At 45.0% G+C, this 61,545-nt stretch overlaps 4 protein-coding genes across 8 annotated transcripts; 3 read left to right on the top strand and 1 right to left on the bottom strand.

Annotated features, from left to right (window-relative positions):
- Window positions 1–2,418: 2,418 nt before the first annotated feature.
- LOC117837271 (uncharacterized) lies at window positions 2,419–8,519 on the top strand. Its single transcript, XM_072290637.1, has 3 exons — window positions 2,419–4,427; window positions 4,532–4,777; window positions 8,001–8,519. The coding sequence occupies exon 1, from the start codon at window positions 2,818–2,820 to the stop codon at window positions 4,420–4,422; it is 1,605 nt and encodes a 534-aa protein (XP_072146738.1). The 5' UTR covers window positions 2,419–2,817; the 3' UTR covers window positions 4,423–4,427; window positions 4,532–4,777; window positions 8,001–8,519.
- A 30,819-nt stretch (window positions 8,520–39,338) lies between these two features.
- On the top strand, window positions 39,339–42,107 carry LOC117836123 (uncharacterized). Its single transcript, XM_034715498.2, has 2 exons — window positions 39,339–40,563; window positions 41,666–42,107. Exons 1-2 carry the CDS (start codon window positions 39,613–39,615, stop codon window positions 41,699–41,701), a joined length of 987 nt encoding a protein of 328 aa, XP_034571389.1. The 5' UTR covers window positions 39,339–39,612; the 3' UTR covers window positions 41,702–42,107.
- A 6,795-nt stretch (window positions 42,108–48,902) lies between these two features.
- On the top strand, window positions 48,903–52,570 carry LOC117838964 (uncharacterized). 5 transcript variants are annotated; one of them, XR_004636748.2, is made up of 4 exons: window positions 48,903–50,654; window positions 51,721–51,842; window positions 51,983–52,064; window positions 52,348–52,570. XR_004636748.2 is itself a non-coding variant. In XM_034719182.2 (2 exons), exon 1 carries the CDS (start codon window positions 48,918–48,920, stop codon window positions 50,649–50,651), a length of 1,734 nt encoding a protein of 577 aa, XP_034575073.1. In that variant the 5' UTR covers window positions 48,903–48,917; the 3' UTR covers window positions 50,652–50,677; window positions 50,821–51,713. The 5 variants fall into 5 exon arrangements, 1 of the variants encoding a protein (XP_034575073.1); XR_004636747.2 differs by having other exon boundaries at window positions 51,732–51,842; XR_004636746.2 differs by having other exon boundaries at window positions 51,721–52,064.
- Window positions 52,571–53,722: 1,152 nt separating this feature from the next.
- LOC117838965 (uncharacterized) lies at window positions 53,723–54,705 on the bottom strand. Its single transcript, XM_034719183.2, has one exon. The coding sequence runs from the start codon at window positions 54,537–54,539 to the stop codon at window positions 53,979–53,981; it is 561 nt and encodes a 186-aa protein (XP_034575074.1). The 5' UTR covers window positions 54,540–54,705; the 3' UTR covers window positions 53,723–53,978.
- Window positions 54,706–61,545: the final 6,840 nt, after the last annotated feature.

The raw sequence follows: 61,545 nt of genomic DNA on the forward strand, positions 1-61,545 counted from the left end.
CATTCACGCCCTTCTATCTCCTTCCATTCCACTCTCATTTCTTCATGCATCTGCTCTCGCTTGTTGACTTCTTTGTGCCCGACATATTAAGCCTCGTTCATTTTGGGCACGATCGGCTGAAAATGCAGCTTAATACCCTTGTGGGTCACCCCGGTCTGGGTAGGATCCCGGCCCACAGATAAATCGGTGTTCGTTTAAACCCAGTGTGGGTTGTATCCCCGTCCGACCTCAGTCATTCCCTCCCACCTCTGCCCGGGAACTGAACCTCGAGTCCAACGCGTGAAACGAATCCCTGACGGAGGCGAGTAGAAGATAGTGCTGGTATTAGCACTAGTATTCTGATTAAGGAACGGTGACATGGTGACCAAATGAGTTAGCAGATAGCTTCTGTTTACAGCTCTAAATGGATGACGTTGCATACCGACCTCTCATGCTAACTGACGTGTCAGATCCATTGCTAAGTAGAGTTTTAGTCTGTTTAAAATCCAATCCAGTATGCTAGCTAGTTTGTTGTTTTGGTAAAGAATATGATCAAGCACATGCTTAATGTTATTGATGCTAACTATGTTGGCCATGGTCTAATTTTCTAATTAATGTGTCCTTATCCATGTCTTTGCTCTCATTTACAATAGTTCTTATCATGTAGAAGTTTTTAATACCGTGGGAGAGAGAGATCCTGAAAAATAGAGTAAGCCCTTGTTTACTTCACCCCCAACTCCCAACTTTGGCACTATGCAAAAAGAAGATTCCCCATCACATCAAACTTGCGGTACATGCATGGAGTACTAAATGTAGATGAAATTAAAAACTAATTGCACAGTTTTGTTGTACTTTGCGAGACGAATCTTTTGAGCCTAATTAGTCAATGTTTGGACAATAATTCACAAATACAAACGAAACGCTACAGTGTGCTACAGTGCTGGAACAGTAATTTTGGCACTCCCAATTTTGACAACTAAACAAGGCCTAAGTCCTTTTCTTTTCTGCACCCGTATGTTTCTGGACTAAAAAATACTTGTATGAGATCATGATGACATGCTATACTTGCCTTGCAAATTTGCAATGCCCTGAGTTACGGAAATATGTAACTAGTTGATATGCGTAGTCTTACAAAGTCTTGAGATGATCTGTCCATAAGATCAAGTAGCCTTGGTTTGAGATGTATGATTCTGATTTTCCACTTTCATCATGTTTGCAGCAATGGCATGGTCAAAGATGTAGAAAGCCGCATGTTTTATCCTCGAGCTAGCGAGGCATGGTACAAGATCGTGATCTCATGCTAGGAGAGGATACATCGTTATCTTTTTCCCAAGTTTTCACAGTTAGGGGCTAGTGTCGCTGTCACGTTTTATCTGTAATTATCTGTAATGCTAGATTTGGCCTTCATTCAATTGTCAATTTAAGCCCACTGGAAGGTCAAAATCCCATCACGGGCAACCCGAATCACCCGACTAGATCCCCATCCTCTCTCTCTCGGACCCTAGCAGCGGCTAGGCAGCGAGCGAGTGCGGCACGTTACGGAGAGGCGATGGCGGCCAGGTCCGGACGCGAGCTTGGGCGGTGGGCGCACGACTCCTGTAACTCCCGTGCAGGCCCCTTAGGCGAGCCACGCTGGGGCAACCTCGGCACGGGGCTGGACGCGAGCTTGAGCGGCGAGCGCATGGCTCATGCGCCTCCCGTGTGTGCACGAGCTGCGCTGGGGTAACGTTGGCACGAGGGCTCGAGCCGTGAACGCGAGCGCACGGTGATAGGAGAGGCTGAGAGCATGCCGGCTTTCATATGCAAATCATTCTTAGCTACTGTGCTTGTATATATGTGACGAGAAACTAGATTTGGTATGATCCTGTGTGATGAAACTCAAATTGTGAGTCATGTACAAATGAAAAACCATCTGATGCTTCGTTTGGTCTGTGCAAATTTGATGCTTTTATGCTTTTTGCTTTGTCAATGTGAACCAAGTATCAATTTGCTTTAGTGACCAGCGCGACAGTTATACTTTAATTTTTTTTCTCATATGTTTGGCCTCTATATGTTTTGATGATCTGTCTAGATCAATGCTTGATATGTCAAACATCATAAGAATGAGTTGGCAATAATGAAGGGAACCAGCGATTTTTCGCTTCATCTCACTGCGAGGGGCAAAAAGGTCTATTCAACTCCAACTTCACGGCATACTAACAGCTAAATTGACGGAATGGCAACGAATGGAAGTGAAAAACTTAGAATTTTGACGGCACATAAGGAACGGTATAAATTCCAGTTGTTTCTACTATAACCATGAAAAAATTATGAACTATGGATTACGAAGTTCATGGCCAACATGGGCCGACTCGGTTCGTACAACCTTTTTAGGTGTGTTCAGGGCTTCAGGCCCGATCTAGAAGCTCCCCTATTTGCCTATATAGAAAAACTATAAAAATAATTATAAAAAGGTAAGGCAGCAGACATCAAGGACACGTTTGGCGTGGCTCTGCTCGCTCCGGCTCCATCTGACACCGTACTGTTCCATCACTGTTCATCTGTTGTTTATGCATTGTTCATTGGATTTAAATTTCTCTCTCCTCTCCTTCCCTCTAGTGGAAGCCACAAATTGTAATTGTGGCTCCTCCAACTCTAGCTGCTCTGATGACACAGTACCACGGTCAGAAGCCGTCCCTAAAACCCAGCTAAACTAACCCTCAAGGAGCCCATAGGTGGCTAGGTCCAGATCTGAATCCTTCTGCATCTTTCTCCCCCGTCTCACCAACCTGCTCCACCTCCGCCGCGGTGGCGCCCGCTTCCCCAACCAGCGAATCGGATTAGAAGAGGAATAGGACGATGGCCGACGGACTGCGCACCCTCCAGAGGACGATTGAGGCTTTCCGCCGCGGCAATTACTCATTGGAATACTATGACGTCAACAAATCTGAGGTGATGGGTCACATCCATGGGTACTACAAGGAGGCGTTCGATCGGCTCCCTTCCTCTCTGGATTCGCTCTTCCACGAGGTTGGTGTCTGCTTCGGCTTCTTCGATCCCGTCTCCAACATCATCGCCAACACTGCCGCCTACGGTTGCTCATCGTCGCTGGTGAAGAAAGAGGCAAATCTGGAGGGGCAGGGAGGGCGTGGGAAGAAGAGGAAGAGACCACAAGCCGGCACCAGCAGCAAGGCGAAGGGGAAGAAGGCCAGTAGCACTAGTGAAGACGCGACGCGACAAAGGGGGAAGGTGATCTGCGCCGATGCCGTCAGCGCTAAGGCGCGATCGCTTCGGGGCCTCGTCACCTTCCTCACCACCTACTTCCGCTACCTTACGACCTCGGAAGCCCTGCGCTACCTGCGCCTGGCCAAGGCTGATCTCCTCGTAGCCGTGCGCCTCATCGAGGAGGACCGTGACTCGGAAGCCTTCACCATCCACCACCCTACCACCAAAGTTGCTCTGACCTGTGCTGCCCTATCTGCAATGCATCCTCACGTCACTGGATCGGACGATCCCAAGGTCACCAGACTTGTGAATAACTCTCTCATGCTGGCTTCCCGTCTGGACAAGGTCTCCCCCCTCTTGGTGATACAAGGCCGCCTCAGCATTGCTACTCTAAGTCATCTTACTGAGTTATCGATGGAAGGCAGTCATGGGACAGCAGACTCAGAGGAGGTCATGCGCTATGCCATCTCAAGGTTTCCCACGAGCATAAAGAAGATGCAGTATCCGTTTGAACTTGAACTAACTCTGATGAAGGTGCTTCAAGATAGAATCCATGGGTTCTACCTCAAGGCAATTTCCTGCATCCCAGCGCCCTGCTTGCGCTCACGGCACCACCGGGGCCTCCTGAAGGCTGGCCACTGCTACGGTCAGTTTGATCCTGTCACCAACATCATTCTCAACACCATCTGGTATGACATCGTATTCCCCCCGCACCAAGAGTTTGAGGTGGATATGATCTACGATGAGGCCCTCGCCCGCACTGAGTGCCGTTCCCTCCATGGCCTCACCACCCTTGTAACAAAACTATTCCCTGAGCTCTCCACATATGACGCTACACGATATCTTCTTTTGGACAACGCGACACTTGACAGAGTCATCTCGAGGGCAAATCTATCTGGCTACAAAATATCTAGCCAACCACATGATGCTTACAAGGCTGCTGCTCGCGCTGCAAATCACCCTAACCCTACGGCACTAGCAACCTTTGCATTGGGGTCCATGCAAGAAGGGTTAGAATTGAAGGCATTGCTTGAGGTTAAGCCTACCCTCTCCCCTGATGATGTTCAGATCATCTCGACATATTTGTTGCAATATCAACGCAGCAAGCCTGTGGGGCTGGTTCAGAAACTGACCAAGGGTGCCTCCGAGATTGTCTCTGCCAAGGAAGGATTTCGAGGCTCACCAGAGTTCGGTTTACAGATGTGTTCAAGCTGCATTAAGGAAACATTCACAAGATAAGGCAAGTTCATTATATGATTTGCTGTTTCTTTGCTGTTCTTGCATTCTTTGAACCCTGTCTGGTAGATGGCCTTTCTGATCTGATGCTTCTTGAACCAATTGCAGGGAGAGGAATATGAGCTTCTTGCAATCTGTGGGGTGAATGCTGAAATACCCTTGAATGGAAAATTTGGTGACTATGAGAACTATGACGGATACCCATATTCCCACATCAACATCTGGGCAAGGCTGAAAGGATCACAAGTTGCTGATGTAGCTCCCACACTCCTTTTCGTCCAGCATAGAAATGACTCTGAAGACATGAAGGACTCTCAGTCTCTGTGCTTGCCCGTGTCAGAGTCATCAAAAGATGCCGGTATGCTCTACGCTGTATCCAGATTAGCTTGCATGATTGTTCTTGGTAGTGGTATGATTGTCCCTTTGGCATATGTCCAGAACTCCAGATCTGTGTCATGCGCTTCCTGTAGAAACCCTTTAGAGGATGTTCACAGTGCTGCGGAATAATACCATAAAACAATACTGATAATGGGGAGGTCTTAATAAACTAGGCATTTGCTTTCCTCTGCAGTCTGCTCCTATAGATAACGGTATTTACTTTAACCTATGCATCTGCTGTACTTTCTCGCATTAAAGTGTTGTGCCCTTTTACTGCAAACAACATATTGTTTGATCCAGTTTGATTAATGCCTCTGTGGAGTTGCCTCAGCCCATGCTAACATATTGTATTGGGCCACCGAAGCATACGCTGATGTTGGTTAGGCACCTGATTTGGTTGTTTTTTTCTTTCTTGAACATGGATTTTGTTGGTTTTGAGTCAAATAATAGAGAAAAAATGGAATGAGTACCCCCATTTTCAAGGAACATGAAACCTGTAAGGCTGTAACTATGCTATCCTGCAAGGCTGCAACTCTAGTGGGCATAAGATATGGCACCACAACTTACTGAGATACTGTCACTTTAACAACTTGATGGTTGTTTACTTGTTTAATTAATCAGCATAGCTCCCCTTATAGATCTTGCTGTTTCTTCATGTTTCCTCTAAAGTCTAAACCTGGTAAGAGCCAGAACTGCACTAGCCATCTTGTTGCAGCTTCTGTCATTCCATCATAAGATTCTTAGGAGGTTTGGTTGGCAGTTCTTTCACTGCACTGATGGCAAAGATGCTAAGACACTCAGATGTGTGTCCGACTAATATTAATTGATGCGCCTTTAGCATATTATCATTGGACACTGCGCCTCCTGATCTGAGGGACAACCTGTGGACTTGAGCCTCTAATGAATAGAAATGTCTCAAGATTTTTTTTTTAAACGAGCCAGCAGGAGAGCTGCTGCTATATTAAAAGAGAGGAAAAGCCCGACGGGCCGTATACAAACGTACTATACAAGCTGTACACTCGCATCCCCGAAACGGGGAGGCAGAACTCCGCTATGACAACTAGTACAAAACGGAACACTCAACCTGAGAGAAAGTCCCCCAAGTGTTTAGCTCCCACGGCGACCCACATCGCAGCTTGGTTCTTGATGCCGTCGGTTATCTGGGTAACCGTCTTGTCTTTGTGTTGGAAGACCCTCCGATTTCACTCTAGCCAGATCTCCCAAAGAACGAGGATAATGAGGGTCCGCAACCCTTTCCCCCCGTTCCCCTCGGCCACCGGGCTAGCCAGCGTAGATGTCCACCAATTATGTATGGAGTCGTGCCTATCCTAGCGGCTTGGATCAACATTAGGGCATTGCGTCCATGTGTTAAGTTCCGTCCAAATTAGCTGTGTGAAACTGCAGTCGGCGAAAAGGTGATACCCTGTCTCCTGCGCTGTGCTGCAAAGGGGGCAGGTTGGGTTACTGGTCCATCCCCGACGCTGGAGTCTGTCCGCTGTCCAAATTCTATCTTGCACGGCCAACCAGCTGAAGAATTTGCACTTTGGTGGCGCCCATGTTTTCCAGATTAGGTTCTCGAGATTAGTTGTCATGGATCCTATGAATTGTACTCTGTGTGCCAATTGTGTGCTATATTTCCCATTCGGCGTGAATTTCCATGTGATGGTGTCCGGGATGCCTGGCATAAGGTGCAGGCGGTTGGTCTCAACCCATAGTCAGTAGTACTCAATGAAATATGTGGCGGTAAATCCTTGATGAAGAAGGTTTAAATCTCTTATCCACGTGCGATTTGTGACTGCATCCATATAGTGTCCTGTTCTTCCTTCTGGAGATATGATATAGATTTGGCGCAATGTCCCTTGGCCTTTGTCCACTTACCCAGCCACTGTCCCAGAAGGAAGTCTTGTTGCCATCTCCCACTGTGATCTTGGTTGCTGCCGCAAAGAGTTTGCGGTCCGTTTGGGAGCAAGGGATGTCCTGGCTCTCCCAGGAAGGTCCATCATTCATCCAGTCCTACCAGAGCCACCGTAACCGTAAGGCCCTGGAGAATTTTCCGAGGTGTAACACACCTAGTCCTCCTCCCCTCCTAGGCCTTGCAGATCGTGTCCAATTCACTTTGCATTTCCCGCCTGTGAGCGGCTCCATCCCCGCCCATAGGAATTTCCTTCACTTAGCATCGATAATCTTCAATATCTCTTTGGGCGCTTTGAGGGCCGATAGTAAGTAAACCGGCTGAGCAGTTAGTACCGATTTGACCAAAGTGAGTCTGCCAGCTGTCGTCATGTTTCTACCACTCCAACTATTTAACTTGGCCACGACCTTGTCTAACAAGGGTTGGAAATCTACAGCTTTCAGTCTTAGTGTGGATAGTGGTAGCCCAAGGTATTTGATTGGGAAGGCTCCCCTCCTCGCCGGTAGATTTTCTAGTACCACGTCCAATTGCATGCCTTCGCAACAGATAGGGACAATAGTCGATTTGCGGAAGTTTGTTTTGAGACCTGTTGCTTCCCCGAAATTTTCCAAGATGTTAGTTAGTGCATCAATTTCCTCTTTTCTTGGTGCTATGAATAATGCCGCATCGTCCGCGTACATCGAAATACGGCATGTGGGCGCCCTTCCACGTAGTCTGGTAAGGATGTTCATATCTGTCGCTAATTGCAGGATTCTTTGTAGGGGATCGATCGCTATAACGAATAGCAGCGGTGATAATGGGTCACCTTGCCTCAACCCACGGCCATGTTTTATTGGTGGGTTCGGGACTCCATTTAGGAGGACGCGTGAGGAAGAAGTAGACAGAATGGCCGCAGTCCAATCGCACCAGCGCGCGGGGAATCCCAAGTGACATAGAAGTAGGAGAAGGTAGTCCCATCGTATGGAGTCGAAGGCTTTAGCGATGTCCAATTTGAGGAAAATAGCCCGCACTTTGTTTCTACGATATCTTCTTGCCGTACTTCGCACTGTTATAAAGTTGTCATGGATACTCCGCGTCTTAATAAACGCGCTTTGGCAGTATTATGAGTATCTATGTTCTGTTTATCTTTATTGTGCATGCATGCCCTCATCTGTGGGCTGATTCTTCTTGATTCCTCAGCAGAGCTGATATACCTGTGCATGCAGCAGGTTTGTATTGCTGATGTTAGCATTGTTTTGATGCCCGTGTCAAGTTGTTGACCTTTTCTTTGTTCTGTTTTTCATGAGAATAGGTCGGTGCTTCCATTGCGAGCATAGTGGGATCAAAATTGTGCATCCATTGTCGCATACATACCTTGGGCAAAGCTTCGACTTTGAGGAAATGGCTCGTGGGAAACATTCCATTACAAACGACGAACTAGTTGGAGATGGAGGGCTGAGGACTGTTTTTTTTTATACATCGGAGGATGATTGCATCTATTTTGATCCTGCATGGGATGCTGATTTTTCTATGCGGCTCAATGAGGAGGCTAAGAGGGAATTGGAGGGGGAGGATGGGGCTTCCTCTCGGGCCCAGATGCGCAAGGTAAAAGAAGTTGCGCGAGCAATGGCTGCTTTCATAGATCTCGGAGAAACAAAGATGGTTACTAGAATGGGGTGATGCTTATGTTGTCCTCTCTATGTATATGTTAGTCATTAAGGCTCAGGCAAGCAAAAAAAAAACGTGACACATTTCGTTCTGGTGGTAATATTTTGAAGACAATCTCTGTGTGTTAGCCGCCATTCTAACATGTATTGGGAGGAATTACCTACCTTGTGTTATTTGATAGTTTGAGGAAATGCTAAGAGCTTTACAAACGAAGTAGTTTATTTTTCACTGAAATTATCATGGAAGTCCAACTTTTACTCCTTTAGCAACATGATCACCAAGACACTACTGACCATGAATTAATAATTTCTAACACGTTTAGCAAATATGTAATATTTTGGTACTATTAGTAAAGAGCCAAAACCAGTTAAAAAATTAATTTGATATATTTAAAGAGCCAAAACTAAAATATTTTTTGACTAAATTATATCAAATAATACTCCATACGTTCCAAACTGTGGGTTGTTTTGACATTTCTATTTTCATAGCTTTTTACTATTTATCTAAACATAGTGTGCACTAGATAAAAAAAATATGAATGTTGAAATGATGAAATGACTTGCAATTTTTTTGAAATGAACGGGCACAGACTGTGGTTGTTTCTATTAATAAAGCAGGAGAGTTAAAACTCAGCCAAAGTTGGCCCTGAAAAGGAGAAGTGAAAAAACGAAATCAAAGAAACGGCAGGTGCCGATCAATTTTGAATAGAGGGAGTATTTATTTATAAACTGGAGGGAGTTGTGGCTTTGATGACACGGTGGTTTTTTCTCTCGTGGCCATGTCGCGCCTCACCGCAAACCTTCGCACTTGCCCTGTAATTTCTTCTAACGCGCATCGCAGGCTCGCGTTGGCAGTCGATCTTGTTCTTTTATGCGTGATTCCCCTCTGGGCTTGGCTCAACTAGAATGCGGCATTGGCTTGCACTCTAGAGACCAGCAGGTCGTATCAATGCAGCGAGCTACTACCTACCTCTGTCCCAAATTGTAGGTTATTTTAGTATTTCTAAATTTATAATTTTTACTATGTATCTATGTACATACTTATATCTACATACATAATAATAGCTATGAGTATACATATGACTATTTACAATTTGAATAGAGGGATGGAGCACGTCCAGGTGGATCAGCAGCGGTGATGGGGCAATGCCAGGGAGCCAAGGAGAATAGCTTGTTGGGATGTGGCCGGCACAGGCAAACCCCAAATTCTACGCCGCAACGGGACGTCCTGCTCGGGCCGGTCCCAATTTCAATCTTCAAACCTGAATCGGCTTTATTTTCGGTACTCATTTCAAATCCAATCGAGTCTGACGAGAGTAGAGAGAAAAATTAATACTACTTGGAAAAAAAAGAGAATCAATACCGACAGCAAGAAATTTAGTTAAGTATTCTGTAGGCCCACGTGTCGGCATGAGGACGGAGGGCCAGCGTATCTTGCTAGGTGAGGGTGCCAAAAGACCTCGCTTCTCTTTTTGGACTTGGGTTTTTCATTTCAGAAAAAAAAATGGAAGACTCATTTGGCGCTGAGAAAATAAAAAAAAGGGAGCAGGACGCTTTCGCCCTTCTCAATTTTTTGGCGATGACTGCGAAGTTGAGCACGGCGGAGGAGAGAAACAGGGGGGAGGAGAGAGAGTCTCCGGAGGCAGACGACGGGGACCTCGAAATCCTAATCCCGAGATGGCCCGCGATTCCGATCGCCTCCGTTCCTCCGACGTGAGTAGGGTTTTGGTGAAAAATTTGGAGGGTTTCTTTTCCCGGTTGGTTTGGGTGTACTTTGGTGGTGGAAGCAACGCATGGCCACAATCAGTCCTAGGGTTTGGCTGCGGTGAAACGTTGGATGATTTGGTGGCGATTTTTTGGTAACTTGCTGATTATTGGGGCTAGCACTGGGGTCGGTTTTAGGCGCGTATGGAGTTACTCTGTTATTGCTTTGCTTCACCAGCAATTTGATGCATCGCAGGAAAAAAGTATTCCTCCATTCTATAGGGTTTTGGTATTTTGGGGTGGGGTTTTAGTGGCACTACAACAATAACCCCCTTGTAGATACGCTTTATTTTCTTCTAAGCTACGCTTTAATTCATCTCTAGTATAGTGTAGATACGTTTCAGTAAAGCGTGTCTGGAGCGTCTCCGTATGGACCGTGTCAGGATTTGTAGATACGATTTATTAAGCGTGTCTACAAACAATAAGACGCTTTATAAATACGCTAGATGCATGTCTACACATATAAACACGCTTTACTAGACACATTTACATTACGCATCTACAGATGTAGACACGCTGTATTACGCATCTACCGATGTAGACACGCTGTATGTAGACACGCTATATAGTGACATTTTATTTTGTATGAAGATACATAGATACGCTTTTACAAATACATCAATATACATATCTTCTTGTATTTTGGATTGTTTAGAAACATATATGCTATTTTATAGATACATTAGCACACTCTGGTTTTGGTTAAAACTCGGAGAGACCTCTTGCACAAATTAAATTTGACAAACATAGAGATTTGTAGTAAAATATTTATGTAAGGATCAACAAAGAAAATAAAGCTGTTACACTTAGCAGAAGCAGCAAATATATATTCAGGCAAGTGCAGTAGTAAATACAATAAAACATCCATAAAAAGAAGTGTATACACAGTGCAAATTCAATACAGGTTTGCATGAACTTTTCTATCAAGTAGCATAAATCTATCTAGAAGCTATCCCTCGGTATGCATAAGTTTTCTTGACATAGAAAGTAGTAGGTTAGCTGAAGCATCTCCATATCTTCAGTCGTGAGAACCCTTTGTTTTGTCTACAAAATAATATTCAAAAAAAGAAAGGAGGTGATGGCATTCGAAAGATAATAAAAAAAATCAACATAGCAAACTTTGTTGGAACAATTGAAGAATGTCTCACCAAGTTGTTATGGACGTTTAGGCGCTGAACCCCTAGGTCTTTTCACCTAAAAACATGTGGATCCCATTTAAATCAGTAAAAGTTTTTTGCAATTACGACAATTGGAATGTACATTATCAATATGGAGATAAACTTACACGTGATCAAGGCCAAGCAATAACATAGCCTATGGCATCTCTTACTGTGCAAATATTGTCATATGGTCTAGGCAAATCCTCATCCCCAATATCACTAACAATGTGAACAGCAACAGCGACGTATTCATACCCAAGCATGTTTCCTCCAACCACATGTGTGCTATCAGTGGTCACTAAGTTTCCTTTGGCCACAGGTTTGTTTTCGTGCCTTAGTGACATCAAATAGACTTGCTTTTGATCCTACCATTGGAAGAAATTGTGTACTATTATATCTGAATATGTAACCATGTTTATTTCAGATAATAACAAAGTAAAGACAAACATACAGATACTGGACGGCTATGATCCGCTACTTTTTTGTTATGAGATCCCTGTAATACAAGTATTTTTAATCAACAATAGGTAACTTTGCTCAAGTAACCTCAGTCATACGGTCTATAGGAAGCAGTGTTGCAACATTAAGTAATTTGAAGTCATAGCTTGGACATACCTGTCTTAATTTTTTTAGGTACTCACGTGGTAAAGCTAAACCTGCATAGCCCTTATTCCCTTGATTACGATTCTCAATATGCACCCGCTGCAATTGAAGTTAAGATCAATTGCATTCTTTTTATAACAAATGCTATAACAAAATAATTGGCATTGTCTATACTATGGCAGAATGTTTTGTAACATACCTTTGCAATCATGCCCTCATGTCGTGAAGATAAATTGGCATAACCCTCATTGGTTTTAGTAGCTTTAGCATTATTCTGCAGACATGATGGTTGCATCTTGTAATTAACCATAGTTTCAAAACAATAACAAGATCTTACATTCAACACCTGTTAATAAAATATAAAAGAAATAAACACTGCATCACCTGCACTGTAGTTTTGGGAGGCTGAGCATTAGCACTAGATTCTTCAAGGTTGTCGTCAGAATGATGCTCATCACTACCATTAGAATCACACTGAATATCATTATCGTACACTCTTTCAACCTGAAAAAAAGAGAAGACATGAAACAAGGACACATAGTGCAGCAATATGTTTCGGTCATCTATGATAAAAGGAAAGAAAAAGCCCAAGTGCTTACTACATCATTTTGTGGTGCCACCATTTCATTTACTACATCATTTTGTGATGCCACCATTTCATTTACCCAACACTCTCCTGGAAACATTCGTTCCAAGAAAGCATGTATGCGGTCCACCTTATCGCTCATGTGTTCCATCTTATTTTGCACTCCTTTTATTTCAGAGTGATTGACTTCATTCGCAGATTGCCCAACAAAAGCTAGACCTTGAGAGACCTTTACTTGGCTCCAATACTTATTATCATAGTACCCACGTGGTTTTGACTCCTTAGCAATGACATTACCAAACACCTCATCATAATCTTCAGCTGAAATATTGCCATTTTTTTGCTCTTTCTGTTTTGCTAGTTCATCAAAAGACTTATCCTGTTGAAATGAGCATATTCAGAGGTATATCAACATTACAAAATTGATTTTAGATTCAATGCAAATCATAAGAAAGGAAAAGTACCATTATTATTTGTACATTGCCATTAGCATATCTGCCATCCTTTTTCATATGAGCTTTATCCCATAATTCAATCCTGTGGACCTTTCCCTTCTTTTGTTCTTCCTGCAAAACAAGGTAAATTGGATATTCCAATAATTTGTCACTTAGAAGAACCTCATGAGTTGTCAGATAACAAAATGTACAAGAGAGCATGCATCACCATCTCTTTTTTCAGTCTGGCATGGTTTTTTCTTCCGGTTGTGTGTGGATTCTTCTGTTCATTTGCACACCGAGAATTTGTTCTACATAATTGCTGCAAATACAGTAAACAGAATCTGTAATATTTATATATCAGGTATTGGAACTATATCTTTGTGGTAGATAATGTGGCGGAACCGCCCAACTTAAGCTGGTTTAAGTGCGCCTAATCGCTGTCGGAGCAGTAATTATCCGAAACGCACCTAAAACAGCATAAGTCCGGTAGTCCGTCGAGTGTCCCTAGGACTCCTCGAAAGATCCACGGCGTGTTTCATCACCATACATCAGGATAATATCCGCGATGGGATAATATTACAAACATTACATTTTTACATACATAATTAAGAGGTACGAGTTATTACAAGACTTCAAGTTGAAACAAACTTAGTGATGCATAGTTAGACAAGCTCTAAGATTAAACATAAATAGTTTAGGAGAAGATGCGTCGATAACGGTTTTCTAGAGTATTGGGAGACTCAGGTCAATACTCTAGGTCTTCGGGGTCTCCTCCTCGACAGCTTCTTGGGTAGCTTCTGAAAGATAACCACAAGGGGAAAACCCTGAGTACGGGGTACTCAGCAAGTCTTACCCGACTAACCAATATAATAGTTTTTCTTTGGAATGCATGCCAGCCTTTAGGTGTGCTTGGTTGACACAATTTTTGCCGAAAAGCTTACTACGAGTGAGGCCTTAGTTTTGTCTTTTAGTTTAGTTAAGTTGTTACCTAACCATTCTAGATGATAACAGAAGTAAAAGCAATCACAGCTGTTGATTCATACAGTACTTGGCAACAGAAAGTTTTATATCACATGAGTTCATGCTACGAAGCTCAACAGTGATCAAGTGCATTCATAACCGAGAATTGCGGCGATCCGGATCAATTTACATCCTGCAGGAGAGCACCCCGATCACCAGCATCATACGACTGTCCAGGTCGTACTAACAACCTCTCGATTAGTAAAGTCAATGATTAGGAATACAACTACCCGGACCCAGGGATGCACCCCCACATGGGACCCCACGTCTGGCCTGATCCCCATGTGAGTTTCAGGCTACACCCCTGCCAATCTCCAGCACGTCAAATGCGGGTACGAAGCATTCCTGATCATAGAATTTACTAATCTACTGGGCTTTACTGGTCCCATACCCAGTAAGTGATCAGATGTTATCACTTGATCAGCAGTTAAGACACGGATCGGTCCTCAAGCAGATTAATAAGCAGACAGAACTACATCTCTAGCTTCTGTCTGGTTCTACACTCCAAACTATCTTTCATAAACCGCATGTATGATTAGGAGTTTTCCCTAAGGTTGGTAAACCAAGCATGTAAGCGAGTAAGCAATTCTAGACTTGGGTAGTTTCTAGGATTTGAACAAGTGGCAAAGATGTCCTTAAATCAAGGCATGATCATACACAAGAATAGGTTTCATCCAACTCCTAGACTTAGTGCATACAATAACCAATTAACCTATAACTAGCCACATGAAATAACGACTCCAAAATAGATAGGTATAAATGCACCGGGGCTTGCCTTGATCGTTAAAAATATTAGTAGACGCCGACGGATTTGCTTCACAGGGAACGAATTCAAACACCTCGTCGGACTCCAAGGGTCCTTCTGAAAATTCCCAGTAATCCTCTTCTGGTGCTTCTGGATCTACGGCGCAATATATGCAGGGGTTAGAATGCAAACTTTTTAAATAATAGACTATACAACTTTCCTTCATGATAAAGTTGCAAGCCAACAAAGACTATACGACTTATCACGAATAGGTTGTAAGTCAACACACAAAAGAAATCTAAAAAGATTAACCTAGATTTTTATTTTCTTAATTAACCCTTCCTATAGCTTTTTCTTTTATTTTTAGAAAAGTGGTAATTACTTTCTAACTTGAAAATCTGATTTCCTATAAGTTACGAATTATTTGTGATTAATAAAGTGTTATTCATATTTTATACATTTTATAAATATTAAGTATTTATTTAATTACCTTAAAAGGAAGGCATTAAATAAATACCTAAATTTTTATTATTTTCCTAGGGTGTAAAAATTTTAATGCATAAAGGAAAATAAAACAAACCTAACAAAATTGGTTTCACTAATTTTGGACACTCCTACAAATTTCTGTGATTTAAAATGGTGTAAAACGAATTTAAACGAATTATTTTGCTAAAGAAATCTAACTTTTCCCGAAAATTCCCCCGGAAAACTTTTCTTACTTACCCCCTCTCTACCCCTTCTCACGAACACCTGGACCCCACGACGCGGACCCACCTCTCCTACTCACTCTACCCGCCGGCCTTACTCCTCTTCCCGACGGGCCCCGTGGGCCGATTTCCTCTCCTCTCTCTCCTGGTAGCCTAGCACCGGCCCACGGCCCCTTTTTCTTTTTCTTTCTTCTCCACGCGACGCCGGCCTGTGTTGCTGCTCTAGGCCTCCGGCCTCTTCTCTTCGGATCACCCGCGCGCGCCACTGGGCCTCAACACGCCGGCCCAAGACGGCCGCACCGCTTCGGCCCTCTTTCTCCCCCATCTCTCTCACTGACGCGCGGGCCCGGGTGCACAGCTCCTTCTTCCTCCTCCCGCCAAAAGCGCGACCGGAACAGGGGGCGGCGCGGCTCGCCGGCCGGCGCCCTCCCGGCGGCGGGTCTTGACGACGACACCAACCCTAACCCTACACGACCTCGCGCGCGGCGACAGCTCCCCTGGAGACGACCGGAGCTACCTCCTCCACGGCGACGGGTGGCGATTCCCTCGGCCGGCCGTGGCTACTCGCGACTACGGCACATCCTACTCAAACGACTACCCCGACACCATCCTAGGACCCTAAGGACTCGACTACGACTGCTCAAGAAGGAAGAGAGACAGCGCGAGGGGGTTCTCACCGAGAGCGGGCGGTGCGACGGCGGCGGACAGAAGCAGCGGCGATACAAGGTGTCACGGCGAAGAAGCTGGGCAACAAGTTGGTAGGGCTACTGGTGGGGTGTAGGCGGAGGTGTGGACGGAAGGAATCGACGGGAGCGGCGGTGTGGAGGGGGAATTTTGCTTGGCGGCGGTGTTTGACAGAAGAGGTGCTGGCGGCAGTAAAAAGAACGGCGGTGAAAACGGCGGCGCGGGAGCGGTAGTTATTCAAGCATTTACCCCTCGCATGGCTGCCACCGTGGTCTACCCGTAGGCGTATGTGGCGAGGAGGTGGCCTAGCTTAGCTGCGCTGGCGGACGACCGACGACGGCGGCGGCGACACGTTTGATGCTCAGTCACCGCCCGTGATCTTCAGAGCTTCTCCGCGGCTAAAACCCAATCCGACGGTGCTCAGATGCTTTAACCAAAGTGGCAGATAAACTCGAGCTCTTTAACTTTTATTTTGGTTTCGGCTTGAGATAAGCACCGAATTGGCTTGAATTTGGATTTGTTTTCTCGGGTTCTTTTGAATTTCGACTGAAACCATTCTTCAGTTTCGTCAGACATCGTCAATGTCATAGAGCTCACTTAGCAACTTGATTTCATGCTCAAATTCTTCTGCCCTTAGTCCAACTTCACCTCAGACATACTCTACTATGTCCTAATGTTCCATTTTGCTCATGAACAAGTATATCTTTTGATTTAAATTGCTCTGAATTTGAGCTCCAAGTCGATGCTTTGCTGCCATTCAGACTTAGTGAAAATTCAGAGTTTCAATTAACTTTGTGATTTTGTGCTGACTTTGAGCTCGAGTTTGACTTCCTTCCCTTTACTGTTCCTGGCCAACAACTCATGATTATTGTAGTCCAAGATCCATACTTCAATACAATGTAGCTATTCTAGTGCACTTGTTGGAAGAATTCTTCAGAAATGAATTTTGAAAATGAACTCTGGAGCTGTTTTCACTGAACCCTATTGTCGGACGAGGAACAGTAAACGGCAATTTTTCTTTTCTTCTCCTTTTTCTGATGCTTTGTAATATTTGGCACCAATTTAACTCCAAGTTTTTGATTTCTCAATTCCAAATACTCTCATACTTGTATTCCACATATTGTCAAATTTTTCTGAATTTCAAATTTGAATTTCAAATTTCGGTCAAATTTTTGCCGAATTTGATCCTTTTGCCATTTTTCTTTCTTTTTCTTTTGAATTTCCTTCTGAATTTTTCATGGTTACTATATTATTCCAAATGGCATTTATTACAGATAATGAGGCCGACCTTGTGCTTTTCTTCACACCATATTCCAACAAGAGCACTCCATTGATGTTCATTGACATTTTCTGGCGTATCTTTCATGATTGCATCCAGGGATCTTTCTTGAGGATTGAAATACTGTTTCTTCAACTTAGATTTGAATGATCGCCATCTACTGTTAACAGTTCGTAGGACCCAGTCCCTTGTAAGCTGTATTGTTTCAGCAGGATAAACAAATTTGTCCTTCAACAAAAATAACTTATTGTTAGCACTTAGACCTGTATCAAACATGAAAATCACAATGTCAACAGGAATTTACCTCAACATCTGTAATTATGCTCTGCTTATAGCCACGAAATAGTTTACTGTCCCATCTTTCAATGTGCAATGGCGCAAAGCTTGGTTTCATTGCTAGATCTCCAAGGTACTGACCAAAAATAGAAGCTGATCTTTCATTTGGAACACCATTTTCATCCGTCCCCACAATTACCTTTCCTCCACGTGACTGCAACAAATCTGAAACTCTGAAATCCCCTAGAATTTGTCGCACCTCTCCATTTGGCCCTAACATGTGAAACATATTGTACGATCGTTAAATCCAAATCATTATGAAAAGGTATATGTTTGTGACAAAATATGTTGAAATTACAGATCATCTTGATTGGCCTTGCAGGTTGCTTGGGCAACCCAGGTAAAACATTATCAATCTCTGGAGGTCCCTGTAAACTGTCCTCATTGACCTGCTCATTGCCTGCATTATTCCCTTGCACAGGTGCTGCATCCTGAACGTCAAGGTTCAAGTTTTGAAGTCGTCGAGGCCTTCTTGCCATAATTTCTTTGGTAAAGGAAAACAATAGCGAATGAGTAGTGGATCAGTGATAGTCGAAATTGTATACCATAAAAGCACTGTAAAGAACTGGAGCAATCAATAGATTGTTTTTCTCATCTATTTGCATAGAAGAACACCTCACATGGTAAAAACATGGCACTAGAAGAGGATCGGGGGAATAAACTATATAGATAAAATGCTGGCAAGGGAAAATAATTTTAAGGAAACAATGTGACTTGTTTAAATCCCCTCACTGTTTCAGGCTTCCAGCTGTATGATGGTGGAAAAAGAATATCACCCTCGCACTAAATTCTAGAACAACAAACTAATGAACCTAACTAAAGGACGATCTGATCTGAACTACTTGAGCAGACTCGTTAGTTAAACAAAAAACTATCACATCCAGGCGGAGGTGGGAATCGCGCGGATGTGGGTTGAGGGGATCTCCATCGCCTCCACGACTTCCCCAAAATCCCTCCTACACGCTGCATTCTACAAACCTTGATAGGACATTGGGAGTCTGATCCGCAACCCTAGATTGATTTTTAACACGAGAAGAGAGGAGGAGGAGATGAAACTTGAGATCACCTGCGCATGGAGAAGATACAGCTGAAGAGAGCGCACGAGTTGGGAGGTGGGGGTTGGAGGAGAGGTGGAGGGGCGCCGGATGTGTGAGGAATTATATTGGGTCCTTGTGCACTCCAAATAAAAAGCGGGAGCAAAAGAAAAAAGAGGCGGCAAGTGAAAAAAACAAAAATGGGAAGATAACTGATGATAAAAAGGAGGCGGCAAACGTAAAAATGAGGCGGGCTAAAATTAAAAATCAATATGGAGAAACAATATCACCAGGCCATAGCGCCGTTGCTATCTTGCTCCACAGTCAGCAACGCCTTTGACGTCTCGAGAAGAACAGACTCCTTCGATGAGGAGCAAGACGATGGCACGAGCTCGCCGCGCGCCAGCGTCTCCACCGTCGATCTCATCTTGTTGCGGTGGTCGAGCTCATCGCGCATCGCCCATTTGCCCCCACGCCGCTGCGGTTCTTGCTGGAGATTAATTGGAAGGGAAACAGAAGGGGAAAGAAGACTCTAGCTAGAGTTCAGATGAGAAAGGAATGGATAAGGATAACAGGAAGCCGTAGATGGATGGATACGGACGAGGGTGGCGTTCCCATCTGAATTTTTTATCGGCTCGGACACTGCGCCTAGGGAACGGCTAGGATGCAGCAGCAAGCCGCTGCTACAGCGGCTGCAACCAAAAGCACGGATGATTTTTTTTGCTTCATAATATGTCTTAGGTAGATTTGCCTCAGGTGGAAGTGCCTTAGATAGCAGACCAAGCAGCGATGTGAAGGATTCTTGAGTCCAACCATGTAAACACTTCTGGTGATATAAGTGGACTAAAAATGACAACTTGGTAAATGTCTCACAACCAGGGTACAACCTTGTGTGTGCATCCTTAAAGAATCTTGTGTACATATCATGTTCTATCCTCATAGTATTATCTTCAGCAGGACTCACATCCTCTGTCATATTATGTTCCATATTTCTATCCTCTGCCACATTATGTTCCATATCTGTAAAACTAGACTGAATATCATCTAGTTCAGCTTCAGACATACTTGGCAATGATTCATAGCTTGCTGGAGCAAGAAATACAGCCTGTAGCATTCCTTGCATGTCATCTAATATTCCATGGCGATTTTCTACCGTAGCAGTCCTTGAGACACCCAAAGTAGGCATGCTTGCATCATTATTTGGAACATGAGCAAATGCAAATGATGGTGGGTCATACTCCTCTCCATGGTGATTCCATATTGTATAACCCTAAAGAATACCATCACATTTCAGGTGTGTCTCAACTTCATCACGATTTTGGGTTACTCTGTTTTCACAATTATTGCAAGGGCATGGTATTTTGCTATCATGTGGAAGGTCACAAAAAGCAAAAGATAGGAATTGGTCAACTCCATCTTTGTAAGCAGGGTCACGTCTTGGTTTACTCATCCAACTTCGATCCATCACCTATGATGATATGTAATGATATAACTAAATAGTTAAGAAATTTGTAGAATTTAGTTTCTAAGTATGTAAAAATAAATATAGTTGAAATGAACTTAACTCAATTATCAATCACACTAAAAAACATAAACAATACTTAAGATATTATCTTAGCCACTTTCATATTTCTGGTTCTTCTACCACTAATAGCACTACAAAACACAATCACTGACATGCTTGTATAATTGGTGAAGGAGCAGGAGGAAGAATCTACTTGCTACATTCTGCAAAAATTATGCATAAAAAACAATTAAAACAACCTGATTGCTAGTTGAACCAAAAATTGACACAAACCCACTCAGACAAATTAATCAGATGCTAAGAAGTTCCAAATTGTAGTAAATCCCCCCAAAGACAGGACATAGGGATGATCAAATGGAAAATGGGAATAGATAAGGCAACAAAGCAACGAAGTGCTTAATGATTTCATACAGAAGATTTGTCTGATTTACACTTACTTTGAAGCAAGGACTTGCTGATCAAACATAAAGGACATAAAGGGGACAGCTTTAATCCATAGGCAGTAGTTTCAAGAAATTTACATTACCTGATGAATGATATCAGGCCTATAGTCAGCAGGATTGCGATTCTGCTTCCTTAATTAGCATGATCATCTGAGTTCAAGATTTGCATAGTCTGCACAGGATGGTAAAAGAAATTGTCAAATTACTTCCATATATGACAATAAGTTGTTTAGAAAGGAAGCTTTGTCAAAATTGAGCATCCAGATGTACTTCATGTACTGCAATATTGCCCTTTAGGTCTGTGGCATACAAACCAACCAAACATCAATACCAATAACTTCCACCCACATGCCCTCTGCAGCTCTCTGCTCTTACTGTTTGTTAAATTTTTATAACTTATATCTGCATCAAATTTATAGCCCTTTGGCACACAAGAACTGCACCAATCAATAGATTATTTTTCTCATCTATTTGCATAGAAGAACACCTCACGTGGTAAAAACATCGCAATAGAAGATTTAGACATTCTACAGAGTTATAACTCACTTATACAACAATTGGCTATTTGTAAAGTGGTAACAATTCAGGCAGGCAGTATTGCTAGAGACTTGCAGTAGAATTAGTAGAATTATTTTTCATATTATGACACATCTTCAAATCCACAGAGCATGTGCAAATTAAACTGAATCTGCACAGTGTACATATTGCAATGACTTGACAAACCTGTCGTTGGGATAGCTGCACATGACTCTAGGCTTAGCACTTAGCAGTAGTTCTTTTTTTTAAAAAAAAATGTGTTGTAGCTCTGTAGCGTCCTTTTGCCCCCTAAGTTATTTATTCTTCTTGCCTCTGTTCCAAGCAGAGGATCAAGTGGGGAATAAACTATATAGATAAAATGCTGGCAAGGGAAAATAATTTGAAGGAAACAATGTGGCCTGTTTAAAGCCCCTCACTGTTCCAGGCTTCCAGTGGTATGACGGTGGAAAAAGAATATCACCCTCGCACTAAATTCTGGAACAACAAACTAATGAACCTAACTAAAGGACGATCTGATCTGAACTACGAAAGTAGACTCGTTAGTTTAATAAAAAAACCTATGCAGCACGGATACGGATACGTATGCAGCACGGATACGGATACACGGATACGGCAATTTCTTAATATCAGTTGTATCTCTGGATCCCACACTACCACTAGCAGTAGCACTAGCACTACCTGCACTACTCAAATTTGGAGATGCCATACTGGACAAAATCAAAAAAACTCTAATCAATAATCACTAATCAGGAAGGGGTAATGGCTATTGGCTAAGTTCTAAATTGGATTGGGTAATGGGCTAATGGCTCAGTTCTAATCAGTGAGCAGGGGCTCCTTGTCGCTAATCAGTACTCACCTGAGCAGGGGCTCCTTGTCGCCGGGCGAGGGCGGAGCCGCGGAGGCAGCCTGCGGCCAGGGGGAGGGAGCCTGCGGCCGGCCGGAGGCGGACTGTGGCCGGCTGAAGGGACCGAGGGAGCCTGCGGCCGGCAGCTGCGGCCGGCGGGAGGTGGAGCCGCGGAGGTGCTGCGTGAGGCGGAGGCGGAGGCAGCCTGCGGCCGGGGGGAGGGAGCCTGCGGTCGGCGGGAGGCGGACTGTGGCCGGCTGGAGGGACCGAGGGAGCCTGCGGCCGGCGGGAGGTGGAGCCACGGAGGTGCTGCGTGAGGCGGAGGCGGAGGCTGCGCGTGGGAGGAGGCGGCTTGCGCCTGGGAGCGGGAGTAGGCCAAGTTGTGCTAGTGCTATTGGGCCGGCTGGGCCGTATCTACCTGCGGAAACGTGTCCAATCACTAGTTTTCGGCCCAAAAAAACTGGGATACGTGGATACGGCACGAATACGTATCCGGGCCGTATTCGTATCGGATACGTACACTAGTAGAGAATTGGGCTTTTATCCGGGATAAAAGGGGTCACCCACGGCCACAAGTCACGCGATTTTTCACGTGAAATATGCGCGTGCGCGGTTCGTGAGATTTGAACCCACAACCTCCAGCCTCGCGCGTAGCTTTCTTGCCATCCCACCTACACACCACATCTGACTATGTAGGGGATACTATCCTTTTTGTATTAACTCGTGGGGGACCCTTTTATCCCGGTTTGAAACACCAACCGGGATAAATGACCCCCTTTTATCCCGATTGGTATTACAAACCGGGATAAAAGGCTCTTGACCCTTTTATCTCGGTTGGTGTTACCAACCGGGATAAAAGGGGGGTCTTTTATCCCGGTTGGTGTTTCAAACCGGGATAAAATGCCTCTCAGAGTCTTTTTTTCCCACTAGCCTTTGCAACCGGGATAAAAGGTCCCGGTTGGTGAGCCCCCCACCAGTGACCGAGTTTTAGTCCCGGTTGGTGAACCTTTTATCCCGGGCCAACTTTAAACTGGGACAAAAGGGGGCGTATGGAAAGCCAATTCTCTACTAGTGGTATCCGATACAGGATACGCCCCTATCCTGACGTTTCCGTGTTTTAAACATTTTCGAATCCACTTTAATTTATTTTTTTAGCATGCCACTTTAATTTCTTGACGAGGAGCGTTCAATCAACGTATCTAGAAGCGCTTCTACCCTGATACCTGTATGCCACACTTTCTTGAGACGTGTCAATACCATCCAACAACGTATCTAGATAATAATCATAGAAGCGCTTTTATCAAAACGTGTCAACAGCACTTTGAAATCGTATCTGAGTTGCAAGTTTTGAAGCGCTTTACTAAAGCGTGTTTACAACCATGTCTAATGACGGGAGCATACAAAATATAGATACGCTTTCAATAGCATAGCAATCCAAGCGTGGCTACCACTGTGTTTTGTTGTAGTGTGGGAATGGTCACAAGGTCGCTGTGCTATTCCTTTTTTACTCTAGGCCTTGACTCAAAGTTTTTTTTTGGAAACTTAAAACAGTAGGAGCACTGCCATATCATTTAAGAGGGAAAGAAATGGCCAGAGTTACATATGTGATATTAAATAATTGTGCTGAAACTCTCTTCTCTAGTTAAACAATAGTGCTATCAGTGCTCTAAGCAAAGATCGGTGCTCCACATGCTCTCTGACGCATGGCAATTTCCTCCTTTATCATACCGAACACCCTCTGAGGCATGGCCTGAATTCCCTCAAAGACGCGTCGATTTCTTTCCTTCCACAGGTTCCAACATGAGTAGATCAGTACAGCAGCTACTACTCTCCTTTTTTCCTTGGTCACCATCTACATTGACATTCGCCACCACTCTCGAAGACCAACGATCAGTTGTAGAGGTACGAAGTTGTTCATCCAGGAATGGATAAGTTGCCAGACCTGCGATGCATATGGGCATTGGATGCAAAGGTGCTCGGCCGATTCAGCCGCCCCTTGGCAAAGAGCACACAATGGGTTACATGGCCAATTCCTTGCTATCCATCCGTCAGCAGTAAGAATTTTGCTCTATAGCAGTAGCTAGGTGAAAAATCTGTGTTTCCCTTCCACAAAAGCCTTCCAAACTGCTTGAGACTCAAAAGTGCAATAGGATCCTTTGAACTGTATTGCTTAGGCTAACTTAGCACTGTAATCTCCATTAGATGTCCATCTCTACAAGATATCATCCGGAGTATTTGTGAATTGATTCCTTGAATGAGATCCCAGAGAGTAACAAATTCAGACATTTCATTCACAGTGGTCATCCTCCATAAACCCCTTGTCCAATTATGATCAGCAACTTTCTCATATAATTTTCTTTGTTTTCTCCAAGCCAACTTATATAGATTGGGTGCAAGGTCTCTTGGGACCTTGCCATTCAGCCATGATGAGTTCCAGAATTCAGTCTTGTGACCATTTCCCATATTCACGATTGTGATGGCTCTGAACAACTGATGATCCAAGTCATTGGCAGGAGCTTCAGTGCCCACCCAAGGACAGTCAGGGTCTTTCCATTGGTACCACAGCCACCTCAACCTTAGTGTCCTGCTAAATCTTTTCAAATCAAGAGTACCTAATCCTCCAGTCTTCTTTGGTCTGAGTACATTGGCCCATTTGATAACATAGTGCCCCCCCATTAGCCTCAGTTTCCCCTTCCAAGAGAAAGTTTCTTCTGATCTTGTCTAGTTTCTTTATTGCCCACTTTTTCAGTTCAAACACAGATAGGAAATAGACTGGTATTGCTGATAGAATAGAATTGACAAGCATCAGCCTCCCTGCCTTGTTCATTAGCTAGCATTTCCATGTTGGCAGTCTTGCTGCAACTTTGTCAATGAGAGGTTGAACATCAATCCTTCGCGGAGCTTTAGTGTGTAGTGGCAGTCCTAGATAGGTGCAAGGGAAAGATTTTACTGACACTGAAAGCTTTCCAGGATTTCCTCTAAATTGAGGCTATCACAATGTATTGGATACATTGCGCTTTTGTTCCTATTAGTGACCAGCCCAGATGCCAAACCAAATTCCTCTAAGATCTCACTGACCACCTTTACCTCATCACTATTTGGGTTTAGGAAAATGGCTACATCATCAGTGTACATGCTCATTCTTGCTCTGACTGCCCTATTCTGAATTTGTGAGAGCATTCCTTCACTTGCAGCAATACTAAACATTTTCTGGAGTGGCTCCATGGCTAGTATGAACAGCAATGGGCTTAGAGGATCTCCTTGTTTTGGCAGCCCCGTTCTATACTTGAACCATGTCCCTCTTGAGCCATTCAGTAGCACTGATGTGGATGCAGTGGACAACAATGTTGATACCCAACCTCTCCATCTTGGCCCAAAACCCATCGTTGCAACACCTTCATGAGATAGTCCCACCCGACACTATCAAATGCTTTCTTTATGTCTAGCTTCAAAAATAAGGTGGCTCTCTTTGCATGGTGCATTGACTGAACTAGGTTTTGGGTGAAAATGAAGTTATATTGTATGCTTTTGCACTTGATGAAAGCACTTTGTGTTCTGGAGACTAAATCACCCAAATGAGGGGATAGTCTGTTAGCCAATAGCTTTGAGATAATCTTTGCAACACTATGTGTCAAGCTAATTGGGCTGTAGCTGCTCAAATTCTTTGCATCAGGACTTTTTGGAATTAGAACCATGTGGGCTTTATTCAGTTGGTCAACATGTTGTCCATGTTGTTGATAGAAAAAATTTATTGCAGCCATGATATCCTGTTTGATAATGGCCCAGGCTATCTTGAAAAAGGCTCCTACGTACCCATAAGGTCCAGGAGCTTTTTCAGAAGCCATCTCAGAAATAACCTCCCAGACCTCTTCTTCAGTAAAGTCCTCTTCTAGTTTGTTTTGTTGCTGCAATATAGGCAGTTGTATTATGTTTCAGTCCAATGTGTGAAATCTCTGTTGTGGCTGACCAAACTGTTTGCTGAAGTGCTGGAAGATATGCTCTTCTTTTTTCCTTAGGTGTATGCTTCTCCCTTCAGTTTCTAGGTACTGTATGTAGTTCTTCCTTCTTCTGCCATTGATTTACACATGGAACAGTTTGGATTGGGTTTCTTAAGCTTTGATGTGTGTTAATCTTGATTGTTGTTTGGCTCTTAATTTCTCAATGGCTGTCATTCCTAAGATTCTTCTTTTAGGTCTCTTTTTAATTGCACCTCCATATTACTTAGCAGCCTGTAGTCCTGGACAATGTCAAGTATGTCCACTAGTTGCTTAGCAGCACACAATAGGAGTCTATTTCTTCCAATTTTAGATCTAGCCCATTTCTTGAGATTGTTTCCTGTTCTTTCCAATTTTATGTGAAGCCTAAGAAAAGGATTGTGTAACTGCATTTTCCATTCCCAAGACTCCTTCACAACGTCAAGGTACCCCTGCAATCTTGGCCAAAAACTTTCAAATCTAAGCCCTCTGTAGCATCTCCCTGTAGCACTTCCAACAATAAGCAATGGGGGCAATGGTCAGAAACAAATGAGGATGCTGCTTGTAAGGCACAATTGGGCAGCATTAAGTCCCATTCAATAGTGCAAAAAGCCCTGTCAATTCTTGTCTGAGTGACATAATTGGACCAGTTATACTTTCTCCCTCTCAACTGGAGTTCCTTCAGTTCCAAAAGCACCCATCAGCCTTCTGTTTAAGTTGTTGTTGCTCTTATCCTCAGCCGACAGAATCATGTTGAAATCACCAATGATCAGCCAATTGTCAGAGATTGTTTGCTTGATTTGTCTAAGCTCTTGTAGGAACATCAGTTTTTCAGCATCTCCTTGAGGCCCATATACCACTATAATCCACCATTCAGTTCTGGAGGTTGTTGCTTCAATTTTAGCAAAAACCATGCAATTCCCAATTGATGATTGTGTGATCTTGTAGTAGTCTTGGTGGACTGCTAGCAATGCACCTCCATGAGTTTGTTGTGCTGGTAGGAAAACCAAATTCTGAGTAAATTGCTGACCTAGAGTCTCATTGACTATCTACACATCAATGGTCACCATCTTTGTTTCCTGAATACTTGCAATTGTGCACTGAGGTACTAGGTCTCTGACCACTCTTCTCCTTGCTGGGTTATTTAGACCTCACATTCCAATTCAGTACCAAGCATTTTTGGCTATTCATGTTGTAACCAGAGTAGCACAGACACTGCCAACCTTCCCTGACCTTAGATAACAACTAGGCTCGAAACCCCTTCTCTGAACACAGTGAGGAAAGGGACACACAGACACCCCCCAGGACTCTATGCTAAGGGAAACACTCTTACAGATGAACACACACAAACCCACATACACACCCCCAACCCTCAAGGATGAATAGGGTACACATACACTGGGACAATCTTACATTTGCAACAATCATTACTAATACTAAACAAACACACATAGTTACTACCCAGACCATACACTCCCCCCGGACCACACACTTCTATGCTTCAGCATCAATGGATAGGGCCCCAGCACATCAGCACCATGTCCATCACCCAGCCCAAAAGTCTCCCTGAATTCTCCCACGACATGCTTCTCCAGTGGTGTAACAAACTGAGCTTTGAAGTTTGCACCTGCCGTTGGGTCCGGCGTCTTCTTTTCTTGCAAAAACCCACTCTTCCTCATGAGCAAGGCAGTTGCCTATTCTTCCATTGTCATCGTCGAGTTGCCCTTGCTTGCAATTTTGGCGCTTTTCCTTGATGTCGGTGTACCAGGGTATTGTAGCTGCTCCCCTTCAGTTGTTTGTTTTGGGTTAGTTGTCGAGGCTGGTTCTTTCAGAAGTGGGCTAAGTAATTTCTTGGAGAATTTAAGTCTCCTCTGAATTGCAATGTTGCCATGCTTCTGTTGATTCTTTTGCTTAGAACCTAGGTCCTCCTCCTCCCTCATCAGTATTGTGTCTTCATCTGAACCCTGTCTGTCAGCAGCCTGATGGATTTCAAATGCTTCTGGTGGGTGGATTGCAAGACACTCTGAAGCCAGTCCAAGAACCGATTCAGTCTGCACTATTGCGAGTCTGATTCCGATCACTGTAGCTGGTCCAAAAACAGCCTCTCTGTTACAGAGTCCACTGTAATTCAGACAATCCTGCTCCGTGTGCCCTGCCTTTTTTGTAACCATCGGGTCCATGCCCTGATAGTCAACACTATCCCTATGGATGATGGGGCACTCCACCTCTCCTCTTACAGTTTCTTCGTTCATCCTTGGCGAGTTCACGCGTCCTGTCTGCTGGACTCTTTGGTCACCCTGCTGCCTACACTATACAACTACCTCCTCTCTCATTGGGTCCACTGCTGGTTGCTGCCGTGTCAGATTTTCATTAACAAGGAACCTGTCTACTGCACCATAGAAAGCAAGCAATTCCTCCTGCCCAATTGAATCTGTCTTTGTCCCCTCAAACATGTCGCGCAGCCCATGCCGTGGGGTATGCAGCAGCACGTGAACCGGCTGTTGTTCATCGGCGTTGTGCCGGCGGCCGCCATAGCCACTGGATGAGCTACCTCCATACCCTCCTACCCCATAGTTGTGCGGGATGTCCCTCCATGTCACCGGAGGCCTCTTCCTGAAAGGCCGGCCACCAAAACTGTTGGCTCCTCCCCCACCTGGCGGCGACCGGTCCCGGCGTCCCCCAAGGCGGGCGTGCACCGGAATGCGGCCACCTTGCACTGGCAACCTTTCGCCGTCCGGAACACCTGGGTACCAGACGAAGTGGTGCTTCACCGGCCACTCCTCTAGCTCATCATCAGGGATCCCATTGATATCACTTTCATAGCTACCATGAGAGGGACTGTTGGGGAGTGGAACATAGTCCAGGACATGGTCTAAGTGGATGAGGACATTATAGTCCAGAGTGCGTGCAGCTTCATTGCGGACAATAGGCAATCCAGAGGATCCAACCCTCATGTATGGCTCCTCAAGCTTCAATGTTCCTTGCTTGGCCAGCTCGCTAGGATCAGCCATCCATACCTAGAGATTGAAGCACGAGCGCTCCACTTCCCTCTCAACTTCATAGTCAATCTCATCAATGAACGAGGGAGGATTGAAGAGCTGTTTTACCGTCTCAGTTTGGAAGGCATGATTGGGGACTCCCTCCAGGCAGACTCGTACCCTGAAGCGCAGGAAGCCCGCGAGGGCGCGGGCGCGCCTGCTCCAGGGCATCAGACGGATGTCGGTGTTCCCCACCGGCAGCACTCCCCACGCCAGTGCCGTGTTCCTCAGCTCTGGGGAGCCAAAGTGCAGGATGAAGGTTGCAGGGCCCATGGCCTGAACGTCCAAGGCGTGCTCCAGGATGCGTAGGTGTTGTAGAACATCCCGTAGCACATCACCAGCTCCCAGCGTCACCCTTGCGTCCATCTGCACTCCCATAAGGACATGCAGCTCGTGTTGTCGCTCCATGTCCCTGATGTCTTGGGAACGCGCCGCGCAAGCCACCACCCGTTGCTGGCGGTTCTCCAACGCTCCCAGGACAAACTCAAATAAATCCATCTCCTTCTTCCTTGACATCTCCTTCCGCGCAACTCCTGATGCACACGAGCTCGCCGGCCCATTCCATTTCCACTGCGTGACTGTTGGCATGCTAGTCTTGCAGTATCTCTCCTTGTGGCCGGAGCGTGAGCACAGAATGCACCTTGGTAGGTCTCTGCACTGCGTGATGCGGTGGTCTAAGGCAAAGCAATTGAAGCAGTGCCGACCCGCCTTGGCCTTCAGTAGCACAAGTACCTGCCCTTCAACTGGGTGCGGTCCAAGTCTATTCCAGACCCCTCCGGACCTACCACAATGAATGTTGTGCATCTTCTCACAAAGCCTGGATCATGCTGGTGTCCGGTTCTTGGCGCTCCTCCTATAACACGAAGTTTCAGATCATATGGCAGCTTCCCCTCCGCGTTCTTCGGTGCCGGCGTCTCACATTCCACATCTATGTGCCCCATTACTCCACATGAGCGTCCAAAATATGGTAGCTTCTCGTACTGGGCATCAAACCATTCAGGAGGGTCATTCTTCATCATCTTCAGTAGGATGCCCCGCCTTATAGGTTTCCCGACCTCTATGGCCCACTCGCGCCCTGAGGAACGGGCCACAAGCCTTCCCATCACTGTCCACATCCATCTTCACCACATCTCCCAGGAGCCTCATGGCACGTAATCCCCGCTGCTGGTTCATCCAACCCAGCGGCAGGTCAATGATACGTGCCCAGATCTCCATCCGATCAAAGTGAATTTCAGACGGTTTCAGTTTGTCATCATATTCGCGCAAGATCACTGCATGCTTCCCAACCACCCATGGAGAGCCGGCCAGGATACGCTCCTTGTCCTCCTTGCAGCCGAACTGATCTGCCACAAATAAGTTATCGTTCCTTTCACCGATCGAACGGATCTTCAAGCCAAACGGGTTGCCCCATGCTTCATGGCTCCAGAGATCGTACTAACGTGCAGCGCGCCAGGGGATTCTGATCCCTTTCATATATAGTGAGCATGTGGGATGTCGATCGGTAGCCCATGTATGATTAACCTACACTATACTCGTCGTCGTCGATTCTTAGGTGGTGTTTGCTTCAGCTAGGAGAGGGCTGGTAGCTGTTACGGTGTAATGACTAGCTAGCTAGCACCTTTGGTTTGGTTACCGCTGGCACAGGCAGCTAGGAGTCGACTCGCGCGACGGGCGATTGATTACGGGATGAGCCAACCAAAACGTCAAGGAATGTTATTAGCGGATAGCGCTAGGAGCCGATAACGTACGATCCAGAAACACCAAACCAAACACGCACTTAATTGATACAGAGAACATATATACAAACGCTTCATTAAGAGGGACGACAACACAACGCTCCAACGGAGAAACTAATAAACGAAACGAACAACAGAGGAAAAGGAACGAAACGAACAACAAAAGATCTAGCATTACACAGGGCGGCCGGGCAACTGCTTGCCTGTCATCAACAACGCGAACAAAGGATCCTGGTAACATCGCTAACAGAATAATGAGCTTGGTGCTCCTACTACTTCTTTTTCTTGCCCTTCTTCGAAGCCGACGGTGGCTCTCGCCGCGGACTCTTCTCCTCGTCACTGCTCGAAGAGTCACCTTTGCCATCTTCCTCATCAGATACGTCGTCTATGTCTGCGACGTTGATGGTTACCCCTAGAATTCCATGAACAAGCGGGAAGCAATAATGTCAGTTCGACATTTGAAAAGTAAGAAATGTATAGGAGTAGTGGCTCAAAGTAAAATCTTATTACCAGGGAGCTTCTTTTCTTCCTCCGTTAGGTGCGCATTGTACTCTGCAAAGAAGTCGCTGCTGAACTACTCCTCCTCATCATCATCCTCGTCATCTTCATCCTCAGACTCCTCCTCCTCGACTTGGTTGCGCTCCTTTCCTCCCCTCTCTTACCAGAGCCTCCTTGCCCATCCATCCTAACCGTGTGTGTGTGAGAGAGAGAGAGAGAGAGCGCAGTAGATAGATGAAGTGTCCTGTTCCTTTTATAGGCTGGCGTTCTATATACGTACGCTACACAAGCACCAGCAACCATGCATGCCAAATACATGCTACTGTAGCCAAGCAAGAAGGTACCCCCGTTAGGTACCTGATGGGCCCAGCCCAGTCATACCTGGCCCATATAAGATAAATACTAGGGCCGGATAACGGGACAAGCCTGGCCCATCTTATGTGTCCTGAGTCCTGACGGGTTTGAGACGGTCAATTTTGAGTTATGCAAACATTGATAATGTTGAAGCATTGGCACTGGACGAATTGGTTTAGGTTGTTTTCCAAGTGTTTCAGTGGATCATCTCCAACTCAAATCCAAGGGGGGCAGCGGACAGGAATTGGTCTCCAACTTCCATGTGTTTGGTTGGCAAAAGGATTTTATATTCATGCTTGGCTTTTGCTGTTAGAACAGAATCATATGTGACGCCGCATTATGAGTTCTGAACAACCAACGCATGTATCACATAGAACTACGGTTGATCCATTTTTTCAAATCAAAGAACTGTCCAATAACCACCAATACAGACGCTCAACACTCTCAGGCAGAAGTAGCTACTTCCGAAATTAAAACAGGACTAGAGAGGTTACAAGATCAAGGCTCAGAAAGGACTTCAGGGAAACATCAAACAAGCCACATGTTGGCAGTCAGGTCATCATTTCCTTATGCTTGAAAGTCTTCAGACCATCATGCAACTTTTAGAACTAATTTATGTGCTAATTTCACAGTACAAATCATGGAAACATTATAGAAGCCCAATTGCCCAAAGGAATTGAAGTTTTGATAAGCGCGAGTTAAAAGTAAATCTTATTGGCACCAAGCATTCAAAAGGAAAATTACTCAAACCCACTAGCGTTGCTAGGATTACAAGTTTTCTCATAAGGTGGACCAAGGATAAATGGGATCATCAGGAGATATATGAGGCACCCATGCGTAGATTCAGCTACATAGCTTCACCAACAGTGCTTTGTCAACCCTTTCTGCGAATACAAATAACAGGATGCAGTGAATTAGAATTTGGAAATAAAGGGATTCAAATGCAGTCTGGAATAGTAATTATTTTGATAAGTACTGACATCTAAAGAAAAAATGTCATGAACCCATAGAATTTATACTTGCATGTGCACAAATAAAAACTGGCTTCATCCGTAGATAAATGGAGGACAAATCTAAATAAGACAAATGAAAGTAGGATTGAAAGAAGAAAATAATTGGTTAAACTTGATTAGGTCATTGATAGTTTCAACTTTGCCAATGGAGTCCTTGGCTCAACTCCTATCCAAAGGTCGGTCCTTCAATCAACTGTTTTCAACACTATCAAAGGTTTAATTCAGATTCTAAGAATTTCATGTGGTATTCTTTTGCATTTGTCGTGCATAAAATGTTGCAGACGTACTGCCAGACTAATGAAATTTTAACTAAGAATTTGCAGTATTTGAGTAAATAATGCTCAACAAACTCCAACATTGAACATTTATTTCTTCGTAAAGGGCGTACCCAGTGCGAAAGCTCCCACACAAGTTGGGGTCTGGGGAAAGGAATTCCTAAACAGCTTTACCCTTGCAAAATTCTTTTAAAATTGTACAAAGAGGTTGGTTCGAACCCAGAACCTCCGGGCCACAAGTGGAGAGTTTTACCACTGCGCCAGGTCCGCCCTTCTATTTCTTCATACCATGCAATACAAAAATCAATGTTGTCCTCTGCCATAATCCATGGATGCAGAAGTTGAGTTTTTACGCTATCATTTCCAAGAAAGTCAAAGTTATGTAGAGTGACAGAGATGCTTAGAAAACTAGAAATAAGGTTCCAATTCTATAATACCATAAAACTTCTACAAATCCTTGGTCGTATTTTCTTAAGAATACAACAAAAGTTGCACAACTCATTGATGATTGTGAATTCATTCAAATGAAACAAAAGTAAAGCAGCCTAAGAGTAATTACAAAGTAGGAGGGTACCTACCCCAGATTAGGATGGGCTAAATGGCCAGACCAAACTTTCATGGCAGACAATAGGACAGAACTTGATGTCATGCTCTGGGATGTTCTCAGTGTAGATTGTTTCTATTTCTGCTGTCTTGGGGTCATAGTAGCCCAATGACCAACCAGCATTAAGCAAAATCCGTCCATCCTCTGGATCAACAGCCAATGGTATAGAATTCTCCAACAAGTAATCTGGCAAGAACTTCTCAAGCTCTATATGATACTCCATTAACCAAGGGCCACAATCTTTCATCATCCATACATCAAGTGTGTTCGCACTTTGATCTGAACAAGCCACACAAAGTGCATCCTGAAGCTGGACGATGGTCATATTCCCAGTGTCATGGCTGCATGGTGGACCTTGCATGACTTCAAATTCCTGTGTCTGAACATCAAATGCCACAATTTCACATGTTGTAGAAACTGGTCCAAGATTTGGCTCTACCATCCAATAGATCTTGCCATCGACGAATGTGGGTGGCGTGCTAGCTACTGGTCTAGCAGGAGGGTCTAGTGGATGCCATTGCTCGTGATTCGCATATCGCATTTTGCATTGCAGCTCATAATACCTTGTTTCCAGGTTCTTCTCTTTGTAGGTAATACGCACCACAACATGCTTCTCAATCTCCGAGTTGAATCCCAACACAATGCGGCCAGCAAAGAAGGTGCCATCATTATCGTCAAATGATATGTGCTTACAGTACCCTATGGCAGGATTGCATATGAAGTCCCAGAAAGCGCAGCTCCCCACATTAAGGCCATGGACATGCTGGGAACATACAAGATTGGAAATCAAGTGTGGTCTAAATCCATCTGTGAATCTCTCCAGATCCATATATGAACCAAAGCGGGGATCCATGATGAACATGATCCGAGGGCTCTTATTCAAGTTTGCATGAATAACATGTGATTGGACTAAGTGAATTGTCATGATCATTGCACGCCACTCCCGGCAGACCAAGCTCAACTCCAAAACAGAGCATGCCGGTAGCCACTTGAGGATATCAAACCAAGCTTCAGCTGTTGGTGATGAGCAAATCATCTCTTCAATTGTGCGGCCTACGGAGGAACAAGACTCTCATACAAACCTAGTGCTGGGATATTGTCATCCTCACATTTGCCAATGATGGTCTCCTCTGGTGTGAATAAAATCTGCGGGGCATTGCCATCTCCGTCTACTGCAAACACCTGGCAAGCACCTGTCCCGAACATGATCTTTTGTCCACCATCTGAGTAGTATATGCCTAATGGGGCAATCTAGAGCGAATCCAGTAGCGTGCGCTCACATTCCGACCAAACATCCGATATAACCCGAACAGTCTACGGATCCCAACACCTCCTTAGATATTTTCTTGTCTAAGCAAATGGAGAGCTGTCACATGGACCAGCAGACCCGAAGCATAGGGTCTCTGACGTGCGACTCAGCCAATAACGAGCACCGTAAATCTTTGATCTGACGGGTAAAAAATTTTTTACTGACGTGTCCGCTGCAATTGAGCTTGAACCTTGCCTCATTTGTTATATTCTAATTCGTATGGTGGAGTGGGGATTGTGTGTGACTTGATCGGGCCTACATGGACTAGCCCTTACCGTCTGTCTGTCCTTGGTTGGCCCACTAAGCCCATCCAAGCCGAGCCCATATGTTCTGATCTCTATTTACTTATTTATTAGTTCATCATCACAAAAGAAAAAGGAGAAAAAAAACATTTCTGGTCTCTACCGGCTGTGCACACTCGCTTTGTACTCCCTCCGTTTCAAATTATAGGTCGTTTTGGCTATTCTAGATGCATAGATATTATTATGCATCTAGACATAGGGTATATCAAGTGCATAACAAAATCTATGAATCAAAAACCAAAACGACCTATAATTTAGAACGGAGGGAGTAGTTGAGAAGGCAAAAATTGATTCTAACATGTATCCTCAAAATAGTGAAACTGATTCCAAATTATCCGTCTGCCGCACGCTGGAAAGAATTAGCGCTCTGAGTTGTTTGGCAGCAATCGCTCCAGTGACACTGTATTTCCTAAGCGTAGACAAACAGCTCACATTTGCACTTGGGGATTGAAAATGAAGGCAAATTCCATTCTTTCTCCGGACGGTCATGGAACTTTTAGGATTACAGATATGCTAATCTAGCAGTAAAAATCACGGTAACTTTCTTAAGACTTAAGAGTCAGAGACATTGAATCTAGTAAGAACTGAAGATGGGAACAATTTGGTTGACACCACGCATTAAATAAGATGAACATTCAAGCCCACTAAACTCTCAGACTCAAGCTTGTTCACAAGACAGACTGACAATTGATGGTGCACACAAGGGGGCATCCACGTAGAATCAGCTACAACCTACCGTAGCATTGCCTGTTGCCACCAGAGTTCAGCCTTCCTTTCTGCACCACACAAATTGACATTGGCAAATCATAATTTGGTAAAGAAGAAAACACTATGTCATGAAATAGGTATAACTAGGATAACCACTGTTAAGTGCTAGTGAAATAAAATTGCTCCATGAATTGCAGGAAGTTATTACTTAAAGTTTGTGTGAACCTGAATTTCAAACTGACAAACAAAAGGACACATCTATTGTAACTGAGTGTCAGATACAAAGAAGAAAGAATAGGTAAAACATGACACTAGAGTAACCATAAAGAAAACAATTTCAACTTTGTCACCATGAAGTCCTCAGTTCAACTCTTCCTAGAAAGATCTGTGGGTCGTGACCATTTTGCTAACCTCAGGTCTTTCAATCAACTATTTTCAACATTACCAAAGGTTCAGATTTAGATCACTGAGAGTTGTTCTGTTTGTTCTGTTTAGATTACGAGAATGCCAATCACAAAGGTTACATCATTATCAATTGTTTGCATTACTTGAGTATCCTGTGCTCATACAAACTCAGAAGATATTCAATGTTTCTTCATACTGATATATTTCATGAAAAACCTTATCAATATTATGTTCTGCAGGTAATTTGTGAGTGTACAAGTTGAGTTTTCATGCAATCATTGTGAGTGTACATACGAACATGCAAGTGCTTTACATATATAGATGCTTAGAAAACTACGATCAATGTTCCTGACCATAATACTATACACAACAACACTCAGTGGGACACATTTTCTTGTAGATTCAATCTAAAGTTGCAAGATTATATTAATGATGATTAAAAATTCCTTAAAATAAAACATAAGGGGGCAAAAGTCTAAGATCCATCACAAAAAGAACAGGCTAAGAAATACTTACAAAGTTGGAGTACACCTACTGCAGATTAGGATGGGTCAAGTGGGCTGACTAAACTTTCATGGCAGATAATAGGACAAAACTTGATGCCATGCTCCAGAACATCCTCGGTGTAGAGGGTTTCAATTGTTGCCGTACTGGGATCATAGTAGCCCAATGACCAACCTCCATGGAGCAAAATTCGTCCATCCTTTGGATCAACAGCCAATGGTATAGTATTTTCTGACGAGTAATCTGGTGAAAATTCACTGAGCTCTATATAATACTCCATTAACCAGATGTCATGATCTTTCATCATCCATATATCAATTGAGTTCATGCTCCCATCATAACAGGCCACACAAAGTGCACCTTGAAGCTCGAGGATTGTCAGACGGACACAGTCATGCCTGCATGGCTGACCTTGCAGGACTTCAAATGCATCTGACTTGACATCAAATGACATGATCTCAAATGTTCCAGAAAGTGGCCCAAGATTGGGCTCTACCATCCAGTATATCTTGCCATTGACGAAGGTGGGTGGAATGGCAGCTACTGGCTTAGGAGGAGGGTCTATTAAATTCCATTGCTTGTCATTCACAAATCACCTTCTGCACTGCAGTTCATAATATCTTGTTTCTAGATTCTTGTCTTTGTAGGTAATATGCACCACGACATGTTTGTTAATCTCCAAGTCGAATCCCAATCCAATGCGGCCAGCAAAGGTGTCATTGTTATCATCAAATGATATGTGCTCACAGTAACCTATGGTAGGATTGCATATGAAATCCCAGGAAGCACAACTCCCCACATTAAGGCCATGGCAAGGCTGGGAACATACAAGATCACTAATCAAGTGTGGTCCATATCCATCAGCACACTCCTCCAGATCCATATACAAACCAAAGCGGGGGTCCATGATGAACATGATCCGAGGGCTCTTATTCAGATTTGCATGAATAGCATGAGACTGGATGAAGCGATCCGTCATGATCATTGCATGCCACTCCCTACAGACCAAGCTCAATTCCAAAACAGAGCACACCGGTAGCCACTTGAGGATGTCAGACCAAGCTTTAGTTGTTGGTGAAGAGAAAACCATCTCTTCAATCGTTTGGGCCATCGGAAGAAGATTCTCCTCAAATAGACCTAGTGCAGGGAGATTATCATCCTCTCAACTGCCAATGATGGTCTCATCTGGGTTCAGTAAAATCCGAGGGGCACTCCCATCTGGGTCTAATGAAAACACCTTACAAGCACCTGTTGCAAACATGATCTTTTGTCCACCATTCGAGTAACACATGCTTAATGGGGCACTCCAGGCGACTTAAACAGCATGCGCTCAGGTTCCAGCCAAGCACTCCGGTCGATGCAAAAAAGTGTCTCCCACCGGGCTTCATTGTAATCTCGAAGCACGCATACATGATAAGGATCTTCACCCTCTGGCTCTCCATAGCATATACACAAACACCCATCTAATTCTGTCAGCACTGACGCCGCATTCTCAAAACCTTACGGTGGCGACAGCGAAAACCTGACGGTGGCGACAGCGAACCAAAGGTCTCATCGCTGATGTTAAAGGTGGTGATGCCGCCGCCATCACTGCAGATAAAGTGCAGATGCCCATGTATGAAAACAGCCGGGTCCTTCTCCATCGCGGAGCACAAGGGAGGCTGTGCAGCACTAGGCCTCCAGTACGCAGGTTTGTCAAGGACGAACACCTCGTAGTTGCAGCTTGTGGGCGTCATGCCATCTCCACCTTCAGCGTTGGAGAACAAGCGCACTACTTTATGCTCCTTCCTCACTGTGCAGTAACCAAGGCCATAAGATACTTTAAGGAATAACGGTGGCGCATGGGGTTCAAACGGTTTACTCCGGAAGATCCTCTTCAATGGCAACACCGCTCCCGTAGAAGGGTTGAAGACAAAGTAGCCGCCTTTGTGGGCACAGCGGATCAGGATAAGGCCACGGCAGGGCTTGGTGAGAGGAACGGCTGCGCCGTCCGGAAATTTGTCTGGCATCAGCTTCTCGACGGAACTGCATGCCGGGCCGCCAGGAGTAGAGGTGGCCGTCGTAGGAGGCCCCCACCGGTGTGAGCAGCAGCCTAGGGTGGGCCGGCTGGTTGGCTCGCCGGTAGTGGAGTTCGACGAAGTAGGGAGACGTGAGCGTGTCGCACCACGCATGGGAGATGCATCGGAATCTTCCCACCGACTTCGACGACAGCCTCGCGAAGATCTCCGTGAGGACCTCCGTCGGGAGCGCCGGGGCACCAATGTCGTCGTCCTTCATAATCGGCTTCGAGGATCCCTCCATTTTGCCGAGACGAGCCCGCCGGCGCTCGGCGCCGAGGCGGCGCACTGGATTGAGTTCCACGAGATGGAGAATTGAATCATGGATCAATTAAGGAGGATTTTTTTGAGAGAAAGAGGAGGATTTTCTTTTTAGATGAACGAGGCAAATGGGCTTAACGGGCCATCTAAGCCCGTGTAAAATGTCAGCCCACTACGGACGGAACGAGCCGACACAAGGCCCACCACAAACCTCAGCTCTAAATGGAAAAGGCCCACAGCACGATCTCGGCTCAGACACCACTGCCGCGCCGCGACACGCCGCTCGCCGCTCCTATCCGGCCGCTCCCCATCAGGCCATCCCGGTGCTCCACCGGTGAACATCGGCGCCGCGTTTCATTCCGAGGGTTAGTTTTCTCCTCGCGACCCTTGGTTTCCACCGGATTTCTAGGCCTATGCACTATGGTTGAGAAGACAGCAGCAGGATTGGAACTTGGGAGTGAGTAAAATCGAGTTGTTCTGGGCACAACCAGCTTGCGCGCAGGTTGTATGAGGAAATGCCCCTGCGGCAGCTGCTTCTCCAGGCGCGGTGGCGGTGCTCGCCCTCGCCTAGTCTGCCTCAGCTCCCCGGGTTCCTCTTCCTCTGCCGCGCCCTCTCCATCCTCCCGTCCGAAGCCTCGGCCACGCCGCCGCAGCGCCGGTCTCCACCTGTGCAGGTTCGGCTGCCCCAATGCTCGCCTCGCTCCAGTTCCGACCCTCTCGGGTCCGGCTTCCACATTGATGTGGTCGATTCCGATCTCTGGCCAACATCATTCGGCTTCCCTTTGGAGGCCGCACGGGGCAGCGAGTACCAGGATGACCTCCAACGGCATGACGATGAAGAAGTGCAGGATTTTGACGATGAGATCGATGACATGAGGCATCGTAAGAAGCTGTTCTATAAACTGGACCGGGGATCCAAGGAGTATGAGGAGAACAATGTGACCTTGCGCCGCAGAAGGAATAGGGACAAAGCCAACGCCAAGAATCCAAAGGAATGCAAGAATGCGGAGCCTGTCATGTCTGTTTCTTCCAGTGTTCCAAAGCTGAAGCCAAAGCGTGCAGCACTGGAGGACGATGCGGTTGAGGTGAAGCGGGAACGGGTGCCAACGTTCAACCAGATGACTGATCCATACCACAAGCCTTTCTGCCTTGATATACATGTCACCAAGGGGTCAGTGCGTGCTTGCTTCGTGCACCGAGTGACCAGCAGGGTGGTGGCCGTTGCGCACTCCATATCAAAGGACATGAAGTTTGATCTGGGTTCAAGGAAGGGTAAGAGTATCAAGGCCTGTGCGGCTGTTGGCGCATTGCTAGCAAAGCGTGCGATAGAAGATGATATTCATAATGCAGTGTATACACCAAGGAAAGGGGATAGGATTGAAGGAAAAGTTGAGGTTGTGTTGCGTGCAATAATTGATAATGGAGTTGATGTGAAGGTGAAACTGAAGCAAAGAAAGCCAATAAAGGTATTCCGTAATTGCGTATTGTTACATTCTTTCATATGGTGCTGAACTTGAGTAGAGGCTGCTGTGAGTTTCTTTAATAATTATTTTCTCGTCAGGTGTACATATTAGGTATAGTGTATTGCAGTACTTCAAAATACTATTTTGTTGATGCTCAGGTGTGTTAGCTCGTACACAACTGAAATTGGGGCCAAGCTAGGGGTAAAACCATGAAAATGCAAAAATGAACAGTTACCTAGTGAAATTTAGTTCCAAGTTTTTATGGAACTGCATCAAAACATTTGTTTATATGCATACATAATATATACTGTTGTATTCTAAAGCCATTTTCTATTTCGATGCATGAAAATAAATTCAATTTGCTAAAAGGAAGGAAAAGGCCAAATCTTAGGTTTTTGACAATATTTTGACACTGGTAATTATTGGCATGGTTAAAATTATACTACCTCCGTTCGTAATTAATTGACGTTCCCGACCAAACATTTGCACTGGAAGCAGGCAAAAAATTTCGTCGGAACGTCATATAAAGAAAAACAGAGGGAGTAATAAGCTATGATGAAGTAAAATTTTCAATTTCTGAAAAGAAAAACTGGTGGATAAAAATTAGCCTTTTATCTATAGCATGAATATCAACCTTAGTTTTATGTCTTTTCCTTTGTCACGAACACTTGAATTTATCTTGTAAGACCTCTCTCATGTATTTTTCTTTGTGACTTTCAAACCCTCAGCCCTCTTTGGCCTTTGTTTTTTCAACAACACATCCATTAGAGAAGTTTGCAGCATGACAGTAGAGAGCCTGCAAACTCTTGTCATGCTGTACAAAACGTGGGCTTCTGAGTAATGCCATCTTCAAACTAACACGTCTGCTGCTTTTGTGGTCAAGCTTTTCGAACAAAAGATATTTTAGTTTAACTGTTGCTGAATTTACAAGCTAGTTAGGACGCTTGTTCAGAATGTTGTTCTAGTAAACCAATTTCTCATCTTCATCCAACATTGTAATGCTGTGGCCTTTGGTTGGGAGTCATCAGTGCACTGTTTCTATGGCAATGCCGCCATTAAGAACCGACAATGCTTGACCTCACTGTTCTTTTACCCTTACTTACAGAATACACTGGTGGTGCAGCAAGATCAGTCCCCCTGATATGGTCAGGTATCGTTCAGAACAGCTCCTAACTAGCATGAGCCAGTTGCTTCAAAAGGCACCCAAATTTATCTGGATAACTGACTGAAAGTGACACGAGCAGCTGATGGAAATGTGTGCAGTTCTGCATGGTTAATGTCTGCAGTCTGTACGAAAGGGTTCTGATGGCCATTTGTGCCCATTCGGTTGCTGACAACTCAAATTTCAGTAGTGGGTAATTCATATCCCTGAACTGATGCACGCAACTTTTGGAGTTATAGCATGAATGGGCAATTGAGCACTCACTGACTCACAGCCACAGTTATAATGCTACTTGTGCCATGGAAACAAACCTCTGATTGTACCTGAGAATCGGAATGTTAACCGTCGACTTGTTAAGTGCTATCAGAAACTTGCGTTCCTTGCACTTCTCTTCTTCTCCGCGAGCCTGGCGCCGCCGTTCGTGGGGCCTAGCGTGCAGAATGCTTCCGGCTCACTGATGGAGGCATGGAGCCAAAAGCCAATCCACATCCACCCCGAAAACGAGAAATTTAGATATTTGACATCGAATTCGAAATCCTCACTGTTTATAGCCCTCAATTCGCGAGCCTTTTGAAATATAACATCGAGCGTGCGAATTCTTCTGATTCGGAGGATTTCATCTTCTTTTCTCTATTTCACTCATTTTCCTTTTCATTTTCTATCCCTTGTGAATGGGAGGGTTTTACCTGTGTGCCATTATGAAAGTTGGGTCTAACCTCCATACCCCTAAAAAGTTCGTCGACACCTGTATGCCCAAGTGCATCTTGGTTTGTCCCTCCATGCCATTCCGTCCCTATTCCGTTCGGTTTTGGCCGTTTGAGAGCTCTTACAAGCGGGCCCCGGGCATCGAAAATGTCCAGTGTACCCTTAGTCTCTAAGGGAGGTATATGCGCGGAGGCCGTGTTGACGAATTTTGACCGGCATCTCTCACTCTCCTCCCACTCTATCCGTTGCCGAACCCTAGCGGCGGCGGCGAAATCGTAGCGGCGGCGGTGGAACCTTAGTCAGTGGCGGCGTTGACGGGTGGGGCGGGGAGAGAAGAAAAAGACGAAGCCCCCGTGCATGGATTAGTGGATTGACACGGCTTCTCATGGCGGGGAACAACGGCGTCGGGGATCGACCGGATTGGCTTCCAGACGGGTAAGTCAAATGCTTCCCCCCTTGGCTTGCGGAGTACTCTCGCTTGCGTGGTCTTAGGTCCCTTAGCCCTGCGTCTGTGCACCGTCACCATGCTTGTAGTGTTGATTCCCTGCTCCTTGTTCATCTGTAGGATGGACCCCAACAGTAGCTACAACTTAGAAATCCGGATTGTTGCTCACAATTGTCGGACTCGGTGGTACGAGCTGAGCAAAGTTGTTGATGCTGACCGAACTAACTTCAGAGACCTGGTTGCTGAAGTTGTTGACAAGAATCCTCATGGCTATGGAGACTTAGTTAAAGTTTTTTATTACTGCATGGACACTAAGGTCAACATCCAAGTCTGTACTGACCAAGATTTGCTTCAAATGTTTGAAAAACATAAGGTTTCGAAATGCTGCTTCCTCACTTTTGCATATCATAAGCCAAGTGTTGATCCTCCTATCATTCCAGTTTGGGAGTTTGGTAGCAGTGACAAATCTATTGATCCCCCAGTGACCCCTTCTATTGCATCCCCAATCCTAGGTGAAGCAAGCAACAGTACACACACACAATATGGTGAACCTGAAATCTTAGCTAACCCAAACCCAATCTATGAGCATATGGGCATTGATGATGAAGGGCTATATCTTGACCTTGGTCCCAACTACCCTCCACCTCCCCCAAATCCTAAAGCTGGCAATAAAGGACGGGAAACTGAGACCATATCTAAGGATGAAATCTACTCTGAGTCAGATGAGAGTTCTGATGATGAGTCTGATGAAGAGATGGTTACAGATAGAGGCCCTGAACCTATGCTTGATGTCAATTACGACAAGAAGAACCCACCTATGGACGTAGGCACTTTGTATTCAAACATGAAAGCATTTAAGATTGCTTTAGCTTCTCATTCTGCTAAGCATGAGTACCATTACTTAGTTGAGAAGAGTGATCCAGGGAGGTATAGGGTGCACTGCAAATTCAAGGAGGAGCTTGATTGCCAATGGAGGATTCATGCTTCAACTTTGAAGGATGGTGTGACAGTTAAGGTACATGAGTTGCATTACTTTTTGTAAATTCCAGTTGTTTTGCAATGAATCATCAGTTGTTAATATGCATTGGTGTTGACTGTTTTGCAGGTGAAAAAGAACCCACATCCTCATGATTGTCAGAGTGCTAAAAGGGTTGGTGTGTGTGTAGGGATCACACAAGAGTGGGTCTGCAGTAAAGTGGTAGACTGGCTGAAGGAAGATGGCAACATTCGGATAAAAGAATTGATTAGAAGATTGAAGAATGATTACAAAGTTAATGTGCCATACAGGAGAGTGTACAAAGGTAAAAATCTTGCCATGGATCAGATTTATGGGCCTTGGGATAAAAGTTTTGACAATTTATTTAGGTTTAAGGCCCAGATAGAGGAATCTAGTCCTGGATCATTTGTTATCATTGATCATCACACAATCAACAATAAGATCAGGTTTAATAGGCTATTCTTTGCATTGAAAGCATGTGTAGATGGATTTCTTAGAGGCTGTAGACCATATCTTGCAGTAGATAGCACTTTTTTAAATGGAAGGTTCAGAGGACAGTTGTGTGTAGCTTGTGCAGTAGATGGACATAACTGGATGTACCCAGTAGCTGTTGGTGTAATTGATTCAGAGACTAATGAGAATTGGGTGTGGTTCATGGAGAGGTTAAAAGAAGTAATTGGATCCCCAGATGGACTGACCTTCTGTACAGACTGTGGCCAGGCAGTGATGAATGGGGTCTCTGAAGTTTTCCCTGAAGCTGAACATAGGGAGTGCATGTACCACTTAGTACAAAATTTCAAGAAAAGATTCAGTGGCAAGGTTTTTGATGACCACTTATGGGCTGCCTCATATTCATGGAGTCCATATTTGTTCAACAAGCATTATACAGCTATGGCTCAAGCCAAACCTGAGGCAATGGTGTATCTACATGAAAACCTAAAGAAGCTTTGGACAAGGAGCCAGTACAGGACAGGATCAAAGGTGGACTATGTCACTAACAATCTAGCTGAATCATTCAACAATTGGATAAAGCCTGAAAAGCGGAAGAATATTGATGATTTACTGGACACTATAAGACAGAAGCTCTTGATTAAATGGAATCATAGGAAGAGAGTTGCCATGAAATTCACAGGGAAGATTCTGCCTCACATTGAGAAGAAACTGAGGGAAGACAGTTACAATCTTGACATTGAAGTCATCACTGATTCCCCTGATGGTGTGGCAGAGATTTGTGCTAAGGGTGGCAGTGTATATAGATTTGTGGTAAATTTACCTGAGAGAACCTGCACCTGTAGGGTTTGGCAAGGGTCAGGAATCCCTTGCAAACATGCTATTGCCTACATCACTTCAATCCCTGGTGCTAAACTAGAAGACTATGTGCATGATTACTACTCTGTCGACAAATTCAAAATTGCATATGAAGGTTCCATCCCTTGCATTCCTGACAAGAGTATGTGGCCCAACAGCACCCATGGCTTCTTCATGCACACTCCATTACTTAGGGCAACAGCTGGAGGAAGAAGAAAGAATAGGATGAAATCAGCACTTGAAGGTGGCAGCAGCAGCCAGAAGGGAAGCTCAAGGTCCCATGAGTGCCCAATATGCCATGAAAAAGGGCACCATTGGTATACTTGCAAGAATGGCAATCCTGAAGACATAGCTGCAATGGAGGCTCAAAGGTACAATAACTTAACTGCAATCAGTGTACATTCACATTGTTTTGCAACTTATATTGATTTGTCCTATGCAGGGGTCTCCCAAAGAAAAGACTGAAAAAAGTAGCAAGATGTAACACAGAGACAAGCATTGTGGTTGCTACTCCATCAGTGATGCAATTCCCAATAAATGAGGCTGTAGACATAGCAGCAGCCAAGAAAAGGAGTAGGAAGCCACCTTCTTCTTCTGGTGCCAATAAAAGAAGTAGGAAGGCACCTTCCTCTTCTTCAGCTACAACTACAAGTACATCAACCAGGTGAGCTTATGAGCAATTCTCTTGTTATTTTCATGCACCATTTGTTATCATCTAACCTGTCATATTTGTCACAAGGTCTGGAACTGGTTCCAATGACCCAATACCATTGCAGACTGTTTTCCTAGCTCCTTATCATGATACCTCAGTTGGCACAGTACAGACAGACCCAGTGGACACTCTCCTTATCAAGGCTCCTTATCATGAGACCTCAGTTGGCACAGTACAGACAGACCCAGTGGACACTCTACTTATCAAGGCTGCTACACCAAGGAAGAAGACAACAGTTAAGAAGAAGTTGACACCAAAGAGGCTTCAAGTTGCAGCAGCCATCCAAGCTACCCCATCCAGCCCTTCTTCTAATACAAGGAGCAAGAAGAAACTGCAGCTGCAGTGAAAGGTACCCCATCCAGCCCTTCTTTGTTTATTTTGCTCTGTGATGCCATGTCCAACACTTTGGATGTGATGAAACTGGATGTTTTGGTGGATGGAACTGATACTATTACTCAGTGATGAAATGTCATGTATTATTTGAACTTTGGCTGTAATGTGATTAAACCTGGATGTCATGTACTATCTTTTGTGTCATTAATGTTGAAGACATAGTGAAATGTGATAAAACCTTAGCTGATTCATTCATTCATTCATGCATCCATCCATACATCTTGTCAATTCATACAAACACAAGCTGCTGCATAACCCTACTTCTTCATAAGAGCATACAGAGCAAGAAAAATGCATACATATACCATCTTTTCTAGCCACCTAAGCTGTTGCATAACCCTATTGTCTTCCCTATTTTCCACTACTGCATTGCCTACCACTCCAGCACCATTGGAAACATGCTGGTACATGGACAGTGGATCAGGTGGTGGCACTGCCTGCAGGGGAACTGCATGTAGGGGATCTGGCGCTGTAGGTGACTGCATGCCACTGTCCATCATTTCATCCTCCCACTGGTAGTATTGACAACCACCAAACTGCAAGCCAAAGAAACTGAAGCATTACCACTTGGAAAACATACAAAAAAGGGCAACCAAGAATGAGCAGAGAACACAAACTGCAAAATAGGGGCACTTGTGAAATGCACGGTTTGGGTTCTTTGTTGTCGTGGAGATGAATCGGTTGGCAAGCACATGACAGTTCGGGCAAAGGACCCGCTTGACCCTCCCCCCATAACTGCTGGAAGCTTCAGACATGGAGTGCGCCAGGAGTGGATGAGAGTGAGAATGAAGGAGAGAGCAGAGGAGAGGATGAGATCCAACAGATATGGCTCAAGATGTATATATAGAGGAGCACAGAGGGTTTGGCGCCAACACCACTGCCTTTTGGCGCCAACACCACTGCCTCCTTTGGCACCAAAACAGCAGACCTCTGAGTGGCACCGAGGCAAACAACTAAGTTCAACAGACCTCCTTTGCCTAAGGGCATTTGAGTCCATTCTCAGCGCAGTTAACGACCGTTAGCACAAAATAGGGACGGAATGGCATGGAGGGACAAACCAAGATGCACTTGGGCATACAGGTGTCGACGAACTTTTTAGGGGTATGGAGGTTAGACCCAACTTTCATAATGGCACACAGGTAAAACCCTCTGTGAATGGACAAGTATGCCCCTGCCTTATCCTCCACACCCATTGGATCAGGCCTGACCGTACCTTCTTCCCCGACACCGGTTGCTCGAGCATCGCTACACCCAGAACACCATGCGCTCCGTGCGTGCTCGACAGCTGCAGCGCCGCCGTATTCTCCCCGCGAGTCGCAGCAGCCTGGAGCAGGCCCCGCTCCTCCCGTGTATCTCCTTCTCCTTGGAGCTCCCATCCATGGCCGAACCTTGCCGGCAGAGCTCCCATCCATGGCCGTACGTACCTAATCCTTGTTTTTAGAACTCTCAAAACGGACTCTCCATCGCTTCCTCTCTCTTCCGGTGCTCTCCCCGTCTCGATTGGTGGCCCGAACGCTCGCGCTGGTGAAGTTCCGGCGGCGGCGCCGCCTCCGCTTCGCTCAGACATCGTCACACTCCCGTGCCTCCTAGTCCTTGAAGATAAGGCAAGGGCAAACTGGTCCGGAAAATTGAGAAGGAAAAAGAAATAAAGGGAAATAGAGAAAAGGAGATGAAATTTCCATAATAAAAAAAATCCGCATCCGGAGTGTCATAAGGTCTGCGAATTGAAGGTGTCAAATATCGAAATCTCTCCATGAAAATCCACCGGACCCGTGTGCAATGAGAAATTTTAATATTTTAACTCTCAATTCGCATACCTTTCAAAATATGACACTGAACATGCGGATTCTTTTGATTCGAAGGATTTCCTCCTCTTTTCTTTATTTCACTTGATTTCCTTTTCCTTTTCATTTTCCATGCCTAGTAAATGGATAACTGCCTTTTTTCTGCATCGATTGAATATGAGGAAGAGAAAAAGAAAAAGTCAGTCTCCTCTCCGCCGGCGATGCTCGCCACCGGTGAGTGTGCGCCACCCGTTTGGGCACCACCACGTCGGGTGCTCCTATCCCCGCTCTCAACGCGCCGCATCCTATTGACACTGTCGTTGTGCCCGCCGCAGCGCGAGCTAGCTCCATGGCCAGCGCGAACAGCGCCACCACCTACTATGTCACTCGCGGTGTGCTCTTGCCCTAATCTGCCATCATCTTCGATGTGTAGATGACATAGAGGAATGCACAGAGCATCCGCAGCGTTGGCCCTGCCGCCCTGGCACTCCGATGTGAGCACGATGTGTGCGCGGCGTGCATCAAGACTGCGAGGTCCGCGTCTTCTCGATCGCCGAGGTGTCCAACGCATCACCTTCTTTTTGCCTAGGAAGGCCGTGCTTCTTGGCGATACATTGAAGGACGGGTGAGTTGAGAGAGAGCGCCAACGAATCGATCCAATCGAGATGTTGAATTTGAACATGTGAACAGCAGGTAGTGCTGAAAAGGAAAAGGAAAGAAAAATAAGAGGAAATAGGAAAATGGGAGAGAATTCCTTGTATCGAAACAATTCTTATGCACGATGTCAATTTTTGAAAGCAACTATCGAAATCTCTCGTGTGGAATACCCACAAACCCATCTCACAGCCCCCATGCCGCTCGTCACGCTGCTCGCCCACCTCGCAGCCGGCCGCTTCGGCCGCGTGGTGGACCTCACGGCCGGCGGCGCGTCCACCGCGGCAGCCGCGCACCGCGCCCTGCACCTCCTCCTCCGCACCGCGCCGCTGCCCCCTCTCCCGCACCTCGTCTCCCTTGCGCGGTGGTCGCGCGCCCACTTCCACGCGCCGCTCCCACTCCCGCTCCACGCCCTCCTCCTCGCCCGCCTCGCCGGCGGCGGCCACTACCCGCTCCTCCGCTCCGAGATCCACGACCTCGTGGCCGCGCGCCTCCACTCCCCGGCCTCCATCCTCCGCGCCCTCCCCGCCCCGTCCCCGTCCCCGTCCGCGCCGCTCATCACCGACATGCTCGTCCTCGCGCTCGCCCGGGACTCCCAGCCGCTGCTCGCGTACGAGGCATTCCTCCTCGCGGGCACCGACTACCCGCGCCACCGCCCCTCGGCCCACTCTGTTAACGCCCTGCTGGCCGCCCTCGTCCGCGCCGACCGGGTCAACCTCGCCGAGAGGGCCTTCAGGGAAGCACTGCGGCGGCGCGTGTCGCCGGACCTGTTCACCTTCAACATAGTTATCTCTGGGCTCTGCAAGATTGGTCAGCTCCGCAAGGCCGGCGACGTTGCCAAGGACATCAGGGCGTGGGGGCTGCCCCCCTCGGTGGTCACCTACAACACTCTCATCGACGGGTACTTCAAGTCCTGCCTAGCGGGGAAGATGTACCATGTCGATGTGCTGTTGAAAGAGATGATTGATGCTGGCCTTTCTCCGAATGTGATCACATTCAATGTGCTGATTAATGGGTATTGTAAGGAATCCAACATTACAGCTGCAGTGAAGGTCTTTGAGGAGATGAAGCGGCAGGGCATTGCTGCGGATGTGGTGACATACAATTCACTTGTTTCTGGGCTCTGCAGTGAGGGGAAGGTGGAGGAAGGCGTGAAGCTGGTGAAAGAGATGGAGGACTTGGGGTTGGCATGCACTGCGTCTATCCTGAACTCTGTGCTGAATGGGTTTTGCAAGAACGGCATGATGGTGGAAGCTGAAGACTGGATTGATCGTATGGCACAGAATGGCATAAAACCCAATGTGGTTACTTACAATACCTTGGTCAATGGATACCGCCGTCTTGGAAAGATGGAGGAGGCGGTGGCGGTGAAGGAGGCAATGGCAGGAAAAGGGATTAGTCCAAATGTTAACACCTATAACTGCTTGTTAGCAGGGATTATCAGTAGTTCGGATTGGAGGAGTGTTTCAGGCCTTCTCAATGAGATGAAGGACAAGGGTGTGAGAGCAGATGTTGTAACTTATAATGTGCTTATTGGCGCGCTTTGTTGCAAAGGTGAGGTCTGGAATGCAGTAAAGCTCTTGGATGAGATGTTTGTGGTTGGTTTGGAGCCGAAACATTTGACCTACAATACCATTATAAATGGGTTTTGTGAGAAGGGGGACATTAAAGCTGCCCATGAAATTAAAAATAGGATGAACAAATGTAAGAAACGGGCGAATGTGGCCACATATAATGTGTTTCTCAAGTACTTTTGCAAGATGGGGAAGATGGAGGAGGCTAATGAGCTCCTGAATGAAATGTTGGAGAAAGGGCGAGTTCCAAATGGGATGACTTATGAGATAATAAATGCAGGCATGGTAGAAAAAGGCTTTGTGCCTGATATAAGAGGATATGCAGCAGATATTTCTAAGACCTTGACATCTTCCTGAAAGGTATGTTCTTCAGTTCTTGTAGTGTAGTAGTATACTCCCTCCATCTCAAATCACTATTTGTTTTGGCTTTTCTAGGTACATAACTTTTGTTATGCACCTAGATATATAATATGTCTAGGTGTTATGTTCCTAGAAAAGCCAAAACGAATAGTAATTTGGGACGGAGGGAGTAGTTTGGTAGAATTTGCTGCAATGTATGTGTAAGTCTCATTTCTGCTATGTCATGTTTGCCTTATCTAGGTTTGGGTTTGGGATTGTGATTACTTCTTGATATTAGGAGTTGCGATCCTTATTTCTGCTAGCTTATATTTTGCCTTGTTTAGATTTGGATTTGGAATTGTGATTTCCTGTTAGAGCTTGAGATAGGAATAACAATCCTTATTTCTGCTAGGTCATGTTTTACCATGTCTAGGTTGTATGTGTTCATTACATTCGTCTGAGGTTTAATGTGAAAGTGGATCTGTCCATCGGTAGCTCAGTTGCCAATTGATCATCCGCTCCAACTACCATATAGTTAGTTAACTGTTAGAGTCCACCAATGTTTATGTGTGCATGAGTATTAGAATTTAAAAAAGTCAAATGAAGCAAAACAGTAAACTTGGTCACCTGATTACAGGTATCGATACCAAGAAAATTGCTCAGCTAGCATTTATAGTGCCATATCATAATATAATTTATTGAGATGTTCAAGTGTTTTTTTCTAAATATCAGACAGAACGCAAAGGACTTGAGGATTGGATGCAGACATTAGTCCTACTTCACTTTACTGACCTATGGATCTGAGAATGGTAGCCTGATATGTCTCATGGTCACTAGGCTTCTTAGTTACTACGAGATTTACACCTTTTTTTAGTTTATCAGAATATTGACTACAAGTTTACAACTGCTGCATCTCGGTTACTGACCCATTTTGTTTAGTTTACAAGGGGCATGAATAATCTGATGAAATTATTTGCTGGTGCTGTAGAAGATTGGTCATGTTTTGGGGACTGGAGATAGAGGCATTTAAAAGGCCATCTGCCATTTCTTTTCACTGGGTACTGCAAAGTTGAATGTTTATGTTTAGTTTGTTTCCAGGAATCATATATGGACGGATGGACCACCTGTGCAACTCCTATGCGATGTACAATATGTGACGTCGTTGCTTGACGCATATACCATGATGCTAGCAGCCCAAAAGTTTCATCAGTGAAGAACACTTTGCTTGCCCCTTTCTGTTTACTGTTACAATGTGGGTTGCTCTATGGCAATCTCATGAGAAAATGGGGTACTGGAGTGCTTTGCAGTTATCATCATCAAAACTCAACTCCTGTGGTTGCTTTGATCAGATGTCACGTGATTCAGCGTTCAAGGCAATAATCTTCACGAGAAATGGAGCTTTTGGCAATTCCTTTGAGAAAGCTGCCACTGGTATGTCAGTACTCCCTCCGTTCCAAATTACTATTCTTTTTGGCTTTTCTAGGTACGTAGCTTTTGCTACGTATTAGATATAATATATATTTAGGTGCATAGCAAAAGCTATGTATTTAGAAAAGTCAAAATAAATAGTAATTTGGGATGGAGGGAGTATCTATCTTGAAAGTAGATCCATCCCAGCAGCATGACACCTTATGACTTTGATGTTTGGTCTAGTAAACAGGCCCTTTGTACAATCCTGGCTTATGTCTTTGACTATTTGTGCTATTGTTGTCAGACTGAGAGATGTTATCGGCGAACAATTGAAGGGAGAAGACGACTAGAAAGGTTTTTGGTGCAATTTTATTTAGTGCCAAGTTGTCCTTTTGTATTGGCTGCTGTTTTCCTCGATAAACATCAGATATAGGACACTATTTGGGTGTCTTTCTAGGGCACCCGATGCTATCTGTGTATCTCTTTTGGCATAAACTATGTTTTTAATTTCGCATCGTCTTGTCCTACATCATGAGTTTCAAATTTGAAGCTGTTAGGTTCGTACGATCATGGCTTGTTTTCTCCTCAATTCAAGGGGTTCTGTTTTATTTGGTAGGCCGTGATGCCACTGCGTAAATTCCGCTTGTTAGTAACAAGGCAGCTTGAGTTAACTAATGGATCACACATGATCCACGGAGCATCACATGAGCCTCTGTTTTATGCAGCAGGTAACTCTTTGCGCAAAATATTAGAGTAATTCACCTGCAACAACACTCTTGTTTCGCTTCGTGTTTGCCGATTACTGAGGAACGGGACTTAAACCAGACTCTACTATGCCAAGTCCCCAGTCGCATTCATGTGTTGGGTATTTTCAAGCTTTCAGCACCAATGAATCTTCCAACCGTACTCCAGCTATCATTAATAGACCATCTAGGAGTAGTTCAGAACAAACAAGCTGAATGCAGCCATGATAATCATTAAGTTCAAGCTGAACACAGAAATGAAGTAAACTAACAGTGTATATCTCCTGAATAATCACACAAAATAGATGGCCCGAATAGATGCATTAAGACCATGAAGTTCCAATTTTGAGCCAAAGCAAGTGAAAGAAAGCCGACCACCCACCTATTAGCATCTACCAAATGTTAAAATAACTAATCAGTTATAGAACTACACAAGTAGCAGTTGAAGTCACTATCATCCACACATTTCAATAAAAATTAAGATTAACCTGTCTGAAGCAAAGATTTTGTGCTCATGATCATCAGCAATTTGGACATATATTAAGTCATGCGAATTCACATGCTCAAGAACACACCCTGATTTGAACATGGTGGCAATGCTAGAGCAACCATCTGACTATCACATCAACACCAACATATCACAAATCACAGTGCAGATAACACCAAAACCATTACATTGGTGGTGTTAAGACCATTTACCAAAACAAATGGACCATCAACACATTTCAGAACTACATACCAGCTAGTGAAACACTGAAACTCAGTATAACCATTAATTCGCAGAGAATCATAGACCAACCAAATGATCCTGAAATGGCCAACCAAACAGGCCATGTGGGAAGACCAGTAATTAAAAAGTCTTGAATCGGGACACAAATCTATCGAAAATAAACAGCAATGACTGTGCTATCGAAGCTGGGCCACAATACATGAGAATGAGAGCAGAACATAGAACATTTTTTTTCCGAAGAACATTTCACAATGTGGCATAACATTGATTGATAAGTTCATCAGAAACAAGCACAATTCATAGCTTAAGCGCGCTTCAGGAGCGTATTCACATGGAGGGCAAACCCCCTAGTACTTCCAACCACACATCACATACAGATATTACGAATCACTGAACACATAATCATATGGTCATAGACCACTGCACGAATTTGCCCTCCCTCCCTGTAGCACCACAAACCCCCTAGTTCTTACCGCCGTCGTGAACCTCGAGCTCCTGAATGATGACGTAGCCGACCTTCTTAGGGCTCTCGGTGTCGGAAGCCTCGTCCTCCTCGTCGTACAGCTCGTCGTACGGGGAGGCCGCGGCGGCGCCGGCGACCATGGACCAGACGAGGTACGCGGAGGCGGCGGTGAGCGCGCCGCAGGCGATGCCGAAGAGGAGCCCGATGACGACCACGAGGATGTCCCTGGCGCGCTCCTGGGGCCCGGCGGCCGCCGCATGGGCGGGGTGCGGGAGCTCGGGGCGGCGGATCTGGACGTTGGCGGGGATGGAGTGGAGGTGGTGGTGGTTGCGGTGGCCGTGGCCGTGGTGGAGGTGCGGGCCGAGGCGGCGGACGCGGAACACGGTGACGACCGTGGCAACGTGGGGGACGCTGCGGAGGTGATGGGCGGCGCCGTCGCCGCCGCTGGGGTTGGGGTCGGCCGGGAAGGCGACGAGGAAGGTGCGGTGCGGCCGCGCGTCGGCGGCGAGGATGTACGCGGCGGCGACGACGAGCAGCAGGAGGAGGCGGTGGGCGGCCATGGCGGGCAGGCGGCGGCGGAGTGCCTGATTTGCGTCTGGGGAAAGGGAAGAAGGTGGGCTCGGAGAAAATGGAGCTCGCAGTCGACTCTGCAAGTCTGCAGCCGGGGTTGCGAGGGGGAATCCGAGGGGGGCGGACTTTTTGCAGTGCAGCCCCTTGTTTGTTCCGCATCAGCGCTGAGTCGAGAACTATAATCCTAAATCCTGATAGTCAGGTTCCACAAAAAAAAACCTTACCAGCTTATACAATCCTACTTGTACGAGCTCTACTAGAAAACTAAATCAATAATATTCAATCCTTGAAAACTAAACCAATAATATTCAATCCTAGGATGTTTAGTTAGCTGACTCTTAATCTTGATTGGAAGATGTCTTATTCCTCAAAATTCATGCATAAGGTAAAGAGTTTGGTTGAATTGATAGAAATGGGCGTAAGTCTTACAGTTCGAAAACGCCTAGTGCTGATCATGCTGAAAGATATGAAAAGCGCGCAGCTAATATAAAAAAGATCTTGAGATTAACGAAATAGGACATGTATCTAGTTTATATCTGAAGGACGAAATAAAGCTCATGAATGAATTGGAAGATTTTAGATATTGACATATTGTGTAATTAAGCTATCCTTGAACGGTTATATTCAAAGCATTTCAAGGCTCTAAAAGGGCCAGTAGCATACACGGTTTTTGTTTTAATATGTTCGTTGTGGCGTCTATCAGTACTTCGGAATCTTTGATTTTTAAGGTCTATCTTAGTTTTTTTCTTTGAAATGGCATCTAGGATCTTTTATATAGCTTTTTATTTACATTAGTAAAGTGCACGTACGACACGCACGCACGTGTAATAAAAAAGAATTTTATCTTCAAATACCCTGTCCATATCTCCACCTGTGCAGTGGCTATTGATCAGAGAATTTACACGACAAAGTCAGGCCTGATGCCCTTCCTCACAGCCTCGCTAAAACAACCTATCTGTCTCCTGAACTTGCCCTTTCCTGGACAATGCATATACCATAATACCAATGACGTGTAGGTCACCGCGGCCTTACACACCCATCTCCTCAAGCTATGCATAAGCATCTGATGCACGTTCGACCATAAACAATGCATGCACAAGTAAATTGTAGGCCACAATCGTCATGGCAACCCCGCTCCCTACCATATCCTCCCAGCATTGCAGCGCAGCATCCAGTTTTCCTAGCCTGCGATCAATGCGTTGTACATCACCGCAGTTCTCCACCTTTCCCTCGGCCAGCATTTCGTCGAACACCTTGGCTGCGTCCTCGATACGGCCGATCTGGCACCGTCCAGAGCCAGAGAACACCGTAGCGTAGATGCCACCGCGTCCCCGCATCTCGCGCACGACTTCCAGCGCCGCCTGGACGCGGCCGAGTGCGCAGAACCCGGCGATGACCGTGTCGACGGCGTTGGGGCGGGACATTTGGTGGAGCAGCTTGAGGCGTTGGAGCGACTTGAGCCGTGCTTAGAGGCGGAGGGAGGTGCTGTGGAGGCGCGCGGTGGCGGAGGCGGTGAGGAGGAGGTGCGGCAGCGACGGGACGCGGCGAGGTGCGGGAACATGTCCAGCAGGCAGAGGTCCAAGTCCGCGGATAGCGTAGACTTGAAGAGCACGAGCGTTGAGCCCGGCGTCGGCGCCGCGCGGGCGGCAGCCACCATGGCAGCGGGGTGGCGGACGACGCCATGGGTACGGAAGAGGAGGCCAGTCGCGGGCATCGTCCGCACGCCGTGTGAAGTAAGGCAGCCGGGTCGGATACGGATGACCGACTTTTTTGTTTTTTTTCTGCCCTTTTTAATAAATATTCTCGTATTTGGTGGAACCATTTCAAAATCTGGACCCTTAGCTTGGCGCCGTAGACCTTGGCACCGAGCAGTTACCCTATACCGGTAGCGTTTCGAATGAAATAAGTATAATTATTCCGAGAAACATGCAACAAACCACATTGTGGTTCAGTTGGCTAGGACATGACCTTCTTATCCAAAAAACCTAGGTTCAAACCCTTATAGGGTAACTGCTCGGCGCCAAGGTCTACGGCGGCCAGCTTGGCGCCAAGATCTACGGCGCCGAGCTTGGCGCCACGATGGCTGGCGCTAAGCCCCCGCCACATCGGCATGGCTGACACCGAGACATGTAAGCTTAGCGCTAACGTGGATGGCGCCAAGCTAACGGTTCAGATTTTGAAATGGTTCCGTCAGGGACATATTTGTGAGAATCTTTCAAAAAAGGACAAAGAAAAAGTCGGTACGGATGAGAAGGGGCGGTGTGGATGGGGATGGGATGTATGACACGGGTAGTACGATGGGTGGGTAAAGGGAGGTGCGGTGAGAAAAGAATTAGGATTATGGCACAAATATTTTCTAACTCGCGACTTTTACGGGTCGGCACCTCTTCTCATCCTTTCGACTCCGACAAGTGGGTCCAGCATGAGAGGTAGGGCGGATCTGAGTGAGAAATGTTTTAAATTATTTTCATTTTTTATATTACAGATAGGGGTGTTTGGATATGAGATGCTAAACTTTAACAGTGTCACATCAAATGTTCGGATACTAATTAGGAGGACTAAATATGAGCTAATAATAAAACTAATTGCAGAACCCTGTGCTAATTCGCGAGACGGATCTATTAAACCTAATTAATCCATCATTAGCAAATGGTTACTGTAGCACCACATTATCAAATCATGGACTAATTAGGCTTAATAAATTCGTCTCGCGTATTAGACTCCATCTCTGTAATTAGTTTTGCAATTAGCATATGTTTAATACTTCTAATTAGCATCCAAACATCCGATATGACAGGTGCTAAACTTTAGCAAGAGGGTATCCAAACGGGATCATAGATAGGTAGATATATTAGTTTGGTCCTCACATTGCCCAATGCTAATATTGCACTCGACCCAACGTTCCCGTCCTTGCAGTCGATTCCCAACACTCCGTACGTGTCCGTCCACATACGAGGGGCCCACAAATAATTATACTGCTACGAGCCTCCTCCGTTGTTTTCCTTTCCTTCCTCGAGAAGCATTATGGCCTTTCTTTTTTCCCTCCATCCCAGATCCATTTCTCTCCTACTCACCCTTTCTCTCTCCGATGGCAAGTGGTGCTAGCACGGCGGAGCAGCTGCGGCTGGTGGCAAGCTCCGCCTGCGGGGAGTGACAACAAGGGGTGCGGTGGCGGGTGGACGGGGAAGCTCGTGATGAGCTTTGCTCGCGGTCAGCGGCAGGCGCAAGGAGAAACTTGTGGGGACTGCCGGTGGCGGGTGGGGGCGACCCGATCTTTCGCAGAGGTTCGGTCTAGGCTGGAACAGCGAGCGAGAGTGGCGGCGGAGCCACGGCGAGGTCTCTGCGTGGGAAAGGCGGGCCCTGCCGCTGGTGGACACACTTTTTTTCTTTTTTTCCCTTTTCTTTAATTTGTTCTTACTTTGTTTCTTCAAAATTGTTTTCCATTTTTTCCTTTTTCCCCAAAATTTTTTTATATTTTTTATTTAGATATTTTCAAAGTTTTTGCTATAACTTTTGTTCAAAATTTGTTTCAGAATGTTTTCTTCAATTTTTTTTCTTTTTTTCCAAAGTTTTTCTATAATTTTTTATTCAAAAAATTATTTTCATTTTTCATTTTTCAAAGTTTTTATATATTTTTTTATTCTATATTTTTTCCCTTTGAAAGTTTTTGCTACAATTTTTATTCTTTTGAATTTTTTTCATAACGTTTTCTTCTAAATTATTGCTTTCGGTTTCAGTTCCCAACATTTATTCTAAAATTTGTTTCTTGTTTTGTTTCCAAATTGTTTTTTGGAAGTTTTTTTATAATTTCTTTCGTTTATATAAGTTTTTGCATAATTTTTTTGGAATATACTTTGTGTTTCGATGATTTGTGGTGACCGATAGGGTAAGATTTTCCAAGGGTTCATGCGCATGCGAGGGTACGGGGGACCACACTGGCATACGAGAGACCAAAAGAGAATGGGTTGTGGGAGCGGAAACCGAGAAAAGAAATAAACGTGCTGCGGGAAATCAACCACTCGGTTTGGTGTTTACGGGCGACCGTAAATTTGGTATGCCCTCGCGTTGTCTTGTTTATTTGGAGCTTGACTCAGAACATAGGCACACGCCACCACTAACAATCTCAATACCCCAATAGTTGGGCACCGAGGCACGTGGCCTCGAAGCGATACCCCTTCATCTTTGGACAAACTCATTGTCTTATAGTTGTTTAGTTGAGTGCACCATATGATGCATTATGAATGATCCTGGATGATATGCTCCAACCAATTTACTTGAACTATATGGTTCATCCTTCATCCTTCTTAGTAGATAGTTATACCAAGTGGAATGGCATCATCCTGAGTGTTGTTTAGTTGAGTGCACCACATGATGCATGTATGAATGATCCTGAATGATATGGTTCAACCAATTTACTTGAACTATATGGTTCATCCTTCTTAGTAGATATACTAAGTGGAATGGCATCATGCTGAGTGTTGTTTAGTTGAGTGCACCACATGATGCATGTATGAATGATCCTGGATGATATGATCCAATCAATTTACTTGAACTATATGGTTCATCTTTCTTAGTAGATAGTATACCAAGTGAAATGGCATCATCCTGAGTGAGTTGGTACGGTTAATCCAACCAAACTAAAGTCACCTATCTAGGTTGAATTGTCCAAATGATACATGCAACTAAAACCAAAACCAAACACGTAAAAGGAATTCAGGACTAGCTGATCCCGTCGGGGCATGGGTGCACGGGTACGCCACACAAATTTGGACAAGGGAGAGAGAGGGGGAGGGGGGCGCATTAGGACAAATTTGTTGTAAAATTGGTCTCAACGAAGCTTAGTCAGCTCAACCTTGTATCTTCAGTTGTTCTATGTTGCCTAATATAGCATTAGGGAAATGAGGTCCGCTAAGTGGGCGACTCTTCGTCTCGTGTTGTAATTATTCATGTTGAAATTTTGTTTCTTTTCTTAATCCAAAGATGCTCTTCTACGACTTAGATTAAAAAAAATTGTCCAAACTAAACCATCCGGGGATTATGGGATAGAGAGCTGGAGCGGAAGGAGGGCATTTATTTTGCTTAAGAACACGTGGAAATTCTTTCGAAATCACGGAGATTGTCATACCGGTGGGCTCCAACTTGCAAACCAGTACGCCTGCCACCGTGCGAGACCGTGGCGCGCACGCAAGCATGTTTTTTTTTTCAATTTTTTCCTATTCAATTACTTTTTATACAATTTTGTATCAAGTAAATATCATTCGCGAATAAGTGATGTGTATAAATTCTTTGGCAACATTCTCATAAATTATAGCAAATGTTATACATATAAGTTGGGTATATTACGAAAGTTATGACAAGGTTTACATAGCCGGCTATAGCCTGCTATAGCTATTTTGAGACAAGGTATCGCTATTTTTTTCTCATGCGCAATTTAGCCGCTATAGTCTCATTTAGTCCACAATTAGAGTCCACCCGCTAAATTCACTTAATCCGCTATTTAGAATGATTGTTATACTGCAAAAATATATCACGTAATTTTTTTTTGAAGGCAGTTTATGTATATATAAAAGATGGATATTTACATTGTACAAGGCATTAAAGCCCAAAGGAAAAAGGATGAAAATTAAATGAGACTACTCAACGAAAGGTTTAAACTACTACTCACAACAGGTTTTGCTCTAAGTGAAACCAGACTTAAGTCCTCTACAAAACTCCTCCATTGCGCAAAAGATACGTGCTGGCCATCGAAGATTATGCTGTTTCTGTGACACCATATCGACCATGCAACCACTATAACTATTTCTCTGAAAATGGTTGAGCCAAAGTGTTGAAGGGCTTGAACAATCATGTCCTATAGCTGCAAGGAGGGGTCCCAATGAATGCCGAGATAAAGCCAGCAGGCTTCGCTGAAGGGACAGGTGAAGAATAGATGAGAGATGGTTTCCTCCACATGTTCCACGCATAGCACACAGTTATAGCTAGTTATAGCTTTCCAGATGCATGTGTTTGTGTCTCAACAGGTTTCCAGCGTTCGTCGGTCACGAAGAAGTAACCAAAAGAAGAATTTGTGTTTGGGCAGTGCTTTAGACTTCCACATCCACTTAAACAAGGGTGAAGCAGGCAGGTTACCTCTCAGGCATGAATATGCTCTCTTGCTTGTGAAATCAGCGGACTCCCGGATGTAGCTCCATTCATCATTCAGATCAACATTTCTAGGCATGTTGAGCAAAAGGTCCTTAAGTTCTTCAAGCTGAACAAATGCTTCATGGGACAAGGGAAGCCAAAACATGGTGCTGATGTCTAATGAGGTGAATTTCATAATAGGTATATTCTCTTTTTTGGCAAAAGAGTAAAGCTGTGGGAATTTCTATTGTAGTATGTTATTGGTCCACGTGTCTTGCCAAAACATGACTGTCCCTTTCTGAGCATGACACGTTGCAAGCATAAAGAAATTTTGGGAAAGGGACATGATATCTTGCCACCAGAAAGACCCAACATTACTACGAGCATAGGAGGAGTTTCATTTCTGTATAGGCATTTCTAGGTTAGCTGGACCCAAGGAAGATCCACTTTGTTGTAGAATTTGTGGAGGAATTTTAGAAGAAGAGCGTAGTTCTGGGTTCTTAGGTTGATGATGCCAAGTCCCCCTTCTTGTTTACTTCGACAAGCTGTTTTCCAGGCAACTAGGCAACCCCTTTTGTTTGTCAGATCACCACCATTCCAAAGACAGTGTTTCGTGTATTTGTCTATTTGATCCAAGATTTTTGCAGGCAGTTTCATAGAGCAGAGATAGAATGTTGGCATTAAAGAGTATGTAGAATTTACCAGAACCAGTCGGCCTACATATGTAAGCATTCTGGAGATGCTCATGAGATGTATTTCCATCCTAGCAAGGATTGGCATAAATTCAGAGACAACCAGCCTTGTGGTACCCAGAGGAAGGCCTAGATAGGTGAATGGCATGGGCCCAATGCAACTTGACAGCCAAAGTGATGT

The sequence above is a fragment of the Setaria viridis genome, chromosome 9 (assembly GCF_005286985.2).
Source record: "Setaria viridis chromosome 9, Setaria_viridis_v4.0, whole genome shotgun sequence".
Taxonomy (NCBI): Eukaryota; Viridiplantae; Streptophyta; class Magnoliopsida; order Poales; family Poaceae; genus Setaria; species Setaria viridis.

Excerpts from the sequence above, each read along its gene's own strand:
- LOC117837271 (XM_072290637.1), top strand. The coding sequence starts at position 2,818 with ATGGCCGACGGACTGCGCACCCTCCAGAGGACGATTGAGGCTTTCCGC.
- LOC117838965 (XM_034719183.2), bottom strand. The coding sequence starts at position 54,539 with ATGGCCGCCCACCGCCTCCTCCTGCTGCTCGTCGTCGCCGCCGCGTAC.
- LOC117836123 (XM_034715498.2), top strand. The coding sequence starts at position 39,613 with ATGCCCCTGCGGCAGCTGCTTCTCCAGGCGCGGTGGCGGTGCTCGCCC. Across the intron at positions 40,564-41,665 it reads AGCAAAGAAAGCCAATAAAG|AATACACTGGTGGTGCAGCA; the intron begins GTATTCCGTAAT and ends CCTTACTTACAG.
- LOC117838964 (XM_034719182.2), top strand. The coding sequence starts at position 48,918 with ATGCCGCTCGTCACGCTGCTCGCCCACCTCGCAGCCGGCCGCTTCGGC.